General features: G+C 38.5%; 2 protein-coding genes across 2 annotated transcripts; both read left to right on the forward strand.

The window, feature by feature from the left end:
• The first annotated feature begins 4,635 nt into the window (after positions 1 to 4,635).
• On the forward strand, positions 4,636 to 7,927 carry LOC128639570 (tigger transposable element-derived protein 1-like). The gene is made up of 3 exons (XM_053691705.1): positions 4,636 to 4,955; positions 5,393 to 5,476; positions 5,957 to 7,927. Exon 3 carries the CDS (start codon positions 6,017 to 6,019, stop codon positions 6,851 to 6,853), a length of 837 nt encoding a protein of 278 aa, XP_053547680.1. The 5' UTR covers positions 4,636 to 4,955; positions 5,393 to 5,476; positions 5,957 to 6,016; the 3' UTR covers positions 6,854 to 7,927.
• Positions 7,928 to 34,146: 26,219 nt separating this feature from the next.
• Positions 34,147 to 40,169, forward strand: LOC128640459 (uncharacterized). Its single transcript, XM_053692937.1, has 4 exons — positions 34,147 to 34,230; positions 37,601 to 38,115; positions 38,165 to 38,900; positions 39,193 to 40,169. The coding sequence occupies exons 1-4, from the start codon at positions 34,147 to 34,149 to the stop codon at positions 40,165 to 40,167; spliced, it is 2,310 nt and encodes a 769-aa protein (XP_053548912.1). The 3' UTR covers positions 40,168 to 40,169.
• Positions 40,170 to 72,089: the final 31,920 nt, after the last annotated feature.

Genomic DNA, 72,089 nt, shown 5'->3' on the forward strand with positions numbered 1-72,089 from the left:
AGTGTGATTGGTATCTATTAGTGGACACATTACACAATCAGAAACTTTACATGGGTATAAGCCTACGTTTCCCCCACACCAATTAGTTAAGGTACCATTATTTGTCCTTAGTTTAAGTTTTGTAGGTGCTATATAATTTTTAAGATCTTTATTTTTCTTAAAAATAACTTCAGGTTTATCCCCTAGTACACTGCCCAACACAGGATCTAGTTTTAATACTTTCCAATGTTTATTGAGGATATTTTTAATCTGGTGGTGCTGACTATTGTACCTAGTAATAAATTTGACATTCCCTTGGTCAGAATTCATATTATTGTTTTTATTTTTGTTCTCTTGTTGCTTATCAATAAGCTGTGATCTATCCATTTTCAGCACCTTTGTCCTAGCATTATCTAATAGTTTAATATCATATCCTTTCTCAGTGAACTTTTTAGTTAGATGATCAGCTTCCCTATTGAAATTTTCTATGTGTGTGCAATTACGTCGAATTCTCTGATACTGTCCTAAAGGCACATTATTTATCCATTGTTTGAGATGGCCGCTCTTGGCATTCAATAAGCCATTTCTATCTGTAGGTATGAGAACATTTTTTACACATACCTTGTTTGTATCATTGTCCCTAAATAAAACCAGGTCTAAAAATGAAATAAAATCTTGAGAACTTTCATACGTAAATTTTAAATTAAAATTGTTACAATTAATATAAGATATAAAATCATCAATTAAATATTTGGGACCTTGCCAAACGATTAAAATATCATCTATAAATCTAAAATATTTTATAATGTTCTTTAAAAAGGGGTTATTATTCCAAATAAAATTATTTTCAAATGAGGATTTATATAAATTTGCGTATGATGGGGCAAATGTAGTGCCCATTGCAGTACCTTGTACTTGGTGGTAAAAAAATTCCCTCAAATAAAAAATAATTATGAGTAAGAACAAATAATATTGCATCTTCAATAAATTTTCTCTGGAGTTCAGGTATATGTACATTCTTTAAAAATTCCCCCACAGCTGCTATGCCTTTAGAATGGGGAATGCAGGTATATAAAGCAGCTGCGTCGCAAGTTATCCAAAAATAATCTTTATTCCAATCTGTACCCTCCATTTTGTTTATAACGTCAATTGTGTCTCTGAGAAAGGCTCTAGTAGATACCACAATGGGTTGTAGAAAAGAATCTACATATTTGGACAAATTATCACATAAAGAGCCTATCCCAGAGACAATTGGTCTTCCAGGAGGATTTGAGGGGTCCTTATGAACTTTGGGTAAATGATAAAAACACACAATCTTAGGGGCTACTTCATATAAAAATTTAAATTCATCCATATTCAAAACTCCTGAAAGTTTAGCCTCATTTAAAAGTGTAAACAGTTCTTTCTTAAATTTAATGGTAGGGTTAAAAGTGAGAGCTGAATAAGTATTTGCATCTCCTAGCAGACGATATGCTTCTGCTAAATAATCCTTCCTATCTTGTACAACTATACCACCGCTTTTATCGGCGGCCCTAAAAATAATATCATTATCTGTACTGAGTGATTGCAGAGCTGCCCTTTCCTCCCTAGAAAGATTATCCCTATCAAAACGTAATTTATGTGAGGTTTTCTTGGACAGTGCCTCAATATCTTGGCACACTAGCCTATTGAAAATCTTGATATATTCAGTTTGAGTATGAATAGGGTAAAAGATAGATTTACGTTTCAAGGTGCAATGTTTAACAGAAAAGTCATCCCTATCTTCATATATAGAAAGGCCAGACAAATTAAAATCTAATTCCTGATTGTCTATTGCTACATCATCCCCTAAATTCACTAAAGTGGTAATATCATCATTCCTAATAAAATCTTCGGATTCCAGCATATCTGTTCCAACTCTTTTTGAAAAATATCTTTTCAAGGTCACTTTTCTAATAAATTTTTGAACATCAATATAGAGATTGAAGTAATTAGGTATGCTATTGGGTGCATAATTTAAACCCTTGGTGAGCAATTGAAGTTCACTGGTAGTCTTATCTGATAAGTTAAAAATCATTTTGGTGTTTTCTTCTAATTCCATCGCTCTTTGTTTCTTTTTACTTGATTTAAATCCTCCCCTATTTCCTCTTGGTCTATTTCGTCTAGAGTTCTTTTTGGACTCCTCTGACTTAGGGGTTTTGATAGAGCAATCTCCTTCCCTACATTCTGCCATTCTGTATGGTGGTTCTGGGGTGCCTGTTGTCTTTGCTGTTGGTGCCCTCGGTTTTGTCCTCCCCCTTGTTGTCTCCAGGGGGGTACCCCTAAAAAATGTTGGTTACCTTGGGTCCTATTACTAGATTTATTCATTGACCTCGGTGTATGCCCCTTATTATAATTATTTTTAGGTCTAGCCCCTTCATGTTGCCACCTTGGTGATTGAGGAAGTTTATTGAACTCTGAAAACCTATTATATGTTGGAACCTCATACCAGGTTGTGTCTTCCCTATTTTTGTTCTGTACTGGGTTATAATATTCCTCTCTATTTGCAGTATTTCCATTACGTTGTTGTTTATTACCTATATGACAATTGTCCTTACCCCAATTTCCCCTAAATTATCTTTTATCCTGAGAATTAGTCTTGGTAAATTTATCGGATTGTTTATTATTATAATTAGAGTAATTGTGTGTTCTTACAGGTTGTACCTTTGTTTGGCTTGAAAAGGAATGTGCAGGTATTTCATTATATTTCTCATGATTAACCCCACTTTTATATGCTGCATTCTTTTTATAAGAATATACTTGGTCTGTTTTGAAATATTCTAGATCTCTCTGTAACTTTTTGGTCTTGTTACATTTTAACTCATTAGAAAAGGAATCTACCCTTGATTGAATATTCTGGTTTAATTCCTTCCACTTTTGGATGTGCTCATAGGGTTGTATCTTGTTTACTAATTCATCAATCACAGTTTTTAAAGAGCTCAATTTGTACTCTCTATATTTTATTAATAGTTTGATAAGTGCTTTTGAGCAGGTGTGCAATATCTGTTCCCATTCTAATTGGTACTCCACTTCATCCAAATTAAACGCTGGAAATTTAAAAATTCTAAGACCTCTGGGTATAATATCATGAAGTATATAGTTGTCCAGAAGTACCAGATCTTGCCATTCTTTGGCATCCTTCAGTAACAATTTTTCTAGTTCTCTAAATAAAGTAATAGGGTCTGAATGTGATTCACTAATATTATCCCCCTCTAATAGATTATATGATCTTTGTCTGCTATTGCGCAAAACATTGTTGCCAAATTGAGTGGAACTAGTATGTAAGGATGTACCTAAGGTAGTTGCACAATTTTCACTAGCCATGCCTGTTGCAATATTATCCATGTAAATAATAATATTAATAATATAAAATCTGTATATATAGTAATTAATAAGCTGCCCCGTTAGGAGAAAATACAACAAATATAAACAAAAAAGTGTGTAGAGTTGCACACAACCGGGCGCTATATAAATAACTATAGAGTGACAGAATAAAATACACGTTCTTATATGTCAGTTATCCTATATCTTATATCTCATATATTGTTACCCATCTCTCTGACCCTTCGATTATATACCTAGTAACTTTACAGCTCACCTCATGTTCATACCATATGGTTAATGTACTGGATAGTGGCCATTGGTCTCTGCTACCCTGTTACTAATATATTACTATGCTTTCCACAACTACCGGATGTGACCCTTCTTTAGAACCCGGGTGAAATTTATTCTGACATATCTTATATACCGTAGTATGGGGAACAGCTACCCCTTACTTCCAGAAACTACCATTCCTGTAGTCCAATTATGTCTATCTCCACTCTCTCTGCACGTATCTCTATGATCTTATACTAAAACACTCCGCCCCCCCCCTTCCCTTTTTCCCCATATATATCGAGCGGCTCTTGCCCGCTGCATCCCCTCCCCCTTTACTTATTTGGGCCCGAGAGTGGCCAGATCATATACCAACTCCCCAAACCTACTCATCATAAGATTTAAAAGTATACCTTCATTCCTAGGTGGGGAACATTATCTATAATTATATGATTTAAAATGAGGTCCCATTCTACTTAGTCCAATCTCTTCTTCTCTACCATATCAAGGCATCATCTTTTACCTTCCCCTTCACTTGTTTAACGCAAATTATAGTCTCTTTTACCCTAATATTCGTAATGGACACAGGAGATATAATTTAATTCCCTAATTCTTTGGCTCTTATCTCCTTATCAGCTATCCAACCTTTGATGCTATATATACCTACTCTTAGTTAAGAGAATAGAAATGGTTTCTATATTCTTGGGGGTTTTTTAGTAGTAGGGAAGGTTCTCAATACATTTGTTTATATTATTTTTGATGCCCTACTGTAATTTTTATGTATGGATGAAAATTACATGTTTTCATTGTCTCTTTTGCCTATAACCTCAATAAAAAAAATATTTAATAAAAAAAAAAAAAATACACGTTCTATGTTAAAAATATGCGGTCAAAACAAATTCACATGTGACATGAATGACCTAAAACCACTGAATAATGTCCATATATGAGCATATGATAAAATCCAATAAGAAAAGATAGTACAGGTGGCCCTCGGTTTACGACGGTTCAATTTGCGCCGTTTCAGAATAACGCCCTTTTTTTTCTGTCACGTGACTGCTACTGGAGAAGCTCATCTGACTGCTGCTGAGAAGCAGTGCATTAGTTAAAAAGATCAGGCCAGTAGGAGGAGACTTCAACTTGTGTCGCAGCAAAGGAAAGACACGCTCTAGCAGGCTGAAAATATGCAGAACAAACAGACCGGAGCTTTCAAAGTAACAGGATCGAGCTGACTGACTTCGAAATATTAGCCTTGACAAAGGAAAACTTCCCTTTCATCTTCCTGCTTGAAGACTAGGAGGTCACAGGGTGCCCATAAATCTCCAATGCATAACGGAGCTGCAAACTCCATATCACGTAACAGAGTGAGTGCCATTTTTTTATTTTAAGAATTTACCTACTGCTGTGCTGTGCAGAGAGCTGGAATATTGTGAGATTAACTCATCTGCTCTAGAAGAAAACATTTGTGGCTGTAGCCTGTCATTACATGTCCTGTGAGCTGAGGAGGTGTGACAGGGGCAATGAATGTTATTTGTGAGGGGTTTCTAATGTGACAGTGTTGTGTCCAGATTTGACAGTGTTCCTGCTCCTACAGCAGCAGCTCCTAAGCACACCACAGCTGTGTCCCCCGTGTGTCAGTGGCACTTCCACAAGTGTGTCATTATCCCTGTGTTTTGTATGTAAGCTATGTTCCCAGTCTGTGTCACATTACTGTGCAGTACACATTTGTACAGTAGATTTTACTGCCTGAATATAATTTTTATGCATGACTACTAAATAAAACATTATCTTAAATCCTTAGAGCTAATTCCCTATGGACATCATCATGTCAACTATGTCAAGTCCTCCAGTGTAGTGAAAAAACACCCAACAACCATTGATACAGGTACAGAATTAATGCTTTTTTTTCATTATTATTGTTAGGTTAAAAATATCCTGATTGAGAAACTGAAGGGGACAGAGTTATGGGCACACATCTGCAGAGAAAACACACCCACCCACACACACACCCATACACCCACCCATAAACACACACACACACCCATACACACATACACACCCATACACACACACACACCCATACACACACACACCCATACACCCACCCATAAACACACACACACCCATACACACCTACACCCACACACACACCCATACACACACACACACCCATACACACACACACACCCACCCACACATAAACACACATACCCACCCATAAACACACCCCCATAAAAACACACACAAACCCATAGGGTTTTATTTGTGTCCATATTTTAATTAAAAATATAATTTTGCCGCAATTTAAAAAAAAACAACTTTTTTTTACAGTGGTTTTATTTTTTTCTATTTAAATGTATTTCAGGGCACTTTCTGATCCACCACAAACATCCTATCCAGTGTACAATACACAGAAGAAGCTGCCATGCCTCAAAATAAAACCACTTTGAGTGAAAATGTCCCTAAAAAGAAGCGCAGATCTATCACATTGGAGAAGAAAATGGAGGTCATTCGCAGAATGGAAGATGGGGAAACACATGCTAATGTATGTAGAGATCTGAAACTACCTCCATCAACTGTGACTACCATAATAAAAAATGCAAATAGAATAAAAGAGTCAATACAACATGCTACGCCAGTAAGCGTAGCACATGTAAGATACTCCAGAAGTAAGCTTTTAGAAAAAATGGAGCAGTTATTGTCACTGTGGGTTGATGACTTAAATAAAAAAAACATTCCAATGTCTCAAGCTGTTATTACTGACAAGGCAAAGTCAATCTTTGAAGATCTTAAGAAAAAAGAAGGTGGTGATGATGATACATTTTTAGGTAGTAAGGGATGGTTCATGAGATTTAAAAGTCGAAGCAAGTGCCGCAGCATGAAACTAACTGGGGAGGCAACAAGTGCAGATGTTGAGGCTGCTGCATTATTTCCTGCAGAGTTTCAAGCCATTGTACAGGAAGGTAATTATCCTCCTGATCTAATTTTTAATGTTGACGAAACAGGGCTTTATTGGAAGAAATTGCCATCAAGAACCTTCATTGCCCATGATGAGCAGTCTGCACCAGGTTTCAAGTCAGCAAAAGATAGGCTAACACTTCTACTAGGAGCAAATGTCTCTTGCACATTAAAATTAAAACCAATGTTGGTGTACCATTCCCAGACACCCCGTGCTCTCAAGGGCCTAAACAAAGAAATGTTGCCAGTCTACTGGAAGTGGAACAAGAAGGCTTGGGTTACACAAGAAGTCTTTTTGGATTAGTACTCCAATTATTTTTGCCCCACTGTGCTTAATTTTTGTCAAAAAAATAAGTTACCAGCCAAAGCTATTCTTCTCCTAGATAATGCCCCTGGCCATCCTGGAAACTTTGATGCAGTTAGAACACCTCTGAATGTCCATGTTGTTTACATGCCACCAAACACCACATCAGTTTTGCAACATTCAAAACTTATTACCTCCGCCAAACCTTCACAGAAATGGTGAAAGTTTTGGATAGATCCAATACAACTATCAAAGATAACTGGCGTTCATTCAACATTTTGAAGGGCATTAATAACATTAATGCAGCTTGGGAGGAAGTCACAGTCAACTGTTTAAATGGAGTGTGGTGCAAACTTTTACCAGAATTTATGCACAACTTAACAAGAGAAGAGCCATTGGAAAACATTGTTGAAGATGTAAGTAGGCTGGCACAAGAAGCTGGGTTGAGTGAGGTTACAACTAATGATGTAACAGAGCTATTGGATAGCCATAACCAGCAGCTTTCCAATGAAGACTTGGTAGAATTGGCTGAAGAACTAAGCAAGCAGAATGAGGAGGAAAAAGATGAAGTGGAAGCAGTTCCTCTAAAATGTATGAAAACAAATGATCTTCACCGTATCCTTTCAGCCATGGAAACCCTCACTGATGAGCTCTGTGAAATTGACCATGACTGGCAGCGAAGTGCTACAATGAAAAGGGGCATAATGTCAACCCTTGGCCCTTACTCTGAGATTCTCCAAGAAAGAAAAAGGCAATCTAAACAATCAACACTGCATTCTTTCTTTAAAACAAGGGAATCTCCTCAATCAGAAGAGTAGTAAATCTTTGCATTATCCCACTGTTCTCTTAGTTTGTGCTTTAACATCTCAATTTTTTCTAAAAAAATTCTTACATTCTTGTACAGTACAGGTACTGTACATTAAACATAGTTAATATTACTGTTGTCAATGCAGAGGCCTTACAACCTTGTTCCCTTTTTGTACACTAAACAGTTTATTGTACTGTTGTCAATGCAGAGACCTTACTGCTTTGTTTGCAGAAAAATGTAAGTAAAAAATGTTTTTGTTCATTAAACTGTGTTGTGTGATTATTTTATACTGTTTATAATGCTGTTTAGCATTTATAGTTGCCATTTCAAAGCTTTAAATATAATGTATCAGGTTACTTATGCCAATTTTGAGAGGGGCCTGGAACCTAACTCCCTCACTTCCCATTGACTTACATTATAAACTGGGTTTCAATTTACAACGGTTTCGATTTACAACCATTCCTTCCGGAACCTAACCCCGGCGTAAATTCAGGGCTACCTGTACTTACAAAATAAAAAGTCTGTATATATATAGGTATACAGAATTAATAATGAACAAGTCCAGCTGCTCCTCCAAATAAAGGGTGTACTCCAGGGTTCCCAACGATATATACTACAAAAAACAAAAGTGAGAGAAGCGCGGACTCAAGTGTAGCATATACTATTTATTGGTTAAAACACACACAGAAGGTAACTAACTTACAAGATGCTCATCGCATACATGCCCATAAAAAGCCGTCTGCTTATACGTATCACACTCCTTCAAGCTTGAAATTCCCCCCGGTCTGTGTTAAATAATAAGGCCGTATTACACTTTTTCCTTATTCAGAGGGATCTCCTTGCGACAATACCAAACCAGCCCGCTCTGCAGACGCGGGGCGGTGACGTCTATGGTACACTAGGTAATAGATGCGTCTGTAGAAAGTAAGGCAAATTACGGATCCTCCAGGGGACCAAAAAATGAGCTGCAATGTTCAACACGTTTCGTCCAGTTCGACGGGACTTTGTCAAGAATATTGAAACAGCTCCTAAAGAACCCTTATATACCGGAGTATTGTAATAGCACTCCCATTTCGTACAACACTTAATTAAAGGTATATAGCGGGCTCAGATAATGGTAAAATAGGTACTCATAACACATTAGAATAATAGGAACTAACCATTAAAAATTGATTAAGATTATAAATATGGCATAAATCATAATAACATGTTATCTGGCGACATATACGTAAAAAATAATGTATGAAATGTTTAAAAAAAACACATTAATATACATTTAAAAGAAACATGAAATACAATACATTTGCTGTTAAAATACATACTATCTAATAAATAATTTAAAGAAGTATAAACTGAAAATCTATTTCAATGTTAAAGCCATTAGTTCTGCTTAAACATCCTAATTCCTGCATAATTGATACCCCAATGTAAAATATATTGTGAAGACGATAAATGCCCAAATTGATGATACATTTAAAATATTACATGATTATACATTAAGGAACAGATACAAAACCCTAATACATGTAATTTAATAATCAATATTATAAAATAGTAGTTAAGTTATTTTATAAAAAGGCCTGAATATCTAATTCTATGTTTAACCCTTTTGGCTCTAGACAATCCAAAGTTTTGATCCAAAAGGTTTCTCTTTGTCTCAGCTTTAACAACCTGTTGGTATCCCATCTATCTTGTGCTACCCATTCTATTATTTTTATACTGAGGTCCTTAGGATTTTGATTGTGGCAAATTTTAAAGTGGTAGGAAACGCTGTGGTTATCAAAACCAGCTTCTATATTATTTATGTGTTCTCTCAGCCTACACTTGATTTTTCTTTTAGTCCTACCAACATATATTTTGCCACATTTACAGCTAAGTTGATACACTACATAATTGGTGTGGCAAGTGCACCTATATTTGCACTTATATGAACGACTACCATCAAAATTAGAGAAGATAGTGTGATTGGTACCTATTAGTGGACACATTACACAATCAGAAACTTTACATGGGTATAAGCCTACGTGTCCCCCACACCAATTAGTTAAGGTACCATTATTTGTCCTTAGTTTAAGTTTTGTAGGTGCTATATAATTTTTAAGATCTTTATTTTTCTTAAAAATAACTTCAGGTTTATCCCCTAGTACACTGCCCAACACAGGATCTAGTTTTAATACTTTCCAATGTTTATTGAGGATATTTTTAATCTGGTGGTGCTGACTATTGTACCTAGTAATAAATTTGACATTCCCTTGGTCAGAATTCATATTATTGTTTTTATTTTTGTTCTCTTGTTGCTTACCAATAAGCTGTGATCTATCCATTTTCAGCACCTTTGTCCTAGCATTATCTAATAGTTTAATATAATATCCTTTCTCAGTGAACTTTTTAGTTAGATGATCAGCTTCCCTATTGAAATTTTCTTTGTGTGTGCAATTACGTCGAATTCTCTGATACTGTCCTAAAGGAACATTATTTATCCATTGTTTGAGATAGCCGCTCTTGGCATTCAATAAGCCATTTCTAGCTGTAGGTTTGAGAACATTTTTTTTACACATACCTTGTTTGTATCATTGTCCCTAAATAAAACCAGGTATAAAAATGAAATACAATCTTGAGAACTTTCATATGTAAATTTTAAATTAAAATTGTTACAATTAATATAAGATATAAAATCTTCAATTCAATCTTTGGGACCTTGCCAAACGATTAAAATATCATCTATAAATCTAAAATATTTTATAATGTTCTTTAAAAAGGGGTTATTATTCCAAATAAAATTATTTTCAAATGAGGACATATATAAATTTGCGTACGATGGGGCAAATGTAGTGCCCATCGCAGTACCTTGTACTTGGTGGTAAAAAAATTCCCTCAAATAAAAAATAATTATGAGTAAGAACAAATAATATTGCATCTTCAATAAATTTTCTCTGGAGTTCAGGTATATGTACATTCTTTAAAGATTCCCCCACAGCTGCTATGCCTTTAGAATGGGGAATGCAGGTATATAAAGCAGCTGCGTCGCAAGTTATCCAAAAAATAATCTTTATTCCAATCTGTACCCTCCATTTTGTTTATAATGTCAATTGTGTCTCTGAGATAGACTCTAGTAGATACCACAATGGGTTGTAGAAAAGAATCTACATATTTGGACAAATTATCACATAAAGAGCCTATCCCAGAGACAATTGGTCTTCCAGGAGGATTTGAGGGGTCCTTATGAACTTTGGGTAAATGATAAAAACATGCAATCTTAGAAAGAACACATAAATAATATAGAAGCTTGTTTTGATAACCACAGCGTTTCCTACCACTTTAAAATTTGCCACAATCAAAATCCTAAGGACCTCAGTATAAAAATCATAGAATGGGTAGCACAAGATAGATGGGATACCAACAGGTTGTTAAAGCTGAGACAAAGAGAAACCTTTTGGATCAAAACTTTGGATTGTCTAGAGCCAAAAGGGTTAAACATAGAATTAGATATTCAGGCAACTACTATTTTATAATATTGATTTTTAAATTACATGTATTAGGGTTTTGTATCTGTTCCTAAATGTATAATCATGTAATATTTTAAATGTATCATCAATTTGGGCATTTATCGTCTTCACAATATATTTTACATTGGGGTATCAATTATGCAGGAATTAGGATGTTTAAGCAGAACTAATTGCTTTAACATTGAAATAGATTTTCAGTTTATACTTCTTCTTTAAATTATTTATTAGATAGTATGTATTTTAACAGCAAATGTATTGTATTTCATGTTTCTTTTAAATGTATATTAATGTGTTTTTTTTAAACATTTCATGCATTATTTTTTATGTATATGTCGCCAGATAACATGTTATTATGATTTATGCCATATTTATAATCTTAATCAATTTTTAATGGTTAGTTCCTATTATGCGAATGTGTTATGAGTACCTATTTTACCATTATCTGAGCCCGCTATATACCTTTAATTAAGTGTTGTACGAAATGGGAGTGCTATTACAATACTCCGGTATATAAGGGTTCTTTAGGAGCTGTTTCAATATTCTTGACAAAGTCTCGTTGAACGGGACGAAACGCGTTGAACATTGCAGCTCATTTTTTGGTTCCCTGGAGGATCCGTAATTTGCCTTACTTTCTACGGACGCATCTATTACCTAGCGTACCATAGACATCACCGCCCCGCGTCTGCAGAGCGGGCTGGTTTGGTATTGTCGCAAGGAGATCCCTCTGAATAAGGAAAAAGTGTAATACGGCCTTATTATTTAACACAGACCGGGGGGAATTTCAAGCTTGAAGGAGTGTGATACGTATAAGCAGACGGCTTTTTATGGGCATGTATGCGATGAGCATCTTGTAAGTTCGTTACCTTCTGTGTGTGTTTTAACCAATAAATAGTATATGCTACACTTGAGTCCGAGCTTCTCTCGCTTTTGTTTTTTGTAGTATATATTGTTGGGAACCCTGGAGTACACCCTTTATTTGGAGGAGCAGCTGGACTTGTTCATTATTAATTCTGTATACCTATATATATATACGGACTTTTTATTTTGTAAGTACTATCTTTTCTTATTGGACTTTATCATATGCTCATATATGGATATTATTCAGTGGTTTTAGGTCATTCAGGTCATTTTTATTGTTTTATTTATGTCACATGTGAATTTGTTTTGACCGCATATTTTTAACATAGAACGTGTATTTTATTCTGTCACTCAATAGTTATTTATATAGCGCCCGGTTGTGTGTAACTCTACACACTTCTTTGTTTATAACCATGTACAGTTCTAACATCATGTTTAACAAGCATAGTACCAATACTCTTGCCCCATTTATATACCATCAGTGGGGGGCTGTAATTCTTAAAACATAAGGCGGGATCCCCCGCTATTAATGGCCAATGCTTTGCTAGAACCTTCTTGACAGTGGTACTTTGAGGAGTGTATGTGGTAATGTAGTTAAGGGCTATCTCCTTGTTAGTAGGTTTTTCACATCTTTTGATCAACTGTTTGTGGTCTAGATTCTTAATCTCTGACAAAATTTTGTCAATTTCTTTTGCCCCATAGCCTCTAGCTAAAAATTTGTTCCTCATAACTTGGAATTGAGAAATCTTATCACTCTCATCAGAGTTGTTACATACAACCCTTAACAATTGGGATTTAACAATACCTAGCTTGAGTTGAGGTGGATGATAACTCTGCGAGAAGGGTATTCCTATCAGTTAGTTTAGAAAAGAGCCTAGTGTTTAGTTTCCAGGTAGAATAAACTGCAGTCTTATAGATACAAAAATACAAAAAATTTATACTTGTATTGTTGTATTCCAATTTAAATTTCACGTTTGGTTCCCTACTATTGAGGTGCTTATATCATTCAACAGCTCAGGCCTCTATTTATGAAAGGTCTTGCGGACCTGATCAGGTCCGCAAGACCTCGCTGAATGTGGAGAGCAATACGCTCAACGCCGCCCCCTGCTGACTAGCGGCCAATCGGCCGCCAGCAGGGAGGTGTCAATCAACCCGATCGTAGATTACCCGATTGCGGAGATTCCTGTCCGCCTGCTCTGAGCAGGCGGACAGGGTTATGGAGCAGCGGTCTTTAGACCGCTGCTTCATAACTGCTGTTTCTGGCGAGTCTGAAGACTCGCCAGAAACACGGGCCATCAAGCTCCATTTGGAGCTTGATAGATAGGCCCCTCAAACTCACTACCTGACCACACAAGAAACAGATCATCTATATATCTGCAATATAGAAGGATGTTAGGGTTCATATTATCAAAAACATAAAGATCTTCGTACCAGGCCATAAATAAATTTGCATAAGCAGGGGCCATAGGGGACCCCATGGCCATCCCTACCAACTATAGGTAATAGGTATCTTCGAACCTAAAATAATTGTGGGTTAGAAATATGCAATAACTCCAAAATAAACTCAATAGGGGGACCTGTATAGTCTGTGTCAAATGCCAAGTTGTAACAGACAGCTTTTATGCCTAAATCGTGTGGAATAATGGTGTACAAACTGGCCACATCTAATGTGACCAGCAACACTTGTTCAGGAAACGTTCAATTAGTTCAATAGAATCAAGTAAGAAAACTTTAGTTTTCTTCACAGTGTCTTGTAGATAAAAATATACATACTGTGCAATACTCTGATACATTGACCCAATGGCTGAAACGATAGGTTGGCCTGGGGGCTTCTGTAAGTCCTTATGTATCTTTGGTATCGTGTAGATAAAGGGGTATCTAGGATGGTGATTTACTAAAAACCTGTGTATGGTCTCATCTATATATCCTGATGATAATGCCATAAGTAGAAACTGATCCAATGCTAGTTTGTATGCATGGGTAGGATTATTGGTTAAAATAGCATAAGTGGTACGAACATTCAATTATGTTAGCAATTCTTCCCTATAATAGGTCCTATCTGGGACAACAATCGCCCCACCTTTATCGGCTGAGCGAATAACAATAGAATCATCATTGCGAAGGGTATGAAGGGCTTGCCATTCAGAGGCACTCATGTTATTATGATAGGGTTATTATGATGATTAGGGTAAAATTGGTCACTAGTGCTTGGAATTACCTCATAATTTAGAATTTTAGTTATATAAAAAAAATCGGCACTCCCTATGTTTTCAAAGCTTTTACCCATTTCAATCTTTCTAGTATAAATATCCCTCTCAAGTTTCTTCTTTTTTTATAGTTTCCTAGTTCTCATTTATTTTTCCTGTTTTCTTTATCTTTATCAAGTTGTTGGTAATATACATCATCGCAGGTTTGAGTTTGTTTGACTTCTTTACCTATTTTCTAATTGTTTTAAGCATTCTTCCATAGCACCTTCACATTCTGTAAGTGGTTCTGTGTCTGGGTAGTTAAATATTGGGATTTTAGAGAGTTTAATTTTCTAAACAGCACTTTCTACAGAACAAGGAGCTGACTCCTTTTGATTTTTACCCCAGACCAAGATTTCATTGTCATTTTTATTTCAAAATAATTAACAAATGAATAATTTTCCATCTTCAGTCAGTAAAATAAAGGTATATGCTGATTCAAAAGTGTATATATATATAATCCAAACAAAGTGCACTCCCGAAATACAAATGTTAACCCCCTGGGTGCTGCTCATAAATTCAAATATCGCCAGACAGAAGAGCACTCCAAAGGACTTAGTAAAAATAGTCACTTTTTAATGTGAACGTTTTCGGATCGATGCGACCTGTCCTCAGACGTACAAAGAACCATGTTACTTACCCACCACCAGTGATTATAACCATAACACAACGTCACATTCTCCTCAGTAGACCCGCCCCAACACGGGGAAAATCGTCCGAGGCAGCATGCGTCAAGAAAACAGAAACGTCTAAAGCAAACATAAATGAATCTTAAACAGCATGACAATATAGAATGGGATATAACAAAAGCACAATACATATGGTATGTTTGTTAGCAAGAGTCCAATAGGCCCCATAACTCCAATATCCAAAAATGGAAACTGCGTGGTATCCATGGTTAGCAAAGTATAATGATCCGCTGCCGAAACCGGAAGTATCGGGTCTAGAGGGGTTGCCGGGTCATGGGCTGTTGCTACATGACAAAACACATAATACATAAAATTCTAGCCTAGGATACAAAAAATTGCAAAAGGTTACACAAGGTTATTGACAATAGAAAACCGGGGACTGAAGGTGGAACCCTGCGCTATATACTTCCTCTGAGTGAGCGCATAGTCGTTGTCATAGCAACGATCAAAGCGATCAAACACAATATATGGTTAAAAAGCTGAAGGAGTCAACACGCAGAGTCCCAGCTTCAAACACAAACCACATAACCAAAAGAGCAATATGACAGAAATATATAGTGTGTCTAAGTACTATGCATAGCTGTCAACGCAGTTTGTAACAGTTAGAAACAGTGTGATAATTTTATATTTATATTAATATTAAGTTGTAAATAAGCCTAAGCAATGTGCTAATAATCTTAATAATCTTGGCAGTAGGATCATGGACCTCAATAAATTAATAGGATTATGGACCTCAGGAAAATTAGTAACATTTAGCAAGTAATCCTATAGAAAGACCTGCCAGTCCAGGTGGGTATTAAGTCCCTTGGGAGCAATAGTGTCCAGATGAAATGTCCACTTTGCCACTCTTTGCAGAAGGGCTTTTACGATCTCCCCCCCCCTATTCATGGGGGATATATGGTCGATGATGGTATATCTCAGGTCAGTGACCCTGTGCTGCTGCTCTTGAAAATGCCTGGCCACTGGCTGTTCGGAGGTGCCCCTCTTGAGGGCAGTGCGGATGGCGGACCGATGGTTCACCATCCGTGTCCGTAGGTCATCTGAGGTCTTACCCACGTAATATAGACCACAGGTACAGTGCAAGAGATACACAATATGCGTTGTTGTGCATGTAAAATGGAATTTATGTTTATATATTTTACGTCTGTGGGGGTGAGTGAAGCTTGATCCAGTAATTAAATTCCCACATGTGATACAGCCCAAACAACGAAAGACGCCCGGTTTTTTCATGTTCAGCCATGTGGACTGCTTGTAACACTGTATAGGGTCGGTTTTTATTAGGATATCTCGAAGCGATCTTGCCCTCTTGTATCTTATCCGAGGGGGTGCCGCCTGTAACAAAGGAAGAGCTTCATCAGAGTTGATGATCTCCCAATGCTTATTGATAGTATTCACAAGAGAGCCCTTGTCACCGGTATATGTGGTAACAAAAGTCATTCTCTCGGACTCCAAATGATTATCAAGATCCTGTTCCATCATAAGATGTTCCCGTTGTTTTGTCATTAGTTTCTTGGGGTAACTGCGTGACTGGAACCGTTGCACCATCTCATCCAGTTGTTCATCCCTCCTATCATCCTCTGTGTTATTCCTCATAACTCTAAAGAGTTGGGATTTAGGTAGTGCCCTCTTTAGCGCCGGGGGGTGGCAGCTGGTAAAGTGCAGCAAAGTATTCCTGTCTGTTTCCTTCCGAAATAAAGTGGACTGTATCTTACCATCCCGCTTGTATAGCCGAACATCTAGAATATCAATCTGTGAGTTATCGTATTGCATCTTGAATGTTGATGTGATAATTCTAGATGGGAGATGTTTTAGCACCTTCCAAGTGTTCTTGCATATATATATATATATATATATATAGATAGAGAGAGAGAGAGAGAGAGAGAGAGAGAGAGAGATAGATTTAAAAAAAACAGCACTCACTGGTCTTGAAAAAATCAAATTTAACTTTTAATCATCAAGGGGTTAAAAATAGGGGATTAGCATGACGTTTCGATGCCGTACTGGCATCTTTATCAAATGTCCCAAGTGTAAAGAGTGTTGCTCCAGAGAAGGTACATCAGCTATGTTTCTTGGGACATCTCTGGAGCAACACTCTTTACACTTGGGACATTTGACATTTGTAATTGGCAAGAGTCCATGAGCTAGTGACGTATGGGATAGTAATACCCAAGATGTGAAACTCCACAGAAGAGTCACTAGAGAGGGAGGGATAAAATAATAACAGCCATTTTACGCTGTAAAAAATAAATCCACAACCCAAAATATAAGTTTATTCTCATAATGAAAAGAAAAAACTCAAACATAAGCAGAGGAATCAAACTGAAACAGCTGCCTTAAAAACTTTTCTACCAAAAACTGCTTCCGAAGAAGCAAATACATCAAAATGGTAGAATTTAGTAAATGTATGCAAAGAAGACCAAGTTGCTGCTTTGCAAATCTGATCAACTTAAGCTTCATTCTTTAAAGCCCACAAAGTGGAGACTAGTCTAGTAGAATGAGCTGTAATTCTCTGAGGCGGGGCCTGACCCGACTCCAAATAAGCCTGATGAATCAAAAGCTTTAACCAAGATGCCAAGGAAATGGCAGAAGCCTTCTGACCTTTCCTAGAACCAGAAAAGATAACAAATAGACTAGAAGTCTTCCTGAAATCTTTAGTAGCTTCAACATACTATTTCAAAGAATGTAAGGATCTCTCCAAAGAATTCTTAGGATTAGGACACAAAGAAGGAACCACAATTTCTCTATTAATGTTGTTAGAATTCACAACCTTAGGTAGAAATTTAAATGAAGTCCGCAAAACTGCCTTATCCTGATGGAAAATCAGAAAAGGAGATTCACAAGAAAGAGCAGATAATTCAGAAACTCTTCTAGCATAAGAGATGGCCAAAAGGAACAACACTTTCCAAGAAAGTAGTTTAATGTCCAAAGAATGCATAGGCTTAAACGGAGGAGCCTGTAAAGCCTTCAAAACCAAATTAAGACTCCAAGGAGGAGAGATTGATTTAATGACAGGCTTGATACAGACCAAAGCCTGTACAAAACAGTGAATATCAGGAAGCTTAGCAATCTTTCTGTGAAATAAAACAGAGCAGAGATTTGTCCCTTCAAGGAACTTGCAGACAAACCCTTATCCAAAGCATCCTGAAGAAACTGTAAAATTCTAGGAAGAAGAACACCATGAAATATAAATAGAAGAACACAGAGGCGCCACAATGGCCCAGTACCACCAAAACAGAGAGATAAGTATATAGATGGCACTATATATACTCACAAACATAGAGCACCCAGATGGTGCTAATGGGGCAGGCTGAAACTTCACAGTAGTCCAGCTCACTGATAGACCTCCAAACAGATCCAGTCGGTGTTCCTTGAGGGCCTAGGCCCTAGATCCTATGCCTAGAAAAGAGAGAGGCAAACCAACATGGCCTAGTATTGTTTGAGCCCAGGGAGAATATAACCCTAATGGGTATACTCACAGGAAACAAAGCACCTCCAGGTGCAGTAACAGCAAGCTGGAACCACAAGTCGCCCAGTAGACAAACCACAGCAAGTGATCCTCAGCTTCCAGTAGTAAAAACGTTTTGTGGGAGAGTGGTATATCAAACCCCACAACAGGTTAATGGGTCAAAATACCACACAAGTAAAAATCTTTAATAACACAGCGACGCGTTTCTCAGCCGCCTATGGGCTGTTTCATCAGGCTATAATAAAACATTAAAATATACACTTGCTATATACCAAATTAAAAAACCTAAAAATTATCTAATTGGACAGTCAATTGAAATTTCAGCCAATGTGTGATCATTCTCAATTAATTACTATGGCAACAATTTAATTAGTATTCGGGTGGATAGGTATAGCCAGGTGTGCACCTAATTAGCAAACTGACACACCACCTAGCTTCCAGCCCCTGTTACTATTTGTTACCATAGTGACCACATAACAGTACATATACATTAAAAGTTTATCTAATACACATGACACATCTACATTTGATTAGCACAAAAGAATATTAACAAGTACCCGAAAGTTCATTTTAAACCTATCTCCAGAATTATGCTTGTGAGAGGGTAATGTGTAGCCAGGCACCCTAAAAGATAGTCTGGAGCACATATATGATCTATATGTGCCTTACCAGTCTAGTATTGATAGTATCACTAGCCCCATATGAGAACCTTTGTTGGATTCAAAATGTGAGAGCGTATTAAGTCTATGTATAGGAATAATGATCATCGTATAGTGAGCCGTGTGTAAACAGAGAGCTTCCATTATGAAATTCTACGTGTCTTAACATGAATGCCTTCTTAACATGAATACCTTCTTGAAATCGGTAGATCTTGTAAATGTAATTATTTCCATAACGATCTTTTGTGCTGCAAGGCATCTGTTTGCCCGATTGCTAAATCCTACTTGATGTTGTGGATGACCCGAGACGCCTTCAATTGCGTCTCACTCTCTAACTGTGTCATGTGACCATGTTTGGAAATATCGAGCTTCCTCCAATCGTTCTAATTACTCTAAAAGGAGTGTACACCCGCTCCAATGAAAATGCATGTTGTGGGAGGGATAAGCACCTGATCAGATCCTATTCCTTTTAAACTAACATGCGTGTTAGCCCCAGAGATGGGAGCGCAAATGAGAGACCTCTTCAGCACAATCATACGGCACACCTCCCATTTGATCGGCTCCTATTGGTCAGTGGGCATGTAAGGCGTGCATGCCTGCCCTAGAGAGCCCTCGCAATAAGCAAAGACTGTATTGGTCCTGACCTCAAAAAAGTGCCCATATCGTGTTGAACACACAAAGGAAATGTGTCTTGTAACTATATAAAAAAATAAAAAGATTTATTGCTAATGGGATCCTAACAAATAGGATGATATGTCATTGTGTATTGTATCGTGCAGACGATAGAGGCGGGGGGGGGGGAAAGGGGACTATTTGTTAATTGGACCGGTAATATAGGATACTACTGTATCTCGTTATAGTGTACCATACTGTGCGGTCCCACTATAATCATATAATAGTGATAGTGAATGCATGGGGGAGAGTAATAGTAAAACTTTTTGTTTTGTGTATTTCTTAGTGAGAGAGTGTTATAAAGTAGTGTATAAGATACTAGTGTGTCAACAATGTGCTAGTGACCCAATAGTGTGTGACCAGTGTGGTCCAGTTGTCCTTACAATCATAAATATTAGACATTCTGTGGCCTCTAAACTCATATTTTTATCTATATATATATATATATATATATACCCCAACCTAAATAAGTTAAAATTAGTGAACTATGATAATCTAATACTGTAGGTAGTGCAGTGCCAATAAGTGACATATTTGTTAATAAAGTATAGATAGTGCCTCAGAAAATACTTATAGTAAAGTCACTATAAACTATTAATGGAAACGATAGTATGTAATACTTATAATAAGTGAGTATAGGTGGTGTGTGAATATAACTAACATTGTGCCTAAGAAATAAACAGAAAAAGAAATAGATTGAATGACTGGTGATAAGACCTCATAAGATGCTTGTGGTGGTCTGGCTATATAAATAAATAAATGTATAAGTGTATAATACAATAAAATATGTTAGAAGTGTGAGAATTAACTAACATATATGTACAGGGAATTGACAATTTGTGAGTCAATATTTATCTAGCCTTGAGTGATGGCAGTTATTACATTACCGAGCATACAACATACCGGTAGCAATAGAAACAGATCTCACAATCCATCATTAGAGGAGAACACTTGTGGAAAAAAAGGGGGGGTGGAGTGGGGTATGATATACCCATCCCCTATCACCATAGATTGTTCGGTCATCAGAATGCCGCCATATCAAGGTTCTCATTGAGACCATCTGGCTGTAAAGTTTGTAATTTTTTTATCCAGAAGGTCTCTCTTTTTCTGAGAGTAAGGAAGGAGTTAGGGAATGATCTAGAAATCGCCTCAATAGGTAAAATGCTCATAGGGTTCTTTTGTTTTTTATGATAAATTAAACAATGTCTAGATACACTGTGAGACTTGGAATGCTTTTTGATGTTATAGGCATGTTCCCCCCATCTTTTTTTGATCTTGCGACAGGTACGTCCAACATATTGGACCCCACATTTACAATTCAGGAGGTATATGACGAAAGATGTTTCACATGTCAAAAATCCTTTAATATTAAATGACTCCCCAGTGGTATGTGATGTAAAAGTGGTAGCCTTGTGGGATATGAAGCTGCACATCCCACAGCGTTTCCTACAACATTTGGATATTTTGTTTTTGGGAGTGACAGAACTTCCGGGGATTACATCCCCCCATGGGTTGGTAAGACCACCGTTAATGGAATAGGATCTGATCAGGTGCTTATCCCTCCCACAACATGCATTTTCATTGGAGCGGGTGTACACTCCTTTTAGAGTAATTAGAACGATTGGAGGAAGCTCGATATTTCCAAACATGGTCACATGACACAGTTAGAGAGTGAGACGCAATTGAAGGCGTCTCGGGTCATCCACAACATCAAGTAGGATTTAGCAATCGGGCAAACAGATGCCTTGCAGCACAAAAGATCGTTATGGAAATAATTACATTTACAAGATCTACCGATTTCAAGAAGGTATTCATGTTAAGAAGGCATTCATGTTAAGACACGTAGAATTTCATAATGGAAGCTCTCTGTTTACACACGGCTCACTATACGATGATCATTATTCCTATACATAGACTTAATACGCTCTCACATTTTGAATCCAACAAAGGTTCTCATATGGGGCTAGTGATACTATCAATACTAGACTGGTAAGGCACATATAGATCATATATGTGCTCCAGACTATCTTTTAGGGTGCCTGGCTACACATTACCCTCTCACAAGCATAATTCTGGAGATAGGTTTAAAATGAACTTTCGGGTACTTGTTAATATTCTTTTGTGCTAATCAAATGTAGATGTGTCATGTGTATTAGATAAACTTTTAATGTATATGTACTGTTATGTGGTCACTATGGTAACAAATAGTAACAGGGGCTGGAAGCTAGGTGGTGTGTCAGTTTGCTAATTAGGTGCACACCTGGCTATACCTATCCACCCGAATACTAATTAAATTGTTGCCATAGTAATTAATTGAGAATGATCACACATTGGCTGAAATTTCAATTGACTGTCCAATTAGATAATTTTTAGGTTTTTTAATTTGGTATATAGCAAGTGTATATTTTAATGTTTTATTATAGCCTGATGAAACAGCCCATAGGCGGCTGAGAAACGCGTCGCTGTGTTATTAAAGATTTTTACTTTTATATACACTTGCTTGTGTGGTATTTTGACCCATTAACCTGTTGTGGGGTTTGATATACCACTCTCCCACAAAACGTTTTTACTACTGGAAGCTGAGGATCACTTGCTGTGGTTTGTCTACTGGGCGACTTGTGGTTCCAGCTTGCTGTTACTGCACCTGGAGGTGCTTTGTTTCCTGTGAGTATACCCATTAGGGTTATATTCTCCCTGGGCTCAAACAATACTAGGCCATGTTGGTTTGCCTCTCTCTTTTCTAGGCATAGGATCTAGGGCCTAGGCCCTCAAGGAACACTGACTGGATCTGTTTGGAGGTCTATCAGTGAGCTGGACTACTGTGAAGTTTCAGCCTGCCCCATTAGCACCATCTGGGTGCTCTATGTTTGTGAGTATATATAGTGCCATCTATATACTTATCTCTCTGTTTTGGTGATACTGGGCCATTGTGGCGCCTCTGTGTTCTTCTATTTGCAGTTTCTAACCACCAGGACGACCATCCTTTGACAGAGTGCTGCCGCCAGATAGTGGGACTTGTTTGATGAATGGACACTAACATACCTATACCTACTGTATAGTTCACTGTTTTGGTGTTCTATCTTGTGCAACTGTTTGTATTCATTGCTTTAATATTCTAGTATATTGTTATCTGTCTAGGTTCTATATTATTTACCTTACACTAATTTTGGTAATTGGGAGGCGCACCCTAAAGGGTGTGGTGTGCATTTGTGTATACCACTCCCTACATTATATACCATGAAATATAAGTCTTCCAAACTCTTTAATAAATCTTCCTAGAAACAGATTTACGAGCCTGTAACATAGTATTAATCACTGAGTCAGAGAAACCTCTATGACTAAGCACTAGGCTTTCAATTTCCATACCTTCAAATTTAATGATTTTAGATCCTGATGGAAAAACGGTCCTTGAGACAGAAGGTCTGGCCTTAATAGAAGTGGTCAAGGTTGGCAACTGGACATCCGAACAAGATCTGCATACCAAAACCTGTGAGGCCATGCTGGAGCTACCAGCAAAACAAACGACTGTTGCATGATGATCTTGGAAATCACTCTTGGAAGAAGAAGCAGAGGTGGGAAGATATAAGCAGGTTGGTAACACCAAGGAGCTGCTAATGCATCCACCGCTTCCGCCTGAGGATACCTGGACCTGGACAGGTACCTGGGTAGCCATCAGATCTATTTCTGGAAGACCCCACATCTGAACAATCTGAGAAAACACATCTGGATGGATCGACCACTCCCCCGGATGTAAAGTCTGAAGGCTGAGATAATCCGCTTCCCAATTGTCTACACCTGGGATATGAACCGCAGAAATTAGACAGGAGCTGGATTCCACTCAAGCAAGTATCCGAGATACTTCTTTCATAGCTTGGGGACTGTGAGTCCCACCCTGATGATTGACATCTGCTACAGTTGTGATATTGTCTGTCTGAAAACAAATGAATGGTTCTCTCTTCAACAGAGGCCAAACCTGAAGAGCCCTGAAAATAGCACTGAGTTCTAAAATATTGATTGGTAACCTCGCCTCTTGAGATTTCCAAACCCCTTGTGCTGTCAGAGATCCCCAAACAGCTCCCCAACCTGAAAGACTTGCATCTGTTGTGATCACAGTCCAGGTTGGACAAACAAAAGAGGCCCCTTGAACTATAAGATGGTGATCTAACCACCAAGTCAGAGAGAGTCGAACATTGGGACTTAAGGATATTAATTGTGATATCTTTGTATAATCCCTGCACCATTGGTTCAGCATACAAAGCTGGAGAGGTCTCATATGAAAACGAGCAAAAGGGATCGCGTCCGATGCTGCATTCATGAGACCTAAAACTTCCATGCACATAGCTACTGAAGGGAATGATTGAGACTGAAGGTTCCGACAAACTGAAACCAATTTGAATCATCTCTTGTCTGTTAGAGACAGAGTCATGGACACTGAATCTATCTGGAAACCTAAAAAGGTGAACCTTGTCTGAGGAATCAAAGAACTTTTTGGTAAATTGATCCTCCGACCATGTCTTTGAAGAAACAACACTAGTTGATTCATATGAGATTCTGCAGAATGTAAAGACTGAACTAGTACCAAGATATCGTCCAAATAAGGAAACACCAAAATACCCCGTTCTCTGATTACAGAGAGTAGGGCACCGAGAACCTTTGAAAAGATTCTTGGAGCTGTCGCTAGGCCAAATGGAAGAGCGACAAATTGGTAATGCTTGTCTAGAAAAGAGAATCTCAGAAACTGATAGTGGTCTGGATGAATCGGAATATGAAGATGCATCTTGTAAGTCTATTGTAGACATATAATGCCCTTGCTGAACAAAAGGCAGGATAGTCCTTATAGTCACCATTTTGAAAGTTGGCACTCTTACATAACGATTCAAAATTTTCAAATCCAGAACTGGCCTGAATGAATTTTCTTTCTTTGGGACAATGAATAGATTTGAATAAAACCCCAGACCCTGTTCCTGAAACGGAACTGGTATGATTACCCCTGTAAGCTCCAGGTCTGAAACACACTTCAGAAAAGCCTGAGCCTTTACTGGATTTGCTGGGATGCGTGAGAGAAAAATCTTCTCACAGGAGGTCTAACTCTGAAACCTATTCGGTACCCTTGAGATACAATACTCTAAATCCATTGATTTTGGACAGAATCTGCCCAAATGTTTTGGAAGAATCTTAATCTGCCTCCTACCAGCTGAGCTGGAATGAGGGCCGCACCTTCATGCAGACTTGGGGGCTGGCTTTGGTTTCTTAAACGGCTTGGATTTACTCCAACTTGAAGAAGGTTTCCAATTAGAACCAGATTCTTTGGGGGAAGGATTAGTTTTATGTTCCTTACTTTGTTGAAAGGAACGAAAACGGTTAGAAACTTTAGATTTACCCTTAGGTCTTTTATCCTGAGGCAAAAAAACTCCCTTCCCCCCAGTGACAGTTTAAATAATCGAATCCAACTGAGAACCAAATAACTTATTACCTTGGAAAGAAAGAGATAGTAATCTAGACTTAGGTACCATGTCAGCATTCCAATATTTGAGCCACAAAGCTCTTCTAGCTAAAATAGCTAAAGACATAGATTTAACATCAATTTTGATGATATAAAAAATGGCATCACAGATAAAATGATTAGCAAGCGAACAATGCTAGACAAATCAGGATCCATTTCCTGTGGCGCTAAACTTTCAAACCAAAAAGTTGATGCAGCTGCAACATAAGCCATAGAAATGGCAGGCCTGAGAAGATGGCCAGAATATAAATAAGCTTTCCATAGATAGGATTCAAGTTTCCTATCTAAAGGATCTTTAAAAGAAGTACTATCTTCCATAGGAATAGTAGTACGTTTAGCAAGAGTAGAAATAGCCCCATCAACTTTGGGGATCTTTTCCCAAAACTCCAATCTAACTGCTGGCAAAGGATACAATATTTTTAAACCTTGAAGAAGAAATAAAAGAAGTACCAGGCCTATTCCATTCCTTAGAAATCATATCAGAAATGGCATCAGGAACTGGAAAAACCTATGGAGTAACCACAGGAGGTTTATAAACAGAATTTAAACGTTTACTAGTTTTAATATCAAGAGGACTAGTTTCCTCAATATCCAATGTAATCAACACCTCTTTTAACAAGGAACGAATATACTCCATTTTAAATAAATAAGTAGATTTGTCAGTGTCAGTATCTGAGGAAGGATCTTCTGAATCCGATAGATCCTCATCAGAGGAGGATAATTCAGTATGTTGTCGGTCATTTGAAATTTCATCAACTTTATGAGAAGTTTTAAAAGACCTTTTACGTTTATTAGAAGGCGGGATGGCAGACAAAGCCTTCTGAATCGCATCAGCAATAAAGTCTTTTATATTCACAGGTATATCATGTACATTAGATGTTGAAGGAACAACAGGCATTGTACTATTACTGATGGACACATTCTCTGCATGTAAAAGCTTATCATGACAACTATTACATACCACAGCTGGAGATATAATCTCCACAAATTTACTACAAATGAACTTAGCTTTGGTAGAACTGTTATCAGGCAGCAGGGTTCCAACAGTGGTTTCTAAAACAAGATCAGATTGAGAGATCTTGCAAATCTAAGAGAAAAAACAACATATAAAGCCAAATTATCAATTTCCTTATATGGCAGTTTCAGGAATGAGGAAAAAATGCAAACAGCATAGCCCTCTGTTATAGAAAAAGGCAAGAGGCATATAGGAATGGGGTTTTAAATAATGAAATTATTTGGCACCAAGTATGACGCACAACGCAATCTGAATTTTTTTGGGCAATAACAACATCTGGAAATGACACACTTGCGTCATTGAAGACGCAACCTTGTGCAAGGAACTCGGCGTCAACTAAGACGCCAGAAATAACTAATTTCTATTGAAATGCTTGTGCATTGCGCCCCCTGAGGTGGCCGATTAGTTAAGGAGCTGCAGTCTTATGACTGCTGCTTCTTAATTTAAGTTTCAGACGGATCTGAAACTTCAGGGTTAAATTGCAGCATCTGCTGCTTAATAAATCTGCCCCCGAGTGTTGATGCAAATAGGTAACATTTTTGCTAAACTTCTATAACATAGTACTCCAAGAACGTGCATGTTCTGGAGCTTACATGCCTGTTTTCCAAGAATAGATACAAAGATAATGAATTATTTGTGATATTAGAAGTACTTTTGAAAATTATTTAAAATATAATGCTATATTTGATTCTTTTAAGAAACATTCTAAATGTGATGTCTCTTACCCTGCGCACCAAGGTTGAAGAAGCAGCAATGCTCTATTTATATTAATATGAGACAATGGGGTGTAAGAAAGCTCACTAAACAGCAGCAAACAATGTAGGGCACCATTGCACACACATGTGATGGAGCACCACTTATACTGCTCGTGAAGCAGGATGGGGACTTGGCGTTTCCAAGCTAAACTCGTATCAAGGTGCTGGCAGACCAAAGGGAATGACAATCTGCTTCCTCCTCCGTCTCTTTTTTTTTTATTGATCTAACATAGTATACAAATGTAGATAAAACAGATTAGCCATGCAGGGCAGAAAAATAAAAAAACACGAAAAGTTATAATTTAAGTTTATGGCCAGACATGGCCGTTTAGCATAACATAAATCTCCTATTGCAGCAAGAGAGAAAAGAAAAAAATCTTAACCTGATTTTAACCAGACAGGAAAATTATTCTTTTTTCCACAAAATGCAAATTAGAGTATACCATGTTGGAATTTTTCCAACCTTTTAAATTTAAAGGAAAAGATCAAAGACAAGACAAAACAACAGGAGACAAAACAAAAACCAAGCAAAAACAAAACAAAACAAGAAAAACAAGCACAAGAGAGAGAAAAAAACAAAACAAAAAAAGGGAGAAGAACCCCTCCTCCGTCTCTAATCAGGGATTCGCAAATTTGACGGGTGACATCACCAGCCCCTTTATATATAGTTTATGTAACCTGCTGCTGGCAGGCAGGTGGAGCTAGAGAGCCCTTCAGTAGCTCAGGAGAATAGGCAAATGGCCAGAGACTGGAGATTTCTGGTTCAACTCCTGGTGCTGAGTCCCCCAGCAAAATGTGTACAAACAATGGTCCACAGCACCGTAGCTTAACTTATGCCATCTTTATTGTTGATAGACAAAATACAAAGTGTCGTTTCAGGGTAATGGACCAGTCAACACAGCACAAAACCAAAATAAATATACAAGCCGCATAGATGATTAAGTGTATAATCTATATGAGCATTCAAGATAACAACTTTAATAGAAAAATTATTATAAAACTTACTTTTCTTCTGTCCGTTTTACCAGTTGCTTTGAGGCTCAACCACCGCCCACGTCTAGAGGAGGATGGGCTCACTGTGAGTGACAAGTTTTGTCTTGCAATCCAAGATTAGCCTCTTTGCATCTTTTTTACCATTGTACGCATGCAAGTGTTCACTTGACACCCCCCCGTTCTGTCTCCACTACACGTACCCCTGGGGTCTATGTGGAGTTAGACAGGCAGCTAAACGCCCTCCTACAGGTCAACAAATGAGACTGAGTTGAAGTCTGTGTCTTTATTAACCAGCCTTAGGAATAGGTAAAACTATGAGAAAACAGAGTAATACAACTATTAAAATACAGAATATATTAAAATAACTCTCCATTACAGTAATACAGTTAACCAAACATAATAACAGGAGAGATGTGTTTTATGTAAGCAAACCAGACTGCAAGCTATCTAAAGAGGCAACTGATTATTTATACAAAATAAACAGTTATAACATACATAAAATGCTTCTGAAGCTACTGAAGCAGTAAGGTGGCTGAGGAAATAATAAACGTTATTTCTCACTGACGATGCTTTCATAAGAGAAGAGATTGAAAACCAGGTACTCTCTCAGCTCCTGTGGTGAGAAAATGACCTCTATCCCACAATTCTCTGCAGTAGCAGGAAAAGGAAATAATAAGTTCTAGGAGGTAGGGCTAAAATGTCCCAGTATTAAATTCTGAAGATTACCATAATCGGCCACTTGATGGTGCAACACCTTAACACATCATATTGTAATACATAATAGGACAGTATAACAACAATGAAATATCTAAACAACATTTCAAAATCATATGTCCTGAAGACAGCACACTCCCCGCCAGGCGTCAGTTGATGCCACCATCAAAGTCTTCAGATAAAAAAAGTAGAACAAGTTCAGTCACTGGTCTGAGGAATAGTTTGGTCTCATTCGGTTTGTGAACCTTGATTTCAACTCTGCGGACCTTTCCGTCTTAACTTGGGTGTGTTTTGATAACAAGTCCTAGAGGCCACACGTTCCTGTATGATTGTACAAATAATCAATATTTTCGATTGTTCTAGTTTGGTTACTTTGTAAGCACTGGTACAGTGGAGCCATCCTTTGCGCACCTTTACCTCTGCAAATGGGGTATCCTTGAAAGAACAAACTATGTGAGCTAAGCAGACAATACCTCTGAACGAACTATGTGAGCTAAGCAGGCAATACCTCTAACAAGTGGTGGAGAACCTGCTAAACTGGAGGGATCTAAGTTGGTTGCTTGAAGTCACTGTAAGTAGTGTAGACACCTGTGGACGGATGTTTTCATCTGCGTCTGCATCTACCAGTTCAAATGTGTCATGGTTAGAAGTGGTGTGTTCTGAATTGTACAAGAATGCAGGACCTGTTAGCCATATTGTGTCTCTTAGTTGGTTAGCTGCAAGAGAGCTAGTTGCTTGGATTGTGATCAGTAGAGATGAAGCGCCATTGTTTTGGGTGGGTAGACCTCCTGATTCTCTGTACTCTGTTATTGACGTAAACATAGAAACATCTGTTTTCATTGCAAATATAATCTAGGACTACTTTGCTGTCTGTATAAAACTCAGTGTCTTTGATCTCGATGTCCATTTCTAAGGTGATCAGTTCAACTAGTTCCACTGCTAATATGGCAGCACAAAGTTCTAATCTGGGTATTGTATGTTCAGGACAGGGTGCAAGTTTCGCTTTACCCATGACAAATCCTACATGACATTGTCCTTTGAAGTCTACAGTTTTTAGATAAGCTACAGCAGCAATTACTTTGATAGATGCATCAGAGAAAACACACAGGTTTTGTGTTCAAACTTCTGGAGATGGTGTGGGGGCTTACGGGCTAGCTAAAGCTGTTAGAGAGTTTTTCCACTCTGTCCACAGATCCCTTTTTTCAGTGGGAAGTGGATCATACCAAGCCGGAGTTCCACAGGTTAAATCTCTGAGTATTGCTTTACCTTGGATGGTGACTAGAGCTGCAAATCCTAAAGGATCATAAAGGCTGTTTCTGACAGACAGGACACCTCTGCGAGTAAAAGGTTTTTCTTTCTTGTTGACATGAAAGGTAAAGGTGTCAGAGTTTAAGTCCCAAAGCAGACCAATGCTACGCTGTGTAGGGAGAGCTTCAGTACCTAAGTCTAAATCCATCAAATCATTGAAGTGGTCTTGTGGAAGGAAGGCTCTAATTACCTCCTTATTGTTAGAAGCAATATTATGGAGTCTTAAATTTGAACAGGCAAGCATTCTATTCTAATTGCCGCCTCATCTGTAGGCAGTGATTTTAAACAATTGTTCACATAAAAATGATTTTCTACAAAGTTTCTAATGTCTGTCCCATATTCTGCCTCTCCTTCCTTAGCGGAATGTCCGAGTCCATAAATAGCGAGGAGAGGGGCTGTTACCAAAGACGTTTACCCGCATACAGTACTCTAGGATGCCTTTGGAGGGTTTGTTAACTCTAAACCAAAAAAAAATTAAGCAAATTTCTGTGTTCTTTTTTAACAAGGAAGCAGTGAAACATCTGTTGAATATCAGACATACATGCAACAGAGTCTTTGCGAAAACAGAGTAGCCCTAAGTGTGTGTTATTAACGTCAGGACCTGACAGATGGACATTGTTTAAAGAGGTACCTTCATATTTAGCACTAGAGTCAAACACTACTCTAATCTGACTTGGCTTCTTTAGATGGTATACTCCAAATATAGGTAGGTACCAGCACTCTTCACCATCAGTTAAGGCAGGTGCTATCTCTGTGTGACCATTCTCAAATAACTTTTCCATAGAGGTGAAAAAGTGGTTTCTCATTTTTGTCTTTCTTTGGAAACTGTACCTAAGAAATACAAAGTGTTTATAGACTTGCTCTCTGTTACTAGGTAAACATGGTCTTTGGGGTTTAAAGGGTAGAGGAGCGATCCAACTATTTGAGTCATCCTTAACTATTCCCTGTTTCATTATCTTTAAAAAGTCTGTCCTCGAAGGACATTGCTACCTGATAGTCCCTATTTGTGCTGTGAAATACTGAGTACCCTACGTGATCTTGATCATTGTCACTGCAAGGACCTAAGGAGGGGTAGGGCAGATAAGTGCTATGTGGCAGCTCTTTTGCGAGGAAACTATTTTGACATGGTTGGAAAAGGGAGGGGCGCCCATTTTCTAGAGTCTGAGTAAGCATGTTGTTGACTGAAGTGGGTCTGTGCACGCTTCCTAGGCAAACCTAAGTCACGTTTTTGAGCATAGGGAGCATTGTGAGGACCATTAATCTGATCTCTAACTTTGTGAAATCTTATGATATCTCTCCCGAGGATTATCGGGGCTTGGGGTCGAGTACTGGTATAAGATGAGCTATGTGCTTTAAGTGAGGGTGATGCATTGCAGCATCTGGGGTGGGAATTTTAGCTCTATTATCAGGAATCTGGTTGCATTCAATTAAAGCTGACAGGGGTAAGAATACCTGACCATCTTTTGACTCAACTTGATATCCACTAGCCTTCCTCCCCACCGTCCTGACTGTACCTGAACAAGTTCTTAGAGAGTAAGGAGAGTTGGGGCCTTTACTGCTAAAAATGTCAAAGAAGGTAGATTTTGCTAATCTAGGATTGCGTAAACTTGTATAGCTTTGTCCTTGTGGCCTGTTGGGTAGAACAACACAACTAGATAAACTAATTGTAAGAAGGATTACAACATAGTTTATAGCAAAGACCCCACAAAAATTCAATAATTCTGAACTCCAAAGAAAAATTCGGTTAAATTCTATAATTCTCCTATTTTAAAAGTTCCATTACATTCATACATTATCAACATTATTCGCTAAACTAGGAACACACATTCATACTGCGGCAAGGCAAAAAGATTAAAAACACTTAAACCCGGTTTAAAGATAAATATTGATGGCTGCAATTGTTTTTAATGATAATTTATAGGAGCCCACAATTGTTAAGTTATACTAAAGCAAACTAAGCCCTTACAATCCGAGGGCTAAATTACTTTTAACTGTTAGTAATTAATAAAGTGGGCACCATAGGACCATGTATCAAAATTTGTAAGCATATATATATTTTTTTTTTTTAACACCGGACAAGCAAGTTAAAAACATCAACTAGGAGAGACACAGCTACTCCTGTTGGACCCCTGACGCGCGTTTCACAGAACGCTTCCTCAGAGGGTTTTTAATCTTTTTGCCTTGCCACAGTATGAATGTGTGTTCCTAGTTTAGCGAATAAAGTTGATAATGTATGAATGTAATGGAACTTTTAAAATAGGAGAATTATAGAATTTAACCTAATTTTTCTTTGGAGTTCAGAATTATTGAATTTTTGTGGGGTCTTTGCTACAAACTATGTTGTAATCCTTCTTATAATTAGTTTATCTAGTTGTGTTGTTCTGTCTAACTTAGAAACCACATCAGATGTTGGTCCAATAATTGATAATAATCAGTATATCATTCCTAATTTTTAGGTATATTTATTTTTGATAAAAATATAGGAACAGCATCTGTCACTATTTAACTCCAATAACCCCTAACCTTACATGTTCTAAAGCCTGTTGGGTAGACCCTGACTAAGCAGATTTTTTAGCAAGACCTACCACTTATGAGATCCTTACAGACTTCAGTACATTGTGAAGTAACTGCTGGTATATCTGTCTCAGCTTTCTTTTCTTCCTCACTATGCTTTTGAGTTCTATCAGCTTGAGTTAGAGTCCATGGGGGTGGCCCAGGGTGTAGGGCTGTGTTATGATCTGTGCTGTCACATTCTGTACATTTTACACTGACCTTACAGTCTCTGGCAAAGTGAGATGTCGAGAAACAACACTTGTAGCAGATATTGTTCTCCCTGAGGAAGGCTTTGCGGTCCTGTATGGGTTTCTCTCTGAAGCCTCTGCATTTCAGGAGACGATGTGGCTTCATGTGCAGGGGTAGCATATGACTGTGTAAAATCAAAGCTGGGATCATTTCTAATTCTTGCTTTCTGATTTATGAAGTTCACAAACACTCTGAAGGGAGGGAATGGTACTTTGTGAGTTTGTTTATACATATGCAGTCCATTGCTCCTAGAGGTTGTAGTGGAGCTTTTGGACTATAGGGTTAACACCCCTAGCTGTGTCAAGGAATGCAAGTCTCCCTCTGATATGGCTAACGATAGTTCCATTAGCAGGTCACTCAGTTCTCTAAGTTTCTGATAACCTTTACCAGCTATTCTAGGGAAATCTCCAATTCTTTTAAACAATGCACTTTCTATGGCCTCAGTTGAACCATAGCACTCGTCAAGTCTTTCCCAGACCATTCTAAGGGCTGTTTCTGGGTAGATTATGTTAATAGTTCTTATTGGTTTAGCAGACTCATTTCCAAGCCACTTTACTAGGAGATCTAGTTATTCACTGCACAACAAATCTAAGTCTCTGATTACGTTCTGCAAGGTAGATCGCCAGGCTCTGTAGTTTTCTGGACAATCACTGAACTTTACAAGTCCTTTAGTAAGTAGCTCACGCCGTGCAAAGAACTTGGCAAAGTCCATCGTAGCTTGGTTAGGACTAGAATAGGTTAGCGGTGTGTAGTCAAAGGGAGGTTGTGGTGTATAGCCATACCTTATAGGAGTCTCTGATTGAGGCCAGCCAGTATCATACTGTTTTGGTGTGAAAGGCGTTTCTGTATGTTGGAATGGCGGCTGATGTACTTGCTGTGTAGGAAAGTAGTAGCGGGCAGTGTCACTCTGCTCTGTATACTCTTGTTTGAAGTGATGAACATCCATATCAGCTAGCTGGTTCTTTGTTTGTTACGCTTGGTTTGCCTCTCTAGCAACATCCTTTGTTTCTTGTGCAGGCTGAGGGATGCTGCCTGATTTGAAGTGTTGATAGACATACTCTGTTGTGTGTTGTAGTGTATCTTGGAGGTCCTGTTCTGGACCAAGCACGTTGCTGCATCTGCCGTGTTCACTGCTAGAATGCACAGCTGCTTCTAGGGTTTCTGCTTCAGCTATGGCTGCTGCCACTTTTTTCTCTATTGCTAGCTTCTCTAGGTTTAATTCTAGAAGAGCTTTCTCTTTTTTCATCTGTATTTCCTGTTCTGCAAAGGCGACACACTTCAGCCTTTGCACGAGCAATGATGGCTGCCTCACCCACAGATGATTTAGTAGAGCCACTTACACTGGACCTTGTTTTGTATGAGGATGCCTGGCTTTGCGACATTGTTTGACTGTTTAGAGGTTACAGGCTGTTGTTTGCAGGTAACTGTGTTGACAGTAGTGGGCCTCGGTTTAGTCAGTTCTCTCATCCACTTCTGTTCAACGTCATTTTGCTGTTCTGTCTCCACTACACGTACCCTCTGGGTCTATGTGGAGTTAGACAAGCAGCTAAACGCCCTCCTACAGGTCAACAAATGAGACTGAGTTGAAGTCTGTGTCTTTATTAACCAGCCGTAGGAATGGGGTAAAACCAGAGCCGGCGCTTCCACTAGGCAAGCTAGGCAGACGCCTAGTGCGCAATTCCAGCTAGGGCGCAGGCAGCAGAGCCAGCCGACTACTTTTATGGGCAAAAAAAAAATTCTGTGACAGTGTATTTTCATATTTTTTTTATTTATTAAGTCAGAGTCTCAGACTCAGAGACAGTCTTCACAGTCAGTACTTCTTGACCTCGTGGACAGGAGTCACAGGACCAGTAGTATTATATATTATTGCGCTGCTAGCCTGCTACTATGGTAGCCCACGCTAGGCGACGCCGACGTCAGCACCCTCAACGTCACCATCCATCACGTGACCACCCCGCCTGCTTTGCCGCTCCCGCTCATTGTGCTGTGCCAGCCTGAGCCTCACACACGCTGCAGCAGCAGCCGGAAGAGACAGTCACAGAGGTCGAGGAGAGAGAGTGACAGTGTCACTGTCAGTAGACTAGTACTACTACTAGACAGCTCAGCCTGGCCCTGTAGGCAGCAGTAGCTAGGGGGCTAGCAAGCAGAAGTAGTCCGTGTTACCGGTAGAGCCTGAGGGTAGAGAGCCTGCTGGCTGGCTGGCCCTGGCACTCACTGGCAGACAGACACAGTGTGCTGCGTGCAGTGTCATGTGCAGAGCTCAGCTAGCCAGCCCAGACAGAGCCGATCAGATCAGCACTGGTCCGGTCGACGGACCGGGTGTGTGTGTGGACAGTGTCGTGTGGACAGTGGACCCTGACCCTCACCCAGGCCCAGCCCAGGCAGGACGGAGGAGGACGAGGTCGACTCGAGGACGATGGCCAGACCACCAAACAGAGGTGAGAGCTCAGAGACTCAGCCAGGAGAGTCATGAGAAATTATTTCATAAATATAATATATATGGAGGTCTGAGGTCAATGATGGCTTGGCATGATCATCATGTGTATGTTGTTGATATTTGTGACTAGTACTAAGAAGACACAGTAGTAGTCACTGACTCTCTCACTGTCTATAATATATCTACCTCATTTTAATGGTGAGGGCTGCCGGTGGTAGTTTGTTAATTGAAAACTGATTATCTTGCAAATTTGCAGGCAGCAGATGGATTAATAAAAATAACACAACAATCAATTATTGATTGTGTTATTTTTATTAATCAATGATGCTGCCTGCAATTTGCAAACTAGTATTTATATTATATAGTCTACTACTCTTAGACTTAGTTTGGATTGTGGACAGTGCTGTGGAAGGAAATTTGTATTTTATAATTTTCCCGCCTGGTTACAAAACTCATGTAGCCACGTGGGTGCGGCTAGGGCTAGTCACTGTGTTTGAGAAAAACTTACTGTCTAAGTTTCATTTCGTCCAAAATCTTACACTTGTAGTGGATGGATCAGGATCATGACTGAGGTGGTGGTTTCATGATATAAAGCTTTCTATGCATTGCCAATGCCACTTATTGTGTAATTACTAGTACTTGGGAAGTTCCATTTCTGATAGTTAATGGAATTTGTGTTCCAAGTTGGAGCACTAATTCCATTAACTTTCAGAAATGAAACAGGCGCATCAGATCACCCACAACAGTACATGTCAGTACACAGACATTATATATTCTGATATTCAGGGGGCCCCTGAATGTGTGGCTGAGAACTTATGCTGGGTTGTTGTTGAAACTAGTTACAGGCCTGCCTGAGGCCCGCCTTAGAACAACAATGTATGAATGATGTTGTATGATGAATATTTCATAGATTTTCTTAAAACAAATTATATAAATATAAATGTAATACTTGTCTACCTATTGCTATTTTACATGTGATGATGTGACTGTGACTGAGGGTCATTCATAGTATACTGTCTGTATAGTATATAGTATTATTTGATTTCACAATCTGCTGTTGCAATTTCTTTAATTAAATAATGCACAGGGATGATGTGCTCACATGGGAATATTTAAAATATTCCCATGTGAGCACATCATCCTAGCAAATGGCAGATTGGAATTTGTGAAGATGCCAGTATCTGCAGCCAGCAAGGGTAGTAGTGACAGTGTTATAAGGGCAGACACGACCCTCTTTCTTTTTATATAAAATATTATATTTTATATAAAAAGAAAGAGGGTTTGCTGCTGCCCTTATAAAACTACCCCCCTTATGCAGATTCTGGCATCTTCACAATCTGCCATTTGCCTTCACAAAGATAATAGTAGTAAATTAGAAAGTTGTTTAAAATTGCATGCTCTATCTATGTGATGTGAATCATGAGATTATTATTTTTTTGCTGAAACAAGTATTATACTTGTCATGTTTGGTATATGGTTAAAAGGACACAGTCTACTCCAGAATTGCTATTGTTTAAAAAGATAGATAATCCCTTTATTACCACTTACCCAGTTGTTCATAATTAACACAGTTATTGTATATTAATATACATTTTAACCTCTGTGATTACCTTGTATCTAAGCCTACTGCCCCTTATCTCAGTTCTTTTAAATCGGTGCCCTCTCATACGTAACTCCACATGCATGAGCACAATGTTATCTATATGGTACACATGAAATAACACCCTCTAGCTCTGAAAAAACTGTCAAATGCTTTCAGACAAGAGATGGCCTTCAACTTGAAGGCCATCTCTTGTCTGAAAGCATTTGACAGTTTTTTCAGAGCTAGAGGCTTCAAGGCCTTAGAAATTAGCACATGAGCCTATCTAGGTTTAGATTTCAACAAAGAACACTAATGGAAGAAAGCAAATTTGATGCTGAATGTAAATTGTAAATGTAAATATATATTGACACGGTGACTTGCTAGCTTGTAATTGAGTTTTAAACAGTAACTACTAAGTTGTCATGAAAAAAATAATTCTTTAATTTTGTCCAGGATCAATTGCTGGGCCTTAGGTGTGGGGTCATTTGTTTCTCAGGTGAATTTTTACCAACGTACGGTTATTTGTTAATTAATAAAACATTAAACAATGAGGTCAACTTCCCAGCTTAAAGGCAAACATAGGGGTGACCATGTGGGTGTAGTTGGGGGAGATTGTGGCATAGTCACTTATGTCTTTGATTGTAATATACATATATAAGTAGTTTTATATTTTCGAAGATGGACCATAGAGCTGAACTATCTTTACTTAACCAGATGTTTTTTATTTTCTTCAGTTACCTATGGCTGATAAAAAACGACCTTCTGGAGCCCAGTACCGCAAACGAAAGGCAGAACAAGCTAAGGAGCAAGCAAAGCAAGAGGGGTACTTCTTTAGATACCTTCATACACAGAAAGCAAATCAAGAACAAGAATGTGACTGTACTCTAGTGGAACCTGCCACTGGGGATGGGGAAGCTGAATGTTGTGCTCCAACTACAAGTCATACTGAAGTTTCACAATTTGGAAATGTTTCTAGAAATAATGAAGAAGAAAAAGATGTCAATAACAGTGAGACTAGTAGTAGCACTGCAAAGTCATCAAAAGAAAACAATATTGTGCCTGATTTGGATTACAGTGACCCTGCTAAATGGCCCAACTCTTGCAGTGATGAACTACGACAGCTTATAATTCAACATGGACCACAGGAGGTTGTATTACATGATTTTCCCAAAGACTCAAAAAACAGACGATTTTCTACTGTACACTACAAGAGGAGACTGGCAAATGGTGAAGAAGTGTGTCGCCAATGGTTGATATATTCAACCTCAAAAGATGTGGTTTTTTGTTTTTGCTGTAAGTTGTTCAGTAAAAGAAATGTTGCAAAAGACTGGAAGAACTATTGGAGCAATTTTTTCTTCACATGAGAGGAATACTGACCATTTGGAAAACTATCAAGCCTGGCGTGAACTTGAATTCAGCTTATCTAAAGAAAAAACAATTGATGCTCTAAACCAGCTGAAAATTAGGCAAGAAGAACAATATTGGCAACAAGTCTTGCAACGCTTTATTGCTTTGGTAAGAGTTCTTGCCATGCAAAACTTATCATTCCGTGGTACAAATGACAAGTTGTATAGTGCCGGCAATGGAAATTTTTTAAAGTTTGTCGAATATCTAGCCCTTTTTGATCATATCATGAATGAACATTTGCGTAGGGTTAAAGATCAAGAAACATTAGTTCACTACCTGGGAAAAGATATCCAGAATGAGCTTATACAGCTTCTAGCCGGTGCTATAAAGAAGAAAATTATAACAAGTACAACCTCAGCTAAATACTATTCAATTATTCTGGACTGCACACCCGATGTTTCTCACAATGAGCAAATGACAATGATTGTACGTTTTGTTGATGTAAGCAAACCATCAGATAATGAGTCTGAAAGTATTACTATAAGAGAACATTTCTTAGGATTTATTCCACTACAGGAGACTACAGGTGCCTTTATAGCAGAAACTCTTCTTGAACAGCTGAAGCTAATTCAATTGCCAATTGAAAATCTGCGTGGTCAAGGGTATGACAATGGCAGTAACATGAAAGGCAAACAAAAGAGCACAAAAGAGAATACTGGACTTAAACCCACGTGCGTTTTTTGTGCCCTGCAATGCACACTCTTTAAACTTGGTAGTCAATGATGCTGCTAGGTGTTGTCTGGAAGCAACTACTTTCTTCGGGTTAGTTCAACAGATTTATAATTATTTCTCTACATCAACTAAGCGTTGGCAAGTTCTAATTAGCCATATATCAGACTTAGGCATAACTGTTAAGCCATTGAGTGAAACAAGATGGGAAAGTCGGATTGATGCTTTGAAACCACTGAGATATCATCTTGGTAATATATATGATGCTTTGATAGAGATTTTTGAGGATACAAGCCTATCAGGTCCATCTGGAAATACTTCTCGAGTTGAAGCCAAGGGCCTTGCTGATGCAGTTAGTAAATTCAAGTTTGTGGTATCCCTTGTTAAATGGTACAACATCCTTTTTGAAGTCAATCTTACAAGCAAGCTACTACAAAATAAGGAAGCTGATTTAAATTCAGCTACAAGACAATTGCAAGTGACCAAGAATTATCTCATAACCTGCAGGTGTGATAAGGGTTTTCAACAAGTTTTGACAGATGCTACTGAGATTGCAAATGAGATACAGATAGTACCAAACTTTGAGACAGAAGATCAAGTTCGAAACAGGAGAAAGAAACGGCAGTTTGATTATGAGGCCCGAGAAGAAGCACCACAAGATCCAAAGCAGAAATTCAAAACAGGTTTTTACTATGCTGTTTTAGACATGGCAATACAATCGATTGAAGAGAGATTCCAACAGCTACAAAAATATAATTCACTATTTGGCTTTCTATATGACATATACAGTATAAAGAAAAAATCAACAGAAGATTTACTTAAGGACTGTAATAATTTGGAAAAGTCATTGATGCATAATGGAAACAAAGATATTGATGCTGAAGATCTGCGTTGTGAACTTGAAGCAATAGCTCGAAGACTTCCAAAGCCTATGCCGCCACAAGAAGTACTTCTCTTCATACTACAAAATAAACTTCTGGATAACGTGCCCAATGTTTCTGTTGCTCTGAGGATCCTTCTCACACTTCCAGTATCAGTGGCAAGTGGTGAACGTAGTTTCTCAAAGCTCAAACTTATAAAAAGTTACATACGTTCTACAATGTTGGAAAAGAGACTAGTTGGCTTGGCAACTATATCTATTGAACATACACAGGCAGCAGCACTTGATCTGGCTGAAATGGTGACAAAATTTGCAAAGGAAAAGGCACGCAGAGTGAGATTTTGAGGTGTCTGAAATTTAATTTTTTTCTGACAAATCTGTGGGTTTTTTTTGGTTTGTTTCTCTGGCTGTAAGGAAAATACAGATTCAGTTAATATATATTTTGTTTAATTAAAAGTTAAAATATATTTGTTGTTAATATAGGCAATTTAACATTTGTTTACTTTATATTTTGCCTTTAATTTTGTTGCTTTTGGCATCTTATGCCACACCACTTATTCATGAAAATTAAAAGAAATTTAAAAGTGTTATGTTTTGTTTCTTTAATTTTTTTTATTTATTTTTTTGCATGGGGGGGGGCGCAAGTAACTGGTCTCGCCTAGGGCACAAAATAGTCTAGCACCGGCCCTGGGTAAAACTATGAGAAAACAAACAAACCGTAAAAATACAGAATATATAAAAATAACTCTCCATTACAATAATACAGTTAATAACAGGGGAGATGTGTTTTATGTAAGCAAACCAGACTGCAAGCTATCTAAAGAGGCAACTGATTATTAATACAAAATAAACAGTTATAACATACATAAAATGCTTCTGAAGCTACTGAAGCAGTAAGGTGGCTGAGGAAATAATAAACTTTATTTCTTACCAACTATGCTTTTATAAGAAAAGAGATTGAAAACCAGGTACTCTTCTCAGCTCCTGTGGTGAGAAAATTACCTTCTCTATCCCACAATTCTCTGCAGTAGCAGGAAAAGGAAATAAATTCAGGGAGGTAGGGCTAAAATGTCCCAGTATTAAATTCTAGAGATTACCATAATCAAAGACAGCACACCCACAACAATTATTTCTATTTCTCAGGCATTCAAATGTTCCCATTTCATAGTAACTCTGTGTAGTTTTGCACTTCAAATTACATAAAGGGATAGTAAACACCAAAAATGTTATTGTTTAAAAAGATAGAGAATCCCTTTATTTACCATTCCCCAGTTTTGCGTAACCAACACTGTTATAGAAATCTACTTGTTACCTCTGTAATTACCTTGTATCTAAGCTTCTGCTGACTGCCTCCTTATCTCAGATCTTTTGACAGACTTGCATTTCAGGCAATTATATGAAACACATGAACTAACACCCTCTAGCCGTGAAAAACTGTCAAAAGCATTTAGATGAGAGGCGGCCTTCAAGGGCTTAGAAATTAGCATATGAGGCTACCTAGGTTTAGCTTTCAACTAAGAATAACAAGAGATCAAAGCAAATTTGATGAAAAAAAGTAAATTTGAAAGTTGTATAAAATTACATGCCATATCTGAATCATGAAAGTTTAATTTGGACTTTACTATCCCTTTAATTTATCATTCTCATCCCTGTTTTTTATTTATAGGCTAACCCTGCTACATATCTATCAATTTTTATTTTATATTGTCTTCTATTGATCCTCTGCAGGCAATATGGCTCTTCAAATAAGGGAAATTCAAGTTTTCATACCTTAGAAAACTCCATACTGGCTTTTATAATGTCTTTACTTTATAGGCTAACCCTGCTACATATCCCTTGTTTACATTTAATTTTCAGATTGTCTTTCACTGATCCTCTGCAGGCTATTTGGCTCTTGAAATAAGGGAAATTTTACTTAGCATACCTATTAAAACGCTCTACTGGCTTTTTTCAGGCTAACCCTGTTGCATACACGTTTGTATAAAATTAGCCAACCTCAATTACATGCAGATATCTTTATCTCTGCAAAAAACCTTTATAAGCACCCTACTGGCTTTTCAAAGCTAAACCTTTCCTAGGCGTAAACTTACATGCAAAGGGGGAAAATAAAACACGAAAAATCTCTGCACGTAATTGGGGTCTGCAAATTTTTACATACAGATATGCAACTGGGTTAGCATAAAAAGGAATAGATAGAAAATGCCAATGGTATGAACTTTATTTCTATAACCTTTTTTAATTTTATAGACTAACCCTGCTACATATATTTCTACATTTATTTTGTATATTACAATTTTAAGATATCAAATGGTCTTATACACACACACAGACATATATATACTGTATATTATGTCATGTGATGGCGGGGTTAGTGACGTTAAGGCTTTCCGCTCCTTTACATTTGCTGTTAATCGGATTGTTATTAGCATGATACTTGGGTCCGCCCCCGCCCCCTCTAGTCTCTTACGGCTGAGTGCGTATATGAGATCGTGGGTTATAGGTTTGTACGGATTATCCTATGGGTGGATGTACTTTATGACAGTTTTAGTTTGTGGCACTGTGAATTATGATCAATGCTAGGTTTTTTACTTTTGTCTTTTAGCGACTGAACGATCCATCCGTGAGGTGGGTGGAACACTCTGATGTCACGTCCAGTCTTGAGTGTTGATTGGTCCGCTGTGGGTGTGGCCCCTATTTGACTTTATGTCCCCTCGGATTAAACTTTTCTTTTCATCTCAATTTGTTTGCAATTCAGACCAAGCCGGTCTTGCTCACTGTTTGTTCAGACCAACGACCCTTATGTTAGTAAAGTGGGATGGTTTTATTTGATGTATCACTCATGTTTTATTACACAGGGGGTTTGATTATCCAATGGGGGATTGCTCATGAAGGGGTGTGCCTAATGGACGGCCTGTATTGGCTGCTTTTTGGGGGAGGGTGCTAGGAGCCTTTAAAAGGCTGCTTTTGCTCACTGTTTGATTGTCAGAGGAAGGGACAGTGTTTGGTCCCGAAACGTCACAACACGAAATAAAGTTTTTTGGTTGACAGATATCCGAAGAACAGTGAGTGCTTATTGCTACGAACTCTACATTTTCTTAGAGTACCCTGGCAGTTGTTCACTGATAGTGGGAGTGCATACATACATTTGTTGTGTGTGTATATATATATATATATATATATATACATATATTAAACAATCCACAGGGAGCACTCGCCGTGTATTTTTTCAATCTGTACTTTAATGTGATGTAAATGTTTTCGGGGTATAACCCCTGTTCAGATATATGAGTAAAAGGTGGCTAAAAGTTCACTTACCTAAGCCATCTTATAAGGAGTGAAGTCCACACGCCTCTAACTGATTGTGCCACGGCTCACCTGTAACGTCATTGCACCATCGCCAGCAGCTTACGTGAATGAAATAAAACAAACATAAGTGATTGTGATAGATGTGACATAAGTGCATTACACAGTATTAATAAAAAGCACAAAGGGGGAATCAGGATCAATACTGGCATACATCTATACACTGGGATATGGGGACAAGGGCATAAGGGAGTCAGTTATCTACATAACTAGTTGCTATGATAACGCTCTATACAAAATGTGCACTATGCATGAATGAATCAACTAACGTTGTGCATTATTTTACTACATGGACTCCAACACTATATACAGAATATACCCTGTCTATAAACAGGTTACCAACTGGCTTTGTATGCTATTCTGCTACTATGATTTTCTAATCAGCCTAACATATACAAAATGACTAGGAAACTCTAAGATGAAAGAATCTGGTGAATATGTTGGCTTGGAAGTCCATATTTACTATTACTATCCTATGAATAAGTACTATATTAGGCATATATGATGACATGTGAGAAAAAGAATATTCAAAGATCAGCATTACAAAAAGCTGTGCCAGTCCAAATGGGTATTTAATCCCCTTGGTATCAGATTTCCTAATTCATACCTCCATCTTGCTTCTTTTTGAAGTAGGAATTTACCTTCATCTCCTCCTGTAGGGGGTAATGGAGTGTGGTGTACTTCAGATCCTTTACAGTATGCCCTGCTTGAAGAAAATGGTGCGCTACAGGCTGGTCTATAGTTACCCTATCAATGGCCATTCTTATGGAGGATCTATGATTGGCCATCCTAGTCTGGAGATCATCATTAGTCTTTCCAACATAGAATAGTCCGCAAATGCAGTGCAAGAGGTATACTATATGAATTGTAGTGTATGTTAGGCAATATTTGTGGTAGTACTACTTCTTTTTGTAGGGATGTGTAAAATATTGGCCTGTAGTAAGGCCATTACATGTGATGCATCCTGCACATCTGAAGCAGTTTGGTCTAGTTATGTGAAGCCAGGTCTTTTTTTGATAGCAGTGGACCGGATCTGTATATACCAAAAAATCTCTCAAGGATATGGCTCTTTTTAATCCCACCCGGGAAGGTGGCATATCTTTGAAAGGTAGAGAAGGGTCTGTCATAGTATTTGCCAATTCTTCTGTAGGCAATTCGATATGCCCTGTTTGTCGTGCGTATATGTAATAGTAAATGTTAATCATTGTTCTTGGTTGCTCTCCTTGTTTGATCTAGTATGTTCTTTAGAAGATTCTTTCATTGAATGTAGCTCCCTAGTGGGGTATCCCCTATTTAGAAACCGGTTCTGCATCTCCTCCAGTTGATAAGTTGTATTTTTCATCTCAGTATTATTTCTGATGACTCGTTTAAATTGCGAGTCTGCAATGCCCTTTTTAGGGCAGGGGGGTGGCAACTGGTGATTTTTTCATCTTTCTTGTATAGGCGTAGATCAAGAAAGTCAATAGTTGAGCTACTATAGTTCATTTTTAATTTAAGCGCTGGACAGGCTTGATTGAGTTCTATATACCATTCATTAAGTTCTTCCTGCATGCCCTTCCAAATTATAATGAGGTTGTCAATATAACGTTTAAACAGTTTTATTCTGTGGTCACGGAAAAGCATGGTATCCATAGTTTCGAACTCTGCCATGTATAGATTAGCATAGAATGGGACCACATTGGTCCTAATCGCTGTGCCAGTGAGTTGTAGATATAGTTGTGTTTCAAATTTAAAATAATTTGTCATGAGGCAGAACTCAAGTAAATTGAGGATTACCTCCTTTGGTAGTTCCACATAGGGATGTCTGGAGAGTTGATTCTCTATGGCCCTTAGGCCTAATTGATGAGGAATGACAGTGTATAAACTTGTCGCATTGTTACTAGAATGTCCGTTTCTTCTATGTGGTCCAGCTGTTCAAGTATGGTAAGAAGCATATTAGAGTCCAACAGAAAGGTCTCCATGTGTCTGACAAGGGGTTGGAGGAAAGAGTCCACATAAATTGCCAATGGTTGATTTAGGGACTATATTGCCGATACTATCGGTCTGCCTGGAGGCCATTCCAGGCGTTTGTGTATCTTTGGTACTGTATAGAAGACTGGTAACCTTGGAAACAGGGTCTTCAAGTATTCCAAATCTGATTTCGTTATTAGGCTTTCTCCACATATCTCTTTTAGATATGTATCTATTTTGTTCTTGAATATCACCTTAGGGTCCCTTGGCAGTTTACAATATGTCCCTTCGTCCTTTAGTTATAGAAGAGCTTCTTCCCTATAGTCCTTGTAATTTTGAAGGACTATAGCTCCTCCTTTGTCCTCTTCCCGTATTATTATGGAGGCATCCTCTCATAATGCTTTAACTGCTTGTCGCTCTATCTTGGTAAGGTTATTAAACCCTAGACCTTTGTGTTGTTATATAGTACTTTTCATCTCCTGCTGAGTTAATCTATAATAAGTGTGTATACTAGCATTATTACTGTTAGGATCAAAGGTAATTTTTTTCTTTAGGATCATACTCTTTTGTGCTTGTATGTCCTGCTTCCCCCCAAAGAATTCTTTGAGTTTCAGCAGGCGTTGGAATTTTTGTAGATCCAAAAAGAAAGAAAATGAATCTGTAGAACATGTAGGTATAAATGTAAGGCCTTTGTTTAGAACTTTAATTTCTGTTGGTGTTAGTATCCGATCACTTGGATTAACAACAATATTCAGGTCCGAAGATGGTGGGGGGGGGGGGTTCTCGGTGGTCTTCGTCTTGTACCCCACTCCTTCTGGGGTGCGGTCTTTGCCTCCCTCGTTTTTTGAATGAGTAGTGACCCCTGTACTTGGTGTAGGCTCTATAGTAGACACATGGATCATAGTCTCACCCTCTGAGCTTGACCCTGAGCTGTCTACAGTCTGTAGGTTTACTGGTTTACAGTATCTTTGGTGCCTGAAACTTGCTGGAAAGTCCCTTTGGGTATCTTGTTTGGATAGTTGATAGATATAAATTCTTCTATCCCTATAGTCATTAGTGACTGCCTCTAAATTCTTGTTTTTGAATTCCACAAGGTCAGCCTCATATTGTGTCAACTGTGCTTTTAGCTTTTCCAGCCAATTTTAATTTGTATCCTTTTGTATTACCTCTAGATGTAGTTGCTCATATTTATTTCTTTTTTTGTTTGCCCTAATTGTGTACCCACTTCCTGTTCACTAGTAGAATGAGGTCTAGTGAGCATTTGTTAAGGATGCTTGCTACACCACTTTTCACAGAAGTGGGGATTGTAGCGTCCTATTGTAGGAGTATTTCTAATACGGAATTCCTGAGGTATGTACCTTTTCCTATGATATTCTGACAGGTATGTGCCATGAAGTTCTAGGTCCTTTAAACATTTTTAATTTAAGGAGATAATTATATATATATATATATATATATATATATATATATATATATATATATATATACTGGCTTGTTAGAAGTAGGTCTAGTGATTAGTGGTAAAATGAAATGTAGTGGCCCCTAGCACATTATCTGGTACAGACATAGTAGATGTTACAGTAGCTGCAGTATCATCCTGTTCCCTTTGTGACATATTAAAAACAATCCCAATGTCACTGATCGAGTAGATGGTGTAGATAATGAATAAGTCTCAATTTGCAGGGTGCTGAAGTAAGAAAGTCAATATGGCATATAAAAAATAGCCCACACTGTACTATTTATCAATCCGGTGTGCCTCCCAAACAGTACATAGAATAAAAAATCCATAGGGAGCCTTTGCCGTTTATTTCATGTGATTGAAGACATTTCAGACATGTGAGTAAAAAGTTCACTTACCTAACCCATGTTATAAGGATTGAAGTCCGCACACCACTAACCTATTGCGCCACGGCGCCACACTGGGATCCAGGAACGGCTTACCTGTGTGTCGTTGCACAATCACCGTCCCGCCTCCTAATGATGTGCGTTTTCCTGAATTAAATAAAACAAACATAAGTGATCGTGATAGATGACATAAGTGCATCCCACAGTATTAATAAAAAGCACAAGGGGAATTAGGATCAATAATGGCATAAGTCTATACACTGGGATATGGGGACAAGGGCATAAGGGAGTCAGTTATCTACATTAAAGACTGGTTACTAGTTGCCATGACAATGCTATATACAAAATGTGCACTATGCATGAATGAATCAACTAACGTTGTGCATTATTTTACTACATGGACTCCAACACTATATACAGAATATACCCTGTCTATGAACAGGTTGCCAACTGACTCTGTATGCTATTCTGCTAATAGAATTCTACTGTTAAATTATCTACTACTATGACTTTCTAATCAGCCTAACATATACAAAATGACTAGAAAGCTCTAAGATGAAAGAATCTGGTGAATAATTTGGCATGGAATTCCTTAGTTGTAGGGATCCATATTTACTATTATTATCCTATGAATAAGTACTATATTAGACATATATAAGAGAACGTTAAAAAATAATATATTATAATCCACATTATTAAGTTTGCAAAAAATGCAGCAAGAGTCGATTACTTTGTTCTGCGATTATTGCTAACCTTTTAAGTTTCATTCTATGTGCCTGGACACAGCAGTATTAGGTCTTGCTGTAGAGGCTATGTTTGGTGGCAGAAACATTTTTCTTGACTGCCACTCATGAGAAACTTTACCAGCAACCATCTTTAAGACTTCCTGTAAAATTGGATACAAATGGTCCATGGTTGTTTTCTCATATAGATTTTCCACCTGCCATTTCTTTCTGTCTTTTGAAAAATAGGACTTGTATTTAAACTGACCAATCCTGTTGTGAGGCAATGTTGGTTTCTTGATTGTTGCATTTAAACGACCAACATTGGCATTGTGGTCAAGAATAGCTAACTTTGTGCAGGCTTCAAAGACATTGAAGGGGAAATGCACACATTTTGGTCAATATTTAAGGGCCATTTTGTGGATGATCTCTATACTAGACATGTGCGTTTCGTTTAAAAAAGGTTACAAAATTACAAAAAATCCAATTATTTAAAAACAACATTATAAAAACAGGTGAAGATCATAGTCTTTGTTTAGACCATCCGGACTGAGGGTTTTTAGATGCTGTATCCACCATAACTCCCTTTTTTTTAAAAGTAACTCTCTGTTACCCCATCTCCTTTGCTTAGGTATGTGGTCAATTATTTGGAATCTTAACTGACTGACAGAGTGTCCTGCATTTAAAAAATGGGATGATACAGGGAGTGTCATATCCTTACATCTGATGGAAGATTTATGGGCACTAATTAGTAACTATCAAGGAAATTGTAAAGTATGGCTACGGTATATAGATGATATATTTGGCGTATGGGGGGGCACATTGGAGACCCTAGAGAATTTTGTAAATGAACTCAACAATAGCATTGGCAGTTTACAGTCAGTCATTCGCAGGTGAAAGTGAGTTACCTTGACGGTCTTCTAGTAACAGATTTATATTGTAAACCAACAGACCGTAACACACTGCTTCATTTTGAGAGCTATCACCCAGATAGGGTATTTAATGCTATTCCTAAGAGCCAGTTTTTCAGAACTATGTGTAATGTGAAAGAGAATGCTCTACAGGAATTAAGATTAAAGCAAATGGGTAAAAAATTCATAGACAGAGGCTACCCACAAACTATTATAACTACTAGTGAACAAATAGTTCAATCCAAAATCAGTGAGACACAGAGTACCCAACAAGATTTAATAGATACTACACATTCCAACAAAAAACAATGTGACAAAAAACAACTTATCTTTTCCTCAGTATATAACAAATTTAGTAATGATATTTCAAAAATCATCAAAAAACATTGGTATATACTGAGCAAAACCAACCCACAGATTGAGGAATTTTGTAAGCAACCTATTAAATCCTATAAAAGGGTCAAAAACAGAATTTATGCTTACCTGATAAATTACTTTCTCTTGCGGTGTATCCAGTCCACGGATTCATCCTTACTTGTGGGATATTCTCATTCCCTACAGGAAGTGGCAAAGAGAGCACACAGCAGAGCTGTCCATATGGCTCCGCCCCCCAGTCATTTGACCGACGGTTAGGAGAAAAAGGAGAAACCATAGGGTGCAGTGGTGACTGTAGTTTAAACAAGAAATTTTAACCTGACTTAATTGCCAGGGCGGGCCATAGACTGGATACACCGCAAGAGAAAGTAATTTATCAGGTAAGCATAAATTCTGTTTTCTCTTGCAAGGTGTATCCAGTCCACGGATTCATCCTTACTTGTGGGATACCAATACCAAAGCTTTAGGACAAGGATGAAGGGAGGGAACAAGACAGGTAACCTAAACGGAAGGCACCACTACTTGCAAAACCTTTCTCCCAAAAATAGCCTCCGAAGAAGCAAAAGTATCGAATTTGTAAAATTTGGCAAAAGTATGCAGTGAAGACCAAGTCGCTGCCTTACAAATCTGTTCAACAGAAGACTCATTCTTGAAAGCCCAAGTGGAAGCCACGGCTCTGGTGGAATGAGCTGTAATTCGTTCAGGAGGCTGCTGCCCAGCAGTCTCATAAGCCAATCGGATGATGCTTTTCAACCAGAAGGAAAGAGAGGTAGCAGTCGCTTTCTGACCTCTCCTCTTACCGGAATAGACAACAAACAAAGATGCTGTTTGTCTGAAATCCTTAGTTGCTTGTAAATAGAATTTCAAAGCACGAACCACATCAAGATTGTGTAAAAGCCATTCCTTCTTAGAAGCTGGATTAGGATACAGGGAAGGAACAATGATTTCCTGGTTAATGTTCTTGTTAGAAATAACTTTAGGAAGAAAACCAGGTTTGGTACGCAAAACTACCTTATCTGCATGGAACACCAGATAGGGTGAATTACACTGCAAAGCAGACAATTCTGAAACTCTTCGAGCAGAAGATATAGCTACCAAAAACAAAACTTTCCAAGATAATAACTTAATATCTATGGAATGTAAAGGTTCAAACGGAACCCCTTGAAGAACTGAAAGAACTAAATTTAGACTCCATGGAGGAGCCACAGGTTTATAGACAGGCTTGATTCTGACTAAAGCCTGTGCAAACCCTTGAACATCTGGTACTTCTGCCAGACGCTGGTGTAAAAGGATAGACAGAGCGGATATCTGTCCCTTTAAGGAACTAGCTGACAAACCTTTCTCCAATCCTTCTTGGAGAAAAGACAATATCCTTGCATCCTAATCTTACTCCACGAGTAACCCTTGGATTCACACCAACAAAGATATTTCCGCCATATCTTATGGTAAATTTTCCTGGTGACAGGGTTTCTAGCTTGGATCAGAGTATCTATGACTGATTCAGAGAACCCACGCTTGGATAGAATTAAGCGTTCAATCTCCAAGCAGTCAGCTGCAGAGAAACTAGATTTGGATGCTTGAATGGACCCTGTATTAGAAGATCCTGCCTCATTGGCAGTGTCCATGGTGGGACAGATGACATGTCCACTAGGTCTGCATACCAAGTCCTGCGTAGCCACGCAGGCGCTATCAGAATTACCGAGGCCTTCTCCTGTTTGATTCTGGCTACCAGCCGAGGGAGAAGGGGAAACGGTGGAAAAACATAAGCCAGATTGAAGGACCAAGGCGCTACTAGAGCATCTATCAATGCCGCCTTGGTATCCCTGGATCTGGATCCGTAAAGGGGAAGTTTGGTGTTCTGACGGGACGCCATCAGATCCAATTCTGGAATGCCCCATAGCTGGGTAAGCTGAGCAAAAACCTCTGGGTGGAGTTCCCACTCCCCCGGATGGAAAGTCTGACGACTTAGAAAATCCGCCTCCCAGTTGTCTACACCTGGGATGTGAATTGCAGATAGATGGCAGGAGTGATCCTCCACCCATTTGATGATCTTGGATACTTCCTTCATCGCTAGGGAACTCTTTGTTCCTCCCTGATGATTGATGTACGCTACAGTCGTGATGTTGTCCGACTGAAATCTGATTAATTTGGCCTCCGCTAGCTGAGGCCACGCCTGGAGCGTATTGAATATCGCTCTCAGTTCCAAAATGTTTATCGGGAGAAGAGATTCTTCCCGAGACCATAGACCCTGAGCTTTCAGGGAGTCCCAGACCGCACCCCAGCCTAACAGACTGGCATCGGTCGTGACAATGATCCACTCCGGTCTGCGGAAACTCTTTCCTTGAGACAGGTGATCCTGAGACAACCACCAGAGAAGAGAGTCTGTGGTTTTCTGATCCATTTGTATTTGAGGAGACAAATCTGCATAATCCCCATTCCACTGTTTGAGCATGCACAGTTGCAGTGGTCTGAGATGAATTCGGGCAAAAGGGACTACGTCCATTGCCGCAACCATTAAACCGATTACCTCCATGCATTGAGCCGAGGAATGGAATGAAGAACTCAGCAAGTATTAAACAGTTTTGACTTCCTGACCTCTGTCAGAAAATTTTTCATTTCTACCGAGTCTATTAGTGTTCCCAGGAAGGGAACCCTTGTGAGCGGGGACAGAGAACTCTTTTCTACGTTCACTTTCCACCCGTGAGACCTTACAAAGGCCAGGACAATGTCCGTATGAGCCTTGGCTCTGTGAAAAGACGATGCCTGTATTAAGATGTCGTCTAGGTAAGGTGCTACTGCAATGCCCCGCGGTCTTAGTACCGCCAGAAGGGACCCTAACACCTTTGTGAAAATTCTGGGAGCGGTGGCCAACCCGAAAGGAAGAGCCACAAACTGGTAATGTTTGTCCAGAAAGGCGAACCTTAGGAACTGATGGTGATCTTTTGTGGATAGGAATATGTAGGTACGCATCCTTTAGATCCACGGTAGTCATGTATTGACCTTCCTGGATCATCGGCAAGATTGTCCGAATGGTTTCCATCTTGAAAGACGGAACTCTGAGGAATTTGTTTAGAATTTTTAGATCCAGGATTGCCTGAAAGTTCCTTCCTTTTTGGGAACTACAAACAGGTTTGAGCAAAAGCCCAGTCCTTGTTCTGCAATTGGAACTGGGTGAATCACTCCCATTTTTAGAAGATCTTCTACACAGAGTAAGAACGCCTGTTTCTTTGTTTGGTCTGAAGACAAACGAGAAATGTGGAACCTTCCTCTTGGGGGAGAATCCTTGAATTCTAGAAGATACCCCTGAGCCACTATTTCTAAAGCCCAGGGATCCAGAACATCTCTTGCCCAAGCCTGAGCAAAGAGAGAAAGTCTGCCCCCTACTAGATCCGGTCCCGGATCGGGGGCTACCCCTTCATGCTGTCTTGGTAGCAGGAGCAGGCTTCTTGGCCTGTTTACCCTTATTCCAGCCCTGCAAGGGTTTCCAGGTTGCTTTGGGCTGTGAAGCGTTATCTTGCTTTGCGGCAGCAGAGGTTGCAGCAGGTCCGCTCCTGAAGTTGCGAAAGGAGCAAAAATTAGCCTTGTTTTTGGCCTTAAACGGCCTTGTGGAAGGGCATGGCCCTTTCCCCCAGTGATATCCGAAATAATTTCTTTCAGCTCTGGGCCGAATAGGGTCTTCCCCTTGAAAGGAATATTTAACAGTTTCGTTTTGGACGACACATCCGCCGACCACGATTTGAGCCAAAGCGCTCTTCGCGCCATGATGGCAAAACCTGAGTTTTTCGCCACTAACTTAGCTAATTGGAAAGCGGCATCAGTGATAAAAGAATTAGCCAGCTTTAAAGCATGAATTCTATCCATGACCTCGTCATATGAAGTCTCCCTCTGAAGCGACTCCTCCAGAGCCTCAAACCAAAATGCCGCTGCAGTAGTTACTGGAATAATGCAGGCAATTGGTTGAAGCAGAAAACCTTGCTGAACAAAAATTTTCTTCAGCAATCCTTCCAACTTTTTATCCATAGGATCTTTGAAAGCACAACTGTCCACTATTGGTATAGTTGTACGCTTAGCAAGTGTTGAAACAGCTCCCTCTAACTTAGGGACCGTCTGCCACTCGTCCCGCCTGGGGTCGTTTTTGGGGAACATTTTCTTAAAGATAGGGGGGGGGGGACAAAGGGTACACCTGGTCTCTCCCACTCCCTAGTCACAATATCCGCCACCCTCTTTGGGATCGGAAATGCCTCAGTGTATACAGGGACATCTAAAAACCTGTCCATTTTACACAATTTTTCTGGGACCACCATGGGGTCACAATCATCCAGCGTAGCTAAAACCTCCTTAAGCAGGACGCGGAGGTGTTCCAGCTTAAATTTAAACGCTAAGGAATCTGACTCTGCCCGCTGAGAAACTTTTCCTGTGTCAGAAATTTCTCCTTCAGACAGACCGTCCCTCACTGCTAATTCTGAGTGTTGTGAGGGTACTACAGATAACTCATCCAAAGCTTCTGATTGCTCATCCTCTGTATTTAAAACTGAGCTATCGCTCTTTTTTGGAAAAACGGGCAGTTTGGATAAAAATGCTGCAAGAGAATTATCCATTACTGCTGCTAATTGTTGTAAGGTAATAGGGGCCAATGCGCTAGAGGTACTAGGCATCGCTTGTGCGGGCGTAACTGGTGTCGACACATGGGGAGAGGAAGAAGGACTATCCTCATTACCCTCCGTTAAAGAATCATCTTCGGCTACATTTTTAAGTGTCACTGCATGGTCTTTAAAATGCTTAGATGTTTTAGCACACTTTAAACACAAATGCAATGGGGGTACCGCCATAGCTTTTAAACATAAAGAACTATCTGAAGACTCATACATGTTTGACAGACTTAGATAGCACTACAATACAGTAAAATTCACTTTTTGAAAAAACGTTACTGTGCCTTTAAATAATAAAAAGCACCCACTTTTTTACCAAATCACCAAAAAACATCCGATCTTTATGAAATTTTCACCACATGATCCCAATGCTTTGAAATGATTGCATCACAAGTTAATTAACCCCTTATTGCCCAAACCGGAGCCAATTGAAGTAAACTACCGGTTTAACACACTACAGCACGGTGCCACAGTCTTTGCTGTGGCCCTACCTTCCTTTTGGGTTATTTGTAGAAGAATATAAGCCTCCCTGAAGTCCTCCTGCACTCTCAGGACTCTACACGTGAAGCTGCATGAAGATGCCTTGCAAAACAACTGCGCAACTGAGGCACGAAAATGAGGCCCCCTCCCTCTACATTCCGGAGTTATGGGGCCTTCCTGAATCCGAATAGGTGTCTTACAATATGCCAGGTGTAATAAAAACCCCAAAAGTGTTCTCAACGTTTAAAACACTTGAATAAATATAAGATTACCCTAATAAAGTAATCGATTTAGCCCATCACAGTGTCTACCAGTATTTTAGCCCTTAACTGAAGCCATCCTTCTATACTGTGTCTCAGAAAATGGCTTACCTTCCCACATGGGGATTTCTATCAGTCTTCTAGCATTACCGGGTCTTGTTAGAAAAAGTGACTGAGCATACCTTAAGCAGTTAAGCCTGCAAACTGTTCCCCCCAACTGAAGTTCTCCGGTACTCAACAGTCCTGTGTGGGAACAGCAGTGGATTTTAGTTACAACATGCTAAAATCTTTTTCCTCTCAGCAGAAATCTTCATCACTTTCTGCCTCAGAGTAAATAGTACAAGCCTCAGAGTAAATAGTACAAACCGGCACTATTTTAAAATAACAATCTCTTGATTGAAGAAATAAAAACTACAAATCTAACACCACATACTCTGCTACTTGTTAGAGCGGCAAAGAGAATGACTGGGGGGGCAGAGCCTGAGGGGAGCTATATGGACAGCTTTGCTGTGTGCTCTCTTTGCCACTTCCTGTAGGGATTGAGAATATCCCACAAGTAAGGATGAAACCGTGGACTGGATACACCAAGTAAGAGAAAGGGACTACGTCCATTGCTGCTACCATTAATCCGATTATCTCCATGCACTGAGCTACAGATGGCCGAGGAATGGAATGAAGAGCTCGGCAAGTAGTTAAAAGCTTTAAACTTCTGACCTCAGTCAGAAATATTTTCATTTCTACCGAGTCTATTAATGTTCCCAGGAAGGGAACTCTTGTGAGCGGGGACAGAGAACTTTTTTCGGTGTTCACCTTCCACCCGTGGGACCTTAGAAAGGCCAGAACAATATCCGTATGAGCCTTGGCTCTGGGAAAAGACGACGCCTGTATTAAGATGTCATCCAGATAAGGTGCTACTGCAATGCCCCGCGGTCTTAGTTCCGCTAGAAGGGACCCTAGCACTTTTGTGAAAATTCTGGGAGCGGTGGCCAACCCGAAGGGAAGGGCCACAAACTGGTAATGCTTGTCCAGAAAAGCGAACCTTAGGAACTGATGGTGATCTTTGTGGATAGGAATATGAAGGTACGCATCCTTTAGATCCACGGTAGTCATATATTGACCTTCCTGGATCATCGGTAAGATTGTCCGAATGGTCTCCATTTTGAATGATGGAACTCTGAGGAATTTGTTTAGAATTTTTAGATCCAGGATTGGCCTGAAAGTTCCTTCCTTTTTGGGAACCACAAACAGGTTTGAGTAAAAACCCAGTCCTTGTTCTGTAATTGGAACTGGATATATCACTCCCATCTGGAGTAGATCTTCTACACAGCGTAAGAACGCCTCTTTCTTTGTCTGGTCTGTAGACAGACGAGAAATGTGGAACCTTCCCCTTGGAGGTGAGTCCTTGAATTCTAGAAGATATCCCTGAGCAACAATCTCTAATGCCCAGGGATCTGGAACATCTCTTGCCCAAGCCTGAGCAAAGAGAGAGAGTCTGCCCCCTACCAGATTAGGTCCCGGATCGGGAGCTACCCCTTCATGCTGTCTTAGTAGCAGCCGCAGGCTTTTTGGCCTGTTTACCCTTGTTCCAGCCCTGCAAAGGTTTCCAGGTTGCCTTGGGCTGTGAAGCGTTACCCTCTTGCTTTGCGGTTGCAGAGGTTGAAGCAGGACCGCTCCTGAAGTTGCAAAAGGAATGAAAATTAGCCTTGTTTTTAGCCTTAAAAGGCCTATCTTGCGGGAGGGCATGGCCCTTTCCCCCAGTGATATCCGAAATAATCTCTTTCAACTCGGGCCCGAAAAGGATCTTTCCCTTTAAAGGAATATTCAGTAATTTAGTTTTGGACGACACGTCGGCCGACAATGATTTGAGCCAAAGCGCTCTGCGCGCCATGATGGCAAAACCAGAATTTTTCGCCGCTAACTTAGCTAATTGCAAAGCGGCATCTGTGATAAAAGAATTAGCCAGTTTTAGAGCATTAATTCTATCCATGACATCGTCATATGAAGTCTCCCTCTGGAGCGACTCCTCCAGAGCCTCAAACCAAAAAGCCGCTGCAGTAGTTACAGGAATAATGCAGGCAATAGGTTGGAGAAGGAAACCTTGTTGAACAAATATTTTCTTTAGTAAACCTTCTAATTTTTTATCCATAGGATCTTTGAAAGCACAACTGTCGTCAATTGGTATGGTTGTGCGCTTGGCTAGTGTTGAAACTGCCCCCTCTACCTTAGGGACCGTCTGCCACGCGTCCCGCCTGGGATCAGTTATGGGGAACATTTTCTTAAAGATGGGGGGGGGAACAAAAGGTACACCTGGTCTCTCCCACTCCCTAGCAACAATATCCGCCACCCTCTTAGGGATCGGAAACGCATCAGTGTATACAGGGACTTCTAGATATTTGTCCATTTTACACAATTTCTCTGGGACCACCATAGGGTCACAATCATCCAGAGTTGATAAGACCTCCCTAAGCAGTATGCGGAGGTGTTCCAATTTAAATTTAAATGCAAGTGAATCTGATTCTGCCCGCTGAGAAACTTTTCCTGAGTCAGAAATTTCTCCCTCAGACATTACATCCCTCGCCCCAACTTCAGAGTGTTGTGAGGGTACATCAGATAAACCTCCCAAAGCTTCCGACTGCTCCTCATCTGTTCTCAAAACAGAGCTATCGCGCTTTTTAGGGAAAACTGGCAGTTTGGATAGAAAGGCCGCAAGGGAATTATCCATGACTGCCGCCAGTTGTTGCAATGTAATAGGTGCCAATGCACTAGAAGTATTAGGTATCGCTTGAGCGGGCGTAACTGGTGATGACACATGGGGAGAGGAAGGCGGACTATCCTCATTACCTTCAGTCAAAGAATCATCTAGGGCTATATTTTTAAGTGACACAATATGATCTTTAAAGTGTATAGACACATTAGTGCACTTGGGACACATTTTGAGTGGGGGTTCCACCATGGCTTCTGAACACATAGAGCAAGGCTTTTCCTTAGTGTCAGACATGTTTAACAGATTAGTATTATACACAAGCAGGCTTGGAAAAACTCTTTATCAAGTAAAAAATACAATATGCAATAAATGGTACTGTGCCTTTAAGAAATAAAAGCGCACACAATTTTACAAAACGGTGAAAAATGAACCAAATCTCTTGAAATGTTTACAGTATGTGCCTAATGCTTCGATATGATTGCACAGCAAGTTTCAGTCTGATTAACCCTTTAATGCCCAAACAGGAGCCGCCTAAAGAAAACAACCGGTTAATAAACTACAGCACCTTGTCACAGCAGCCTGCTGTGGCCCTACCTTCCCTTAAGGATTGGATTTGTGCAAATCAAGCCTCCTGAAGTCCTCAAGCAGTCTCTGGACCCATGTGAAGCAGCATGCAAGGAAATCTGTCAGAATAAACTGCGCAACTGAGGAGCGAAATTAGGCCCCTCCCACTCCACTCCGGAGCTGTGGGGCCTTCAAAACCCAATTTAGGTGACTAAAAATAATGCCATGTGGAATAAAACCCCAAATAAACACACCAAAGTGCTTTAAAAGTGTCAATAAAGAGTATTTTGTCAAAGAAAATAATCGATTGCCCTGCAAAAATGATAACCAGTCTAATGAGCCCTCTTAAATAAGCCTCCAGTTCTATACTAAGTCTCAGAACATGGCTTACCCTTCCCACATGGGGAATCTTGTCAGTCTTCTAGCATTATCTTGTCTTGACTAGAAAAAAGATGACTGAAATATACCTCAAAGCAGTTAAGCCTGCAAACTGTTCCCCCCAACTGAAGTTTTCTGGTACTCCTCAGTCCTGTGTGGGAACAGCAGTGGATTTTAGTTACAACATGCCAAAATCATTTTCCTCTCAGCAGAATTCTTCATCACTTTCTGCCAGAGAGTAAATAGTACAAACCGGCACTATTTAAAAATAACAAACTTTTGATTGAAGATATAAAAACTACAAATCTAACACCACATTCACTTTACCCTCCCGTGGAGATGCTACTTGTTAGAGCGGCAAAGAGAATGACTGGGGGGCGGAGCCAGAGGGGGAGCTATATGGACAGCTCTGCTGTGTGCTCTCTTTGCCACTTCCTGTAGGGAATGAGAATATCCCACAAGTAAGGATGAATCCGTGGACTGGATACACCTTGCAAGAGAAAATATTAGAGACCTTGTGGTTAAATCAGATGTGGGGACAAATAAGAAAGAAACCATAAATTATCTCACTACAGCTAATAGAGGATCATACCCCTGCCTTAACTGTGCACAGTGTAACTCTATGATTAGAGGGAAATACATAGCACAGATAAACGACAATAAAAAACGTGAAATTTAAAGGCCTCTATACATGTAACACAGATTATGTGGTATACATCCTTAAGTGTCCATGTGGGCGGGGCTATGTGGGTGAGACTATCAATCCCATCAAAGATAGGATAAGTGCCCATAAATCTTCCATCAGATGTAAGGATATGATACTCCCTGTATCATCCCATCTTTTTAAATGCAGGACACTCTGTCAGTCAGTTAAGATTCCAAATAATTGACCACATACCTAAGCAAAGGAGATGGGGTAACAGAGAGTTACTTTAAAAAAAAAGGAGGTATGGTGGATACAGCATCTAAAAACCCTCAGTCCGGATGGTCTAAACAAAGACTATGATCTTCACCTGTTTTTATAATGTTGTTTTTAAATAATTGGATTTTTTGTAATTTTGTAACCTTTTTTAAACTATTTTTGCAGATGTATAGTCTTGTTCACAAGATATATAATATAGTTAAACTATATAGCAATTATATAAAAAAAAACTATGGTTTTTTTATAAGGATTACTGTTGAACATTCTGACCTGTTAGGGGATAAAAAAAATCCAAAATGGAAACTAAGAAGTGTTCTAACAATTAAGGTCAATTAACATACAGGTGCTATATAAGAAGGTGATTTCCCATAATCCATAGCATGACTAAGGGTCTGTGTTCACTCGAAACATTGTTGTTTTTATTTTATTTGTTACCTCAATAAAGAATGGATATTTTTACTAACGCTATCCATTTGTTTCACTATATGTATATGTGAGGCTGGCAGACCTCACCTAGCGTACGTGCACTACTCAAGAAAGGATAAATATGCTGGAATAACAATAAAAGGTGCTGGACTTACCTATTGGAGTTGTATCTATACTTACCTGCTGTAAGTCACGTGCACCAGAGGACAACATGGAGGTAACAGATGAAGACATGGATGTTTTCTCATATTCGGACATAGATGCTTCAAGAATCACAGCTCTGGCAAGGGGTCCAAGGGACTTCCTAAAAGGTACATCAAATACCAATATTGTTAGAGACTGGGAAAAGGCAAAGAAAAAACTTCTGTCATATGAACTGCATAGTGTCACCTTGGCTGAATACTTTCGGGTGAGACGAATTCCAAGGGGTCTAAGAATAAAACTAAGACCTACAATCATGACCAACAATGACAAATACAAGAAGAGATTCGAATGCATTCTGAATAAATGTTCATTCAACATCATTGTGTGGACGGTTGAATGCCTGCAGGAAGAAATTGAGACACAAAAAGTTACTGTGTCTGAAAGTGAAAATAAATTAAATACTCACTTTTCTGCAGAAGAATTGGCCAAAACGAAGAAGGAGATTGACAAAATCCTGGACGATTACCAGAAAGAGTTAAAGGACATCAAGAGGCAGAAGTTCAGCCGTGATGACGAGGACTACAAAGCAAATCACGTGTACCGCTGGACCAATGAGGGAGAAGTCTATGACGTTGGAAGGAGGCGACCAGGAAGAGGACGCGGCGCATGGCGAGGAATGAGGCACGCTACAGAGAAAATCACGACAATGAACAGCGACTCATCCTTATCAGAGGATTTTTTGTACATGGGGACAGATGCCGATACCGGAGGGGAGGACGGAAACACATGTGCCGGAGGCACTTACCCCCGACAATCCAACAGGTTAAGGAACAGGCGTTTCCCAAGGGGCCGCAAGAAGTAAATGGGACTTCACATCTATTACTGCAAACCATGGAAAGCGAAGATAATGGTAACGTACAAAATACAACACCAGTTTTTATAGACTCTGCATTACCTATTGACACTAGCCACAATAACATGTCAGTTTTGGAGGAAAATGTAACAGAGACACTAGTCATTAATATCTCCAAATATGAACTGACTAAAGATGAATTAAGTGTTCTAAATAAAGGGTTATCATTTTGTGCCACAGTATATGCAAACCAATTTACCCTTGAAAAAGACCTATATCGTTTCTTTAGAAATTTGAGATTGAAAGCACACTTTGGTAATTTATCTGAAATTGGTATTTGTAATACATCTAACAATACACCGGGTGGGAGAGGGACATTTGATACTCAACCCTTAGGATTGAGAAACAAGTCTAGGTTTGTACCCAGTGCTTCTAATTCAGGGGTAGAAACATATATAAAGTTTGTTCAAGCTGATATTAATAAATTACATACAACATCTAAATGTGGAATGAGTACAAATAATGCCCTGAAAGATCTGTCTAATAACAATCTAATTGAGATTAAGAATGCTGACAAGGGCGGAGCTGTAGTAGTGCTAGATAGAGAGTACTACATACAGGAAATCTTAGCCAACTATCAGATGGTTGAGTGTACTTAATGTTAGATCAGGACCCATTACCTGACATCCAAAAAGAAATAGGTGCAGTAGTTAATAAAGCCCAGACCAACAAAGTTATTACTAAGGATCTAGCTATATTTTTAGTAAAGAAAGATCCGATTACACCTGTATTTTACACTACCCCTAAAATTCACAAAAATCTGAAAGAGCCACCAAGTAGACCCATAGTGGCTAGCACTGAATTCATCTTTGCTAATATACAGGGAGTGCAGAATTATTAGGCAAGTTGTATTTTTGAGGATTAATTTTATTATTGAACAACAACCATGTTCTCAATGAACCCAAAAAACTCATTAATATCAAAACTGAATAGTTTTGGAAGTAGTTTTTAGTTTGTTTTTAGTTATAGCTATTTTAGGGGGATATCTGTGTGTGCAGGTGACTATTACTGTGCATAATTATTAGGCAACTTAACAAAAAACAAATATATACCCATTTCAATTATTTATTTTTACCAGTGAAACCAATATAACATCTCAACATTCACAAATATACATTTCTGACATTCAAAAACAAAACAAAAACAAATCAGTGACCAATATAGCCACTTTTCTTTGCAAGGACACTCAAAAGCCTGCCATCCATGGATTCTGTCAGTGTTTTGATCTGTTCACCATCAACATTGCGTGCAGCAGCAACCACAGCCTCCCAGACACTGTTCAGAGAGGTGTACTGTTTTCCCTCCTTGTAAATCTCACATTTGATGATGGACCACAGGTTCTCAATGGGGTTCAGATCAGGTGAACAAGGAGGCCATGTCATTAGATTTTCTTCTTTTATACCCTTTCTTGCCAGCCACGCTGTGGAGTACTTGGACGCGTGTGATGGAGCATTGTCCTGCATGAAAATCATGTTTTTCTTGAAGGATGCAGACTTCTTCCTGTACCACTGCTTGAAGAAGGTGTCTTCCAGAAACTGGCAGTAGGACTGGGAGTTGAGCTTGACTCCATCCTCAACCTGAAAAGGCCCCACAAGCTCATCTTTGATGATACCAGCCCAAACCAGTACTCCACCTCCACCTTGCTGGTGTCTGAGTCGGACTGGAGCTCTCTGCCCTTTACCAATCCAGCCACGGGCCCATCCATCTGGCCCATCAAGACTCACTCTCATTTCATCAGTCCATAAAACCTTAGAAAAATCAGTCTTGAGATATTTCTTGGCCCAGTCTTGACGTTTCAGCTTGTGTGTCTTGTTCAGTGGTGGTCGTCTTTCAGCCATTCTTACCTTGGCCATGTCTCTGAGTATTGCACACCTTGTGCTTTTGGGCACTCCAGTGATGTTGCAGCTCTGAAATATGGCCAAACTGGTGGCAAGTGGCATCTTGGCAGCTGCACGCTTAACTTTTCTCAGTTCATGGGCCTTGGTTTTTCCACACGCTTCTTGCGACCCTGTTGACTATTTTGAATGAAACGCTTGATTGTTCGATGATCACGCTTCAGAAGCTTTGCAATTTTAAGAGTGCTGCATCCCTCTGCAAGATATCTCACTATTTTTGACTTTTCTGAGCCTGTCAAGTCCTTCTTTTGACCCATTTTGCCAAAGGAAAGGAAGTTGCCTAATAATTATGCACACCTGATATAGGGTGTTGATGTCATTAGACCACACCCCTTCTCATTACAGAGATGCACATCACCTAATATGCTTAATTGGTAGTAGGCTTTCGAGCCTATACAGCTTGGAGTAAGACAACATGCATAAAGAGGATGATGTGGTCAAAATACTAATTTGCCTAATAATTCTGCACTCCCTGTAGCTATCTTCCTTGACAAGATTCTTAATCCCATAGCTGCAAGTCAGAAATCTTTTTTAAAAGATACAGGGGATTTTTTGACTAAAATAGATAAAGTGACAGTTAGTGAAAATGATATACTATTCTCACTTGATATAGTGAGTTTATATACATCAATCCCACATGAGTCAGGAGTTCAATCTGTACTAGACCTCATTAAAAAAAGATCAGGGGTATACCAACATGCAATGTGATTTCATAGAGGAGATGCTCAATATTATCTTGCATCTTAACTATTTTTTATTCCAAGATACCTACTATATACAAAAAAAGGGTACGGCCATGGGCTCCAATGTAGCCCCCTCATACGCCAATATATTCGTAAGCCAATTTGAAAACAGATATGTTTATCCAAATAGTAACTATCAAGGAAATTGTAAAGTATGGCTACGGTATATAGATGATATATTTGGCGTATGGGGGGGCACATTGGAGACCCTAGAGAATTTTGTAAATGAACTCAACAATAGCATTGGCAGTTTACAGTTTACAAAAACAGTCAGGAAGGTGACAGCAAACATCTAATATTTATTAGATAAGACAGATAATGGGCAACGTTTCGGGATGTTATCCCTTATTCATGCCATGCCAAACAAACAATTCTCACACCTTTATATACCTAAACACCACTAGGTGGCGATAGAGAGATTTTAACCCTATCAATACATCAAATGTAAAAAGCATACATACACAGATTGTAGCAACATAACATTTCATATAAATGCAACTCATTTTTCAAAAAATTGATATTTGTACAGAGACATTTAAAATCTATGTAATTACCAAAAACATTATTTTTATCTGCAGAAAGCGAATAAGTAACAAGCAAATGACTAACTCATATATACAACTATAGAAAAATAGATAGATCCCATTCCTTATTCATTCCCTTGGGACTAAGTGACCCCAATTCATATATCCAAAAGGATTCCTTCATTTTCAGCAATTGCTCCCTATCTCCTCCCCTACGTGGCAACAAAATTTGATCAATTATCTGAAATTTTAGTTGGCTAATTGAATGGCCAGCAGTCACAAAGTGATATGCAAGAGGGGCTTTTAGATTTTTAGTACGTATATTACTTTTATGTTCAATTATGCGATCTTTAGCGCTACGGGTCGATTCACCTATATAAACCATCCCACATGGGCATTTAACCATGTAAATTATAAAAGTACTAAGGCAGGTATAGTAACCCTTAATACTATATTTCTTGCCCGTATGGGGATTATAGAATACAGAGCCTTTTGACATATTACTGCAGGATGAGCATCCTAAACAGGGAAAACAACCTTTATTACAAGAGGAAATAAATCTAGTTTTAGAAATACTTTTGGGGCCTATGTCTGCTTTTACTAATTCCTCTTGTAAGTTTCTACCTCTCTTAAAGGCTGGCATAGGATAATCCTTAAATTCTTTAATATCAGGATTGCAGTTGGAAAGTATACTCCAATGTTTTCTAATAATGCGCTGAATATCATGACTTTGAGCATTATATTGTGAAACAAAAATGGTTCTAGGGGTTTGGGATTTTTTGTCCACTTTAGATTTTAAGAGAGAATCTCTTGAGATAGATCTTACTGCATTTATATTTTTAGCAATCATATCTTGTGGGTAACCCCTATCCTTAAATCTTTGGCCCATTTCAGCCAACCTTTTATCTACCAAATCCTCAGAAGAAACAATTCTACGTACACAAAGCATTTGGCTATGTGGTAAAGACTTAATGAGGGAGGGTGGGTGCGCACTATCAAACCTAAGTAGGCTATTGCGGTCAGTTGTTTTTCTATATAAATCTGTAATAAAGGAATTACCAGCCTTAGTAATTCTAACATCTAAAAAATCCAAAGACTCTTCACTCCATGTGAGCTTAAATTTAATGTGGTTGGTAGATGAATTCAATTCTCCTACAAAACTTTCCAGGGTTCCAACGTCGCCCAGCCATATACCGAAAATATCATCAATATAGCGCCACCAAGTGGCGCCATATTGAATGAACAATTTGTTACAAAATATATATTTCTCTTCATAAACATTCATAAAAATATTGGCATAATTCGGGGCGACGTTGGAACCCATGGCAGTCCCCTGCAATTGTAGATAATAATCATCTCTAAACAAAAAATAATTACCATATAGGATGATAGAGAGCAATTGCATAAAAAAGTCTATCTGACTAATATTGTACTTTTGATCTGATGACAAGGTGTAATAAACTGATCCCATTCCACTGGTGTGAGTTATAGACGTATATAAACTCTCAACGTCTAAACTAAAAAGTATAAATTTATTTGTAGTCAAATCCAGGGCATTCAGTTTATTCAGAAAGTCACCAGTGTCTTTAACAAATGAACTGGACATTTCTACATATGGACGCAAGATTTTATCCAAAAAAATGGAGATGTTAGTAAAAGCAGAGTTAGTGCTGGCAACAATTGGGCGGCCAGGTGGCTTACTTAGATTTTTATGCACTTTTGGTAAAGTGTAGATTACAGGGGTGGAGGGTTTCTCAATTTTCAAAAAAACAGCAACATCTTTGCCTATAATACAATTTCTTAATGCCATATACAGTTGTCAATTTCTTTTTGTATATTAAATATTGGATTGTAAGCCAATTTTTTATAGACTGCTGTTTCATTGAGTTGAGAATAAATCTCATTAATGTAGTAATCTTTATCTAATAACACTACTGCACCTCCCTTGTCAGCCCTTTTTAAAATTATGTCAGTTTTTTCCTTTAGGGAGTGCAAAGCATGTGTATGTTCTTTAGATAGATTATTAGCCTTTTTGAGAAAATTCTTGTTTTTATATTTTTCTATTTTATTCTGTAAAAGGCAAATATCTTTCTGTACTAAAGCTGCAAAAGTTTCAACACTGATTTACACTCCCAGGATTAAAGTGACTTTTTTCTTTAGACCCAATTGTTGTTTAGGTATATAAAGGTGTGAGAATTGTTTGTTTGGCATGAATAAGGGATAACATCCCGAAACGTTGCCCATTATCTGTCTGATCTAATAAATATTAGATGTTTGCTGTCACCGTTCCTGACTGTTTTTTTGATTGCATTGGACCTGTGAGCAGAGGTCCTGTTGGTGATGTGCATTTATCCCTGAGTGCTGACATTTTCATGTGCAGTTTACAGTTTACGGTCAGCTTCATTTTGAGAGCTATCACCCAGATAGGGTATTTAATGCTATTCCTAAGAGCCAGTTTTTCAAAACTATGCGTAATGTGAAAGAGAAGGATCTACAGGAGTAAGATTAAAGCAAATGGGTAAAAAATTCATAGACAGAGGCTACCCTCAAACTATTATAACTACTAGTGAACAAATAGTTAAATCCAAAATCAGTTAGACACAGAGTACCCAACAAGATTTAATAGATACTACACATTCCAACAAAAACCAATGTGACAAAAAAAACAACTTATCTTTTCCTCAGTATATAACCAATTTAGTAATGATATTTCAAAAATCATCAAAAAACATTGGTATATACTGAGCAAAACCAACCCACAGATTGAGGAATTTTGTAAGCCACCTATTAATTCCTATAAAAGGGTCAAAAATATTAGAGACCTTGTGGTTAAATCAGATGTGGGGACAAATAAGAAAGAAACCATAAATTATCTCACTACAGCTAATAGAGGATCATACCCCTGCCTTAACTGTGCACAGTGTAACTCTATGATTAGAGGGAAATACATAGCACAGATAAACGACAATAAAAAACATGAAATTAAAGGCCTCTATACATGTAACACAGATGATATAGAAAACAAGAGGGCGACCCCTAGTGCAAATCAATTTTGGAGATATAGTGGATGTCAAATAGTGATCACAAAGGAATACTCACAAATTGTGTTGCACTCTATAGTGCAAATGAAGCATACTAGGTATATTGCGGTGACCTAGTGCACATGTATACCAAGGCTATGCTGCTACAGTGAGATGAATACCACAGGTGAACTGCTGATGAACGTCAGATGGATCAAAAGGAGAACTCCAGTATATAAATAAAAAGGTTTTAATAAAAAAAATTTATAGATTAAAAAATATAAAAACAAACACAGGTCAAACAATGGATCTGTGTGGATAATGCTACGCGTTTCTAAGCGCTGACCGCGCTTTTTCCTCAGGCTGATAATACTAACAAAACTGGAGACTCCTTTATATATACTGGTGCACACTAAATGCTGAACAGCTGAACAATCATTACACAGGTGTTATACTGATTACACACGTTAGTTCCTAACATAATGTCAGAAAGATACAAAAGCAGTTTCTAAAATTCTAATAGACAATTTCTATATATAATGCAATATTAAACAAATGTGTCAAAAGGCTGCAACAGTGAATTCCATATATTAAGATACAATGTTCATCATAAATATTGTGAAACATAACCCTCTTATCTATACAGGGAGTGTAGAATTATTAGGCAAGTTGTATTTTTGAGGATTAATTTTATTATTGAACAACAACCATGTTCTCAATGAACCCAAAAAACTCATTAATATCAAAGCTGAATAGTTTTGGAAGTAGTTTTTAGTTTGTTTTTAGTTATAGCTATTTTAGGGGGATAACTGTGTGTGCAGGTGACTATTACTGTGCATAATTATTAGGCAACTTAACAAAAAACAAATATATACCCATTTCAATTATTTATTTTTACCAGTGAAACCAATATAACATCTCAACATTCAGAAATATACATTTCTGATATTCAAAAACAAAACAAAAACAAATCAGTGACCAATATAGCCACCTTTCTTTGCAAGGACACTCAAAAGCCTGCCATCCATGGATTCTGTCAGTGTTTTGATCTGTTCACCATCAACATTGCGTGCAGCAGCAACCACAGCCTCCCAGACACTGTTCAGAGAGGTGTACTGTTTTCCCTCCTTGTAAATCTCACATTTGATGATGGACTACAGGTTCTCAATGGGGTTCAGATCAGGTGAACAAGGAGGCCATGTCATTAGATTTTCTTCTTTTATACCCTTTCTTGCCAGCCACGCTGTGGAGTACTTAGACGCGTGTGATGGAGCATTGTCCTGCATGAAAATCATGTTTTTCTTGAAGGATGCAGACTTCTTCCTGTACCACTGCTTGAAGAAGGTGTCTTCCAGAAACTGGCAGTAGGACTGGGAGTTGAGCTTGACTCCATCCTCAACCCGAAAAGGCCCCACAAGCTCATCTTTGATGATACCAGCCCAAACCAGTACTCCACCTTGCTGGCGTCTTGAGTCGGACTGGAGCTCTCTGCCCTTTACCAATCCAGCCACGGGCCCATCCATCTGGCCCATCAAGACTCACTCTCATTTCATCAGTCCATAAAACCTTAGAAAAATCAGTCTTGAGATATTTCTTGGCCCAGTCTTGACATTTCAGCTTGTGTGTCTTGTTCAGTGGTGGTCGTCTTTCAGCCTTTCTTACCTTGGCCATGTCTCTGAGTATTGCACACCTTGTGCTTTTGGGCACTCCAGTGATGTTGCAGCTCTGAAATATGGCCAAACTGGTGGCAAGTGGCATCTTGGCAGCTGCACGCTTGACTTTTCTCAGTTCATGGGCAGTTATTTTGCGCCTTGGTTTTTCCACACGCTTCTTGCGACCCTGTTGACTATTTTGAATGAAACGCTTGATTGTTCGATGATCATGCTTCAGAAGCTTTGCAATTTTAAGAGTGCTGCATCCCTCTGCAAGATATCTCACTATTTTTTACTTTTCTGAGCCTGTCAAGTCCTTCTTTTGACCCATTTTGCCAAAGGAAAGGAAGTTGCCTAATAATTATGCATACCTGATATAGGGTGTTGATGTCATTAGACCACACCCCTTCTCATTACAGAGATGCACATCACTTAATATGCTTAATTGGTAGTAGGCTTTCGAGCCTATACAGCTTGGAGTAAGACAACATGCATAAAGAGGATGATGTGGTCAAAATACTCATTTGCCTAATAATTCTGCACACAGTGTACATGATCGCACTGAAGTGTGATATTCGTAATAATACTATAAAGTGCATATAAAATATATTGCTATATGTGCTGTTGATTTGAATAAGTATTTCCCACATTTTCAAAATAGTAACATTTTATAAGCTCATCTTAAGATAGACACAGTAAAAAATAATGAAAGGATATATCCCGATTCTAAAACTGAGAAGTTTCAACCTAATAGAAGAGGTGTGTCTGGCTAAACCAATGAAATTGCTCTGTCTGTGATCGGCAGAAGATTTTACTAAACTTAATACATTAGGAATTTTTATATAGGGAGAAAAAATATTGTTAATGCAATAATGACCTAAATGGATAAAATAAAATTATGTATGCGTTTGATCGTTGGACTATATCAATACTGAAACATACATGGAAGTTCTAAAATGTAACTAAATATCGCGATATCACGATATATATATAAAATGTAATTCTGTACGTGTATTAACTGAATTATATGATATCGGCTATGACTGTGCAATTAAAGAATATTATAGGATAACGTGATGATGTGGAATTTTATATATATGTGTTATAAACTGGAACAATATAACCAGACTTAGTGTAAGGGTGTATCTAGTGGTGAGTGAAAGGGACTGTGGGTCAGAGACTCAATATACATATACAGTATATGGAAAAGATCCATATTGGAAAAATAACAATATGGTAATATATGAGATATATTTTACATAAAAATGTATTGTGATAAATTGATATATGTGTAATATGTTGAAAATTAACTAAAATAATGTGATAAGTGCTAGTATGTCGAGAAAATATAAAATAAATATTTATTATAGATATTAAAAACCCAAAACATATATATATTGGTTGTGACCTGTAAACATATATTAATGTTTATTGTGATATTGTACTAACAATAGATATAAGCCAATATGTATATTAACAAAGTGTAAGGGGAGAGTGAGGGATGTGGGTAAATAATATATATCTATGTGATGGTTGGTGTACAGGGGAAGCGTCATACAATAAGGGGGAATGTGTAGTATATATGAAGTAAATGTGTATATGTGTAAATAAGGGTATATGTGAAAATAATATATTTGTGTATGTGTAAAACTATATAAATGATGTATGTAATCAGATAGATAATAACTATATGGATGATGTATGTGATGGGATAAATTAAAAAGCAGCAGAGTCTATAACTTCATTGAGACCTTCAGGGTATAGAGTTTTAAATTTATATATCCAAAAAGTTTCCCTCTGGCGTAACTTGGTCATTCTATTCTGATAACTAACAGCAGGGATGGTTTCTAAAGGGGTAATACTCATTACACATTTATTTTTGCCATGTATAGAGAAATGGTGTCTAGAAGTGCTGTATTTGTCAGATCCTTTAAGAATACATCTCAAGTGTTCTGACCATCTCTGTCTGATTTTTCTACAGGTGCGGCCTATATATTGTAGGCCACACAAGCATGTTATACAATAAATTACATAGTTGGAGTTACATGTTATTCTTTGACTAATCGCAACAGATTCCCCTGTGCTATTGGAGATGATATTTTTTGAACCATTAGTGATGTATCTGCACATATGACATCTACTTGTGTTGCATCTGAAGGTTCCTATATTAGACATCATTGGAGTTAGAGAGCTGTTGTGAGAGATATTGGGCATACGTTTACACATTACAACCTTACTGGGTGCCAGCTTCTCCTTTATTGTGGGAGCTCTTTTAAAAGTACATCTGGGTTTTTCTTGTAAAATAGATCTAAATATGGGGTCTCGTTTGAGTAATGGCCAATGTTTAAACAAGATTTTTTTAATTTCTTTATGATTATTGTTGTATCTAGTTATGAATGAGGATTCGTAGTTCCCATCTTCTTTAGTCTTAATATTTTTTACTTTAGGTTTTAATAAATCTTCTCTGTTAAGAGAACATGCTTTTTGAAAGCCAAATTCTATTAATTCGTTTGGATAATGTTTTTCTTTAAATTTATTCTTGAGAATAAGGCTTTGTGAATCATATGTTTTGATATCAGTACAATTACGCCGAATTCTCCGAAACTGACTGTATGGAATATTTGTTTTCCAACTTGTGTAATGATTGCTATAAAAATCCAAAAGAATTATTACTATCTACTTTCTTAAAGAAAGTGCATGACTGAACACAGTTGTCGTTACCCCACATTAGGGTGACATCTAGAAAATCAATCTTATCTCTTTGGATATTCCAAGTGAATTGGATACCCATTTTGTTATTATTGAGTTCATTTTGAAAAGAGGTAAGAGAATCCAATGATCCCCTCCAAATAAACAACAGATCATCTATATAACGGTCATAGATGACCAGATTGTGCTCCCACTTCGCATTATAGATGTAATTGGATTAAAAAGTTCCCATGAATAAATTTGCGAAGCTGGGAGCAAATCTGGTCCCCATGGCCGTTCCTTTAATTTGAAGATAGAAATTATCTAAAAACTTAAAATAATTATGGGTCAATATGAAATGTATAAGTTCAAGCAGATAGTTCCTTTGGATATCAGGCATATATGGATCATCACTAAGAAAACCATTGATGGAATTAATACCTATACTATGTTTAATATTGGAATATAGTGAACTAACGTCACAAGATACCCAAAAGAGCTGTGGTTCTTTTCTGATGTGAGATAGTTTGAGCAAAAGATCTGTAGTATCTTTGATATAAGATTTTAGTTGACTGACGTACCTTTGAAGAAAAAAATCAATATATAATGAGAGATTATCGGTCAGGCTGTTCATCCCTGCAATGATTGGTCTACCGGGTGGGTTCTGGATTTGCTTATGGATTTTTGGTAGATGGTAGTAATATGGAGTGTTAGGGTTAGTGGGAATTAGAAATTTTCTTTCCTTATTAGTCAAAATGCCTTGATCATATCCATAGGTAATTAATTTTTTAAGTTCTTTAGTAAATGGATTAGTGGGGTCTATGTCAAGTTTTTTATAGTAATCCTTATCCAATAGAATTCTATTTGCTTCACATATGTAATCCTCATAATTCTGTATTACTAAGCCGCCGCCTTTGTCTGCCTGGCGAATTATGATCGTGTTGTCTTTTGCAAGATTACGCAAAGCCCTTTGTTCATTTGGCCATATGTTACTATGTTTGCTATTATGTAAAGGGAGTTTCTCAAAATCCTCTAATACCAGATTCTGAAAAACATCTAGATAGGCTAGATTTTCTCTGTTCGGATAGAATGATGAGGGGGGGGGGGGGCTAGATCAGTATGAATCACTCCTTCAAACA

Source organism: Bombina bombina, chromosome 9, assembly GCF_027579735.1.
Source record: "Bombina bombina isolate aBomBom1 chromosome 9, aBomBom1.pri, whole genome shotgun sequence".
Taxonomy (NCBI): Eukaryota; Metazoa; Chordata; class Amphibia; order Anura; family Bombinatoridae; genus Bombina; species Bombina bombina.

Bases quoted from the DNA above. Each gene is read 5' to 3' on its own strand.
- LOC128640459 (XM_053692937.1), top strand. From the start codon at position 34,147: ATGGCTGCCTCACCCACAGATGATTTAGTAGAGCCACTTACACTGGAC. The intron at 38,116-38,164 runs GTTGATATATTC...TTTTGCTGTAAG, and splicing joins GAAGAAGTGTGTCGCCAATG to TTGTTCAGTAAAAGAAATGT. The intron at 38,901-39,192 runs GGCAAACAAAAG...AGATATCATCTT, and splicing joins ACAATGGCAGTAACATGAAA to GGTAATATATATGATGCTTT.
- LOC128639570 (XM_053691705.1), top strand. From the start codon at position 6,017: ATGCCTCAAAATAAAACCACTTTGAGTGAAAATGTCCCTAAAAAGAAG.